The sequence below is a fragment of the Acomys russatus genome, chromosome 8 (assembly GCF_903995435.1).
Source record: "Acomys russatus chromosome 8, mAcoRus1.1, whole genome shotgun sequence".
Lineage (NCBI taxonomy): Eukaryota > Metazoa > Chordata > Mammalia > Rodentia > Muridae > Acomys > Acomys russatus.
The window spans coordinates 12,082,513-12,154,601 of NC_067144.1; the positions used below are offsets into that span (position 1 = coordinate 12,082,513).

The following is a 72,089-nucleotide window of genomic DNA, read 5'->3' on the forward strand; positions in this document are numbered from 1 at the left end:
TTTATTAAGCAAAAGGTGGGTCACACAGACAGCAAGCAGTAATTAGTATCAAAATACATCAGACCATCCCCCAACACCTCCCCTTTTCTGTCTAAATAAAAAAGGCCATTTTTAAATATACAGTAAGTACAATTATGAAAAATTATAAAAACTAATCGGTAAGATTTACACACATAATTTTTAATGAAAATGTGTTTGGCAACCTTGCAGAAAATATTATCTATTTTATTTTGGTAAATTTAAAATTTGGAACTTAAATCAACATCTATTAAAGTCCAAATCTATCAACCTAAAAGTATCTATCTAGGTTTAAAAGTATCTTTTTAATTTTTAAACAACTAAGCTTAATTTTAAAGTTAACTATCTGGTCTTTAACCCAATCAGACTCTTGAGAAGGAATAAATTTAACTACTTGAGTAAAAGGAAAGTGCAGGTTAGCAGCTTCCAAAATGAAAAAAATGAGAGAGACAGTTTACTGTCTGAAGAGACACCCAAAACTATATAGTGTTGGAGCATTATCTTTGGCCTTTTGGCCCAGTGTATCTGACAGACATATTTGTGAAGCAGGAACCATTGAAGACTTGTCTACCCTGTTTGGACAGAGTCTGGCTGTCAGCTCTGTCTGTTTGTCCACTTTTAGGTAGACTCTGTCTGTGGGAGAAAAGAGGACATTTTCGTCCTGTAGCTGTTTTGTCACACTCAAAGTCATCTTTATAAGGAGGTTCTTTAATCTTTATCATCTTTTTTATGGAGACTGGGTGCTGTCAGGAGTTTACCTGTCTTATTGTCAAAGAATCTTTAAAATAATAAAAATATTTTTAAGTGTCATATTTTGTAGGTTTTTGAAGGCCTTATCTAACTATTTTATCATATTTATGTGTAGAATCATATTTGTTAAACAAAGCACGTATATTCTTATATTTGATATGACTATGAATTAATCAACAATTGACTTGTACCTACTCAATTAGCCTAAACAGCCTACAATAGCAACCATGTATGAATTGAGTTGTATATGTACAATACCTCATATCAGAGTAGAAATACAATGTGTAGCGAACAGTATCAAATTTGAATACTTACAGTATTGCTTCTTAGATTTCTTATAGTTGGAATTTAGACAACCATAGCGTATATACAATAAAAATTACTGTTTTGAAGGGTTCAGTATAAAAATGTGGATAACAGCAGGAATCTGATACACATTCCTAGTAATGGTCCTCCTTACACAAGCTGGGATTGCAGGTATGTGCCATCACCCCAGGTCGCATTGTTACTTATATTTCACCCAATACAGACACTTCCTGATTTGATTTGCTAATATGTTGTTCAAAAGCTTTTCATTTACTTTATGATCTATATGTACCATGGTTGCAATTTTCATAGAATCTGTCAGGTTTTATACTTGACCCAGAAAGAACTGCGCCCTGTTTTCTCCTCTTATGCAAATCTTCAACACTTCCATCATGGAAATTCAGTGTCATTGATGTCACTTGGTATTTGCTTTCATTATCATAAACTTTACTTTCTATATTCATTTTAGACAGCTGTTCATGTATTTTTATGTAGTTTTACTTCTGTATTGAGGTTTCCCCAACCGACGACTCGCTAAGGCCATATATTTTGCTGTAGGCCTACAATATATTTGTAATGCTTGTTTTTAAAAAATCTATTTATATCCTTGCCTACAAAATCCAGAATTTGGGCCATCTCAGTCTCTGTAGTTACTGATTGATTTTGTGTTGCCTTTTGTGTTTTTCTTTTATGTATGTTTCTTTCACTCTAATGAATTTTAGTTCAATGTTGGGCATTACAGAGATATTTTGTAAGGATGTACTGTGTGATTTTTGGAGTGGACTTTCTTTTTATTTTCCTCTGGCAGGCAGGTGATTTTCTAGAAATTCTTTATTTTACCACTCCTGGTTCCAGGCCCTCAGGCTCTCTTCAGAGCATTCACTGTAGAGCCCTCCTCCTCACAAAAGCCCTAGGTGTTTGCCTCGCACTCTAATAGATTCAAATTGTTTTCCACGTAAACCTTTTTTTTTTTTAAATTAGGATCTCCCTCTACACACAATTTCTAAAAACACTTTTGTGAAAAGTACACAACACACACAAAAAAAAATCTTATGATTTTGGTAAGAATTGCAAATTTACATTTATCATTTGAACTTTTCTTGTGTTCATGTAAATATGTAAAACTTACTTTATGAGAAATATGTCACTTGTGTAGTCTACAGATAATTTGTTGAACATATATGAATCTGTGGAACTTCATGATAACAACTTCGGTATAACATAGAGACTGGGGACATCTACAAGGGTCCCCAACTTGTAAGATGTGGAAGTCATTTTCCCAACACTTCTCACTCCTCAAAACTTATAGCCAATTTCTACACATTCCAACAGGTATGTTTTTTATTAGTATAAGATTACTCTTGCCTGATTCATTTTGCCGAGATGGGTACTGTTAGCCAGGCTGGTTCCAAACACACAACCTGCTGCATCAACCTCCTGTATCTAATATTGCAGACATACGCCATCACATCTGTTAACCTTCTAGCTGAAAATCTATCATATCTTTCAAAAAAGGAATTAATGGTATGCATATTACTTCATAAATAAAAGTTTTTATGTGTTAGCCTGGCATTTAACTAATGACTGGGCCCTGGGGGAATTTTTTAGGATCTGCCCCAACTTAGGGATTTATATTTCTTCTCATAGGACTATTATTTGAATTGCAGAGATGACATTTTAGAATATGAAAATATGTGGTTATAGGGATTATCCACACAATCACTCCTTACTCAAGTCTTTTTTAAAAAATGAGCCAGCCCCTATGTTGCTTTCAGTCCTCTGCTAAAGGTCATCTAACCCTGAGCTTGAATTGTTTAGATTTAGGGCAGCTACAGTGTGGGCGTGAGTCACTGAAGGCAAGCCCAATCATGCACGGGGTTTTCAAATCTTCTACCCTAGAAACTGGATGGGGAACCTAGTTCCTTTTTATTACTTTCTCTCTTAAAGGCAGGTGATTCTTTAAAGAACAGGTACAGCTTCAACTTTTTTGTTTTGTTTGTTTCTATTGCTCTTCTGGCCAGAAACGTGGGTGTTTTTAAAGGAAGCAAACCCCGCGGCCGTTTGAATATCTCAGTGAATTAGTCAGCTTCTAGGCAGGAAACACGGTACAATGAACACAATTTAACTGACGAAGTCACAACTAAGAGACTATTTACAAGGATATTGGCACGACGGAGGCAGCTAGCCACAGTTGGAAGCCATTCCACCAGAGCCCTGAGCGGCATTGGAAGGAAATGTGACCATTAGAGACCCATGCCAACTTGAAGCCATAAAACAGAAGGCTGCCAGGCTCTGTGCTGATTAAATCTGTCACCCTCACCCTCAGGCTCTATCTACAAGGCCATCCTCAAATCCTTTATGAATCTCAGGCCACAGAGGACACCCTTCCATCCTGCCTCATCTCCTGTCTCACCAGGCAACTGGTACACACTAACTTGATAAGTCCTGACCTATCTTTTCTCTTGGGTCTGTGCTGCTCCATGGGGGCTTCTAAAAACAAAAGAAACACTCCTCCCCGCAAAACCAAAGAAACAATCCTCCTTTTTATTCCTCTATTGCATAACAGGCCCACTTGCGTCTTTCTGCCCCTTTCCCTAATGGGTAAAACCATTTCTCTGTGCCAGGCATGCTGTTTTTCTGTTGGCTGCTGGTTTTCCTAGTCATTGTTTAGACTGAGGCATCCATGGTGCACCCTCTCTTACCAACCTAATGAGATTCCTAAGTTTGCTCTACAGCTTTGGTCTTTGTCTTTCAATGGCAAACTGGGCTTACTCTTTCTCATATTAAACAGAGTCTGTGTTAGATGGTTGTAAGTCCTTTCAATATTAAATCTTTTGGTATTAATTTGATTTACTCCAAATCTGCTTACCTGTCTTCAAGTCCCTCCTGACTCTCCCCTCTTATAGCACACCTGAACCTCATATGGGGGCAGCCATGACCTTTGCTTTATTAATGTACTATTAAAAACAACAACAGCTCAGTTTTTTTTCTTAGTTATGCCTTAACATTGAGGACCTAATAGGTTCTTTGTGGGGTCCAGGCCTATCTCTGCTGCCTAGCCAAAGGACTGGAAGATAAATGCCACCATTTATCCTCCCTAAATCACACTTAATAAGAGTAAATACTCCGCGAACTACATACATCTTCAAGCCAAACTAAAAGACCAGAAGCCATAGCGTTATTTGCTTCTCTTGGCCTCATCTTATACTCATAGGTACAGGAATGGAAAGGCATTATGAATGCCTTGACCTCCCTAGACTTCACATGACAAAAAGCTACAATAGCCAAGAATTTTAAGCCAGGTGTTGGCATCTCTTACCTTTAAAGACAGAACTCTGGAGGCAGAGGCAGGTTGATCTTTGAGTTTGCAGCCAACCTGGTCTACAGCAGGAGTTCCAGCCAGGGCTACACAGAAAAACCCTGTCTCAAAAAACCAAACCAAACCACACCAGGCAACCAACCAATCAAACACAAACAAACAAACAAATAAAAAGAGAACTTTCAATAATTCAGAACCAGTTAAATTTACTTACAGAAGTCGTACTTCAAAACTATGAGGTCCTAATTTATCTATAATTGCTTACAGTAGAGCCTGTCTACATCAGAATAAACAAACGCACAAATACCTTTGTTTTTAAAGTCAAAAAGGTTGGACAAGCACAACAAAAATCTCCAAAATACCATTTAAAAACCCTGGTGATTTTCAAGAGCCAGGCACAAAGTGGAGCCTTAGCTAGCGATTGTTTAAAAGATTTGTTTTCATTGTGTGCACATGTACCACATAAATGCTTAATGCTCACTGAGAAGAGGGCATCAGGTCTCCTGGAACTGGAGTTATAGACAACTGTGAATCACCATGTGGGAGCTGGGAATTTAACCCAGACTCCCTACAAGAGCAACAGGTAATGAAAAAAAAACCAAAAAAACAAAACAAAACAAAAAACCAAACAAAACAACAACAACAACAAAAAAACCCCAAAAAACTAAAGCGACTTTCTGGCCCTGACTGGTGAATTTTAACTAAATGTCTGTGGGCCTGTGAGATGGCTCAAAGGTGAAGGTGCCTGCCTGCCTCTGGTCCCCGGGAACCTCAGGGAGGGAAGAATAGAGCCTTCCAGGTTGTCCTCTGGCTTGTCATTGTTAGGGTGAGCGTATGGGAAGAAGAATGTGATAGACATGACTTCCCTCTTCCTTCTGATTTTTATTACTTCCCCTGGTAAAAACTCAGCAGGGAGCACAAATCAAGAGCCCCCAAATGATGCATCTAAGGACATCAGTCTCCCAGGGTACAACTGGGTAGAGAAGTGTAAACAATTTAGGGGTAAGGAAAGAGAAGAAGAAATACTATCATTAAGCATGTTCTCTATAACTGCAGGAAATTAAAAACATATGGCATGACAATTAAACATACCCCCAAACATACTTAGTTTATGGAATGCTCTATTATAGGCATGTGCAAACTTTTCTTATAAAGGCTTTGATAATACTTCAGACTATGGACTTAAAGGGTTAAAAAAAAAGTCAGATTTTTTTTTTTTTTTTTTTTTTTTTTTTTGGTATTTATTTAAAATGTTGTCTTTAAACAAATATAAAATAATCACTCAAAATCAGTGGGCTGGGTTTGGGCTGTGGACAGCAGCCAATTTTTGCTCTAATTTTCACCCCAAGTTTTGCTAACCAATTTCACTGTCAGCTTAAAACCATACCACTTCCTCCTGACCTGTCACACTAGGATTCTGAGTGAGGGAGAAAGCCAGCTTAGGCCAGTGACTGAAGCGACACAGTCACAGTGAACTTTGGCAAGGTGTTGGGGTGAGGTTCAGAGAGGTCAGCAATCTTGGGGACAGATGGAGGAACTGTATTTTGCTATTGTGTTTCCATCAGAGAGTGCCTCTTCTTCACTTTCTCTTATCGTTGCTAATTTCAGTCTGGTTTCATTGTCTGCTAGTGAGAGTGACCTCCCACTCAGGAAACAGAATGCTAATTGGCTACTCTGCCCTTTATTGTAGCAAGAGCCGGGAAGTATTTTGCTCCACCTGTTGTGATCTCACACCCATTCGTTGATAAATATGCACGGTTTGTGGACTAATGGACTGAAAGATAACATCAGTGATGACACTAGTTTAGGTCAGGAATGTTCCCCTTAGGAGGAAGACACAATTCCTAAAGAAGAGTGAACACTATATCCATGAGATGAGGCTGGAAAGATCATCTATTTCAGGGAAACACAAATGTCAGAAGTAAAGACCGACGTGTGGTGTGGCATGTCGGAACAGTGTGAAGTCTGGTACAAGTCTGCGTCCCAACCTCCCCACCCTGATACTGAACATCAGATTCGGCTGACATTTATAGGTTTTTGTTGATTGACTGACACATTTCTCCTAGCTGGTTGTGAGCATTCTTTTTCCAGAGAGGCCCAGAATTTAATCCAAAGTCTCTTGTATTCTGGTTCCTTTTTTAAAAAAAAAGTTTGGATATAAAGCACATATATATATGAATATATATACGTATATATATCTGTCAGGTGCAGTCTTGGGTCCCGGCCTTCTGGACACAACTGCCTCCCCCGGAGCTGGGGCGCGGCAGGCACAAAAGCGAGAAGGAGGCGGAGGCCGTCTGGCTCGCGCGCCTAGCTGTGTTGTGCAGCCCAGCAGCTCCCGCCCCCCACCGCCGCCGCCGCCGCCGCCGCCGCCGCCGCCTTTCTGTCTCCTCTCTCCCTCCGTACCGGACACCGGTGCATTTCCGGCCCGGGGGAATTCGGCGTCGACCGGGCCGGGGCGCGCGAGGTGGCTGCGGCCGGCCCGCTGGGTGGGCGGGCGTGCGCCGAGGTGTCCTTGCGCCCGAGGCCGAGCGGCCACCATGGCCGACGTGAGTGTGGATCAGTCCAAGCTGCCGGGCGTGAAGGAAGGTAGGCCAGGCCTCGCGGGTTCCAGGGCGCGGGTTCCGGGGCGCGGGGCGCGGGGCGCGGGGCGCGGGACGCGGGGCGCGGGGCCAGCCACGAGCGGGGCGAGGCTGCCCGGCCTGCCCTGTGCTGCGGGAGGCCCTCGGCCGTGGTCGCGCTGCCCTGCCCTGCCCTGCCCAGAGGACTCTGAATATAGTAGAAATCACAGCCTAGCCAGGCTGCCCGGGGCCAGGGGGAGGCGTTCGGATTGGAGCCTTTGTTTTGAAACATGACCCCCTCTCTCCTTCCTCGGCTCTTTCTGCCCCTTTCTTCTCCCTCCTTCATTTTCTCTATCCCCAGCTCCCTCCTTCCTTCCTTCTTTCCCTCCTCTCTCTCCTCCTCCCTTCTCCCTTCTCCTAGCCTAGTAGTGTCTGGCCGGCTCTTTTTTCACTTTCCAAAAGGTTTAAAAATATACGCTTGGCATTGCTTTAAATGGATAGACCCCAAGGACCTATAAGCACGCCCCCCCTTTTTTAAATAAAAGACCAGACTGGAGCGGTGACCCTGTTTATTTCATAGCTCCCAACATTCAAGTGCAGGAAAATGAGCAGGAGTAGTGCTGTCCAGGCCTAGCTTACTTCAAATAGCCTTCACCACGTACCCCCGGGGCCTAGCTTTTACATTTATTATTATTATTTCAGTTACTGGCTCATCATAGCGTCACTCTTTGGCTTTCCTGTCTCAGGAAGCTCTGAAGTTCCAGACTTAAAGTACTGCAAACTCTAGAATGTTGAACTGTCCTATGGTAAAGCTACAAGTTCTGCAGTGGCCTTTGTCGTGGGTCTCATTCGCTTCACCTGGGGTCTGGGGCCAACCCTTGTCCGTGGGGCGGGAAAGCGGAAAATAAGGAATTTTGTTTTCTTGGGACTTCAAGTCTCATTGCTAACTTAAATGTGACTCATGCTCTTGTTCAGGCCAACCTAGAAATCCCAAGGCAGTGTCTGCTGGGCAGCCTCTGCCTTAGAGTTTCCACGGAGCACAGTGGCTGGAGTCAGAGGTTTTTATATTCAAATTGTAGTAGGTTCCACTCCCTCGTTGCTAATTAACGCCTTTTGGTTGTTAGTGTATTTCCCATCGTTTCTGTACCCAGCTTGACTGTGGCTATTACACTTTTTAGTTCACTGAGCCTCATTAATAAGGAGCTGAGCCATGGGGGAAGACGAGAGTGGTTCTTCACCATGAGACCACCTGGCGTAGAGCTTGTGTCTTGCTTTTGGGTATGGGTCTTGTGTGCAAGTGCGCTGGCTTTCTGTTGAAGCAAATATGGATCCCTTGCCAGGACTCTCATTGCTGTGGACGTTGCAAAGAATGGAATTCAAAGAAAACCTCGCTGGCAAAGCTTCAGTGCCCAGTGCTCTGCCTTCCCCCAGCCCCTCCATCTTGTGTCAGTGACCTGGAAAGAACTTGTTTGTGTCTGCTTTGAAACCATGAGGTACCAAGACAGGCCTAATTTCACGCTAGGATCTTACTTTTCGAGGAGTCCTACACTTTCCATCTAAACCTGCTGGGTTTTTTTTTTTTTTTTTTTTTTCTTTCCATTCCCACCCACTGAGAGTTTTTTAATACATTCAAATTGGGTTTCATTCTGGAGAACGTGTGATGACAAGACATGGAGGTTTAGTGTGGCTCTTCTGTGTGTCTTTGCTAGATTAGGGTTTGATAACCTGTTCGCTTTGAAGGAGGGCAGAGGCTGTCGGGATTATTGCCCTTACCAGCACCTGGCTCTAGGATCATCAAAGAACATGATGGGTTTACTAGGAGCACCTCCACAGTGCTGAGATTTTCATCTGGGAAAAGTATTCAAGTCTTAACGACCTGCATCTGTCTTTCATATAATTCTTAATTATGGCCCAGTTACCACCTAACAATATCATCCCCCTAATTAAAGAGAACTGGAAGAAGCCCATGAAAGAGCAGAGCATGCCCTGACACCGAGCAGTCCTGAAACCCTCAGACTAGTGCAAGCAACTTAGTAGCATCTTTCTTAATATTTTGGCTATAATACTTTAACAAACTCTTTTTTAAAGAGCCATCACCACTTGTGTTTTCCACTTTACTTTTTTGTTTAAGCCTTGGTAGGTTTATGTACAGTTACATTTGACATTATGGATGGGTTCTCAGAGACCAAGAAGATTGTAAGCGTGCGTACCTTCCCACTGCTCTTTCTTTAAGAGAGGGTAGGTCACTTTGATCTTTGATACATCAAAAACAGACGTCAGGACCATTTCAATAATCTCCTTTCCTAGATTAACATGTAATGCTTGCTTCTTTGATTTGTGTATCAGTTAGAGCTTCATGGTAAAGACCCTTTATAAAACACACAATTGAGAAGTGTGTATACTTTCAAAAATAACAAACTAGGAGACAAAGAAATCTGAGTTTATACGAGTGAAAAGAGTTTAGTCAGTTAACTGTCAGCATACCCACATTGTCTAGTCTAAATATGTTTGGGACATCTGTATACTTTTGTAGTGGAGTAGGCATCTTCACTGTCAGTCTTCTCTCTCTCTTCCCATTCAGTAGTTCTCCAAATCTTGTTTTGTTCTGTTTTGTGTTCGTATTGTTCTCATGGCAAGTCTCCTCATCAGCTAAGTCCATACTAACCCCACCCCCCGCCCCACTGTGTGCATGTGTGTAGCTTAATGTCTAAAATCAATGCACCTGGGAGTGACTTATTTTTTTTAGAGTACAGACCCTGTTTACAAATCGGCCCTTTGATGTATTAAATTATTGGTGTAACCCCAGAACTGCAGGAGGAAGATAAGATAGCTCCTGGTATGGGGCGTTAGTTCAGCAGCTTTAGAGACCTGGCCCTTAGGCCTGTCCTCTGCGCAGCTGATGTGGAATCAGCATCTGTCTGGCTCCAGGATAAGTTTGCCTTTCCTTTCTAGTTCCACAGCGGATTGTGCTGTTCTTAATGAGACCATGCTTAGGTCTCTTTAAACTATTTTATTTATCTTGCTTTAGTCTCCTCATCTAGATCCATGGCTTTAATGGAGCCAGCAGTTATTCAAGAAGTATTTACATGTGTGAATGAGTGAATAACTGAATGACTATACACATTTTAGATGTTCCCTGTCTGCTTTACAAATTCTATTTACAACATAACTGTTTCAAGCTCCTTCTCAGACATAGTTCCTTTTAATTACGTACATCGCGTACCAATAATGCCACTATTGAGTTTATAAACACATGAACACTTATACATATATGCATACACATTTCTGTAAATATGTGTCTTGTAAGTAGAGTTCACATGTAAAACATACAAGAGAAAATCCTTGCTTTACATTATGTCTTTGAAAATGATACTAGAATAAAATTATGCTAAAGGCATTATTTTTAAGTACAAAACAGTGTGGCACAATTTGGGAGCTTTATGGACAGATGTTTAAAAGATATATGTGTATTTTTAAAATTTTATGTGTTTGGGTGATTAGTCTGCATGCATATCTGCACTGTGTGGGTGCTTGCTGCCTGGGGAGCAGACGACAGGGTGTTGGAACCCCTGGAACTGCCATTGCATATGGTTATATGCTTCCATATGGGCTCTAGGAATTGAATAGAGGGACTCTGAATGGACACTCCATGCTCTTAAGCCCTGAGCTCTCTCTACCCTCCATATACAGATTTTTTAAAAATAATTTGCTCCTTGCCATATAAGGTAATAGGGTTGTTCCATAATAAACGTGCCCTGGGCTACATGGCTGTGATCTTGTCTGCATTTTACAATGCACAAAGTTGTAAAGAACCCCTCACCCCACCCCCCAGATTTAGCTGCCCTTGCCATGCCTGCAATCTCAACAAGCAGGAGGGTTAGACACTTGAGGCAATCTTGAGTACATAGTGAGACCCTTCCTTAGAAACAAACTCGTGCATGTTTACATTCATGTGTTCCTGCTTAAGGAGGTAAAAGCCTGTCACTTCATTGCAGTATGCAGGCATGTAATAGTTTCTTGAACGAGTAAGTGCATTTTTTTTTACCCAAATGGATATGCTATTTGTATAAAATAAAAGACAACACAAAAAACACACACACACAAGAAACCAACCAACCAACCAACCAACCAACAATCCTGCAGGTACAGAGAGTACAATTTCTATTTAGAAAACATAAAACTCATCGTCACTTTTAAAAGGATCGAGTGAAAAGCACTAAAACCTACATATCCTGGCAAGACAATTCATTAAAGTATGAAAATCTGGGAACCGAAAATGGGGAATGAGTGGTCATCCTGAACAGGTGACGTTAGTAGTGGGATTTGCTGCCAGCTCAGTCCCTTCCCTTCTTTGCTGATCTCTGCTCACCCCTTTCTTCCCACTGCTTTCTTTCATTTGAATTGTTGCATGGATATAGTTTATGAATATAACTTGTAAAGTGCTTCATGTAGTGCTATATGTTTAAAACAGTGTAATGAATTAGGTGTGACCAGACTCTTTCAGGGATTTTTCTGAAGAGTTATTTTGCAGATAATGCTATGATACTTTATAGGCTTTATTTTTTTAACTATTTTTCTTTTCAGCTCTTCTGTTTGAGCAAGTAAATTGTGTGAATTATTAAAAGTCACCCTCCTGCCTTGGTGTTTTTCTATTTGAAAAAAACCCCACACTTGTCTTTTCTTGTGTACTCAGCCTTCTTGAAAGGGTTACTATTTAAGGATATAAACTGTTTAGAGAAGTAGACTCAAGGGAAGCCATTGTTCCTGGTCTTTCCTTACTTCCTCTACCATTTTCCAGATCAACGAATTTTACTTGAGTGACCAAAAGTCCTTTGAGAGGTAGTCACTGTTAGTGTCCTTGGAGAAGAATTTAAACTGGTGACACACTTCAAGATGTCCTTGCTTCATAAATAGACAATTAGGACAGCTAGATCTTCGATCAGACCCACAAAGGATAATTGGTTTTCTCTTCAGGAGGACTCCAGAGATTATTTAGGTGTTTGAAATAAGGAACTACTGTAAAGGAATGCTCAGATACTATTTTTCAAAATAGATCCCATGTCACTTAAACCACACATGCACACATACATACATGTGTGAACACACACACACACACACACACACACACGGGTGTGTGCACAGGGTAGTTGGTAATAGTAGTATCATGAAAATTTGACAGTTGACCTAGTACTTGTTACAGATTACTGCGTCTTCTTTCTTTTCCTTTTCGTTCCCTTTTCAGTAGTGTTCATTGAGTTATGATTTACGTACAGTAAAATATTCTTCTTAGTATATAGTTGCAAATAGTTGTAGAGTCTGTTTAAAAACTTTGCCTGCTTTCATAATTAGACTTCTTATTAAACTTGAACAATTCTCAATGTACATTTTTGAGACATAAGTTACAAATGATGCCAGTTTTAAATCTTAGTTTCATATCACAGCATTTGGTGTAGCTTTATTAGATACCTGTATTCACCTTTTTTTTTTCCCATAAAAAAATGCCAACTAAATGTCTTATAGATGTTTCAAGAATTTCTCTTCGAGACACATGGTACACAAGACCATGTATGCATTGAGCATTTGGAAAATGCAGATGGGACTATTGTGGCAGCCTCCATTCAAGGACGCTTGAGTTTTTAAGGTTTTTGCAGTGACCATATGTATGTTATTTTGGCAGGTGAGATAAGGAAACTTCTTGAGGTTTTAATGGTTCAAAAAATGTGATTTACAAAAGCTGTGCAACTACAGTGTCAAGAAGGAATGTCTTATGGGAACAGTTGTGGCAGAGGTGGAGGCAGAGGTGCAGTGCTGCTGTCTGCTGCTTTATGAACAACAAACAAATCTTTTAAACTTAGTTCAATCAAATCACCTGAGATAACTCTTTTGGTATTTCAGTCAGCAGTACAAACACTATTATAACTTTACTTTGACATCAAACCCAGGCTTAACACATGCCAGGCAACCATTCTACCACTGAACTAAAGTCTTAATCCCAAGAGACCCAACTTTTAAAGTAACTTTGCTCCTTCTCTTCTCTTCTCTTCTCTTCTTTCCTTCCTTCCTTCTTTCTGCTTATTGTTTAAATAATTGACTATCTTTAAAAAGTCAATGTGCATTTGCATAAAGAAGTAGTACTTAGCAACTATGCCTGAGGTGCACCTAGACAGTTCCACCAAACTTTGAAAGCCTTGTATCTCATGGCCATTTGCAATCCTGAGGAATTGCCTTAATGACAGATAACCAAGGAGGTCACCATTTTTGCTTTATATTTTGTATTGAGTCTTCAAGATGGGGTTAATTTCCTTCAGCTTTTTCTAGTTTAATACACACACACACACACACACACACACACACACACACACACACACATATACATACCTTCAGTTTACTGTAGTAAAAGTGTCAATGACATAAATCTGTGCTTCCTTCTTTTCTGTCTCTGTACCTACCAACAGCATAATTAGTTTGTTTCCTGACTGGAGAGGAGCTCACAGATTACTTTAAGAATCACACTCTCTGACTTTGAGGACATTGGAAACCAGAGAAAGATGTAGAAAGGACTCAAGTAGTGTCCGGTTTATTCCCATTTGCAGTGCTGGATTGTTCCAACATCTGGGCTAGTAGCTCTTTTAAAAAGCCTTTATTTGTAGGTCACAATCTGGCTCTGCCTACAAAACCTGCCTTGTTCAGTCAGTGATTGCTGGATTCTGAGTTGAAGTCTGCTTCTATTGTTCTCCCAGATGCCTGTGTCTGGCCTCATCATTCTAAGCTGGGTTCTACTGGATATGCAACTCATTTTTTTTCTTTCCTTTTACTGGACCTAGATTCTTTTCTCATCCTGATTGTAGTTTCCCTTCATTCTACTCCTCCTGGTTCTGCCCTACCTCTCCTCCCCTCAGATCCAGTCCAGATCCAGGCTTCTAAACAACCAAACATAAGAAAATAAAATGTAATAAGATAAAACCAAGACCATCATATTGAAGATGGACATGGCAACCCAACAAGAGGAAAAGAGTCCCAAGAGCAGGAGCAAGAAATCAGGCACCCTCTCCTCAAAATCTGGAGTCTCATGAAAATGAGCTAAAAGCTCTACTGTTTGTACAGACATCCTGGTCCAGACCCATGGTGTAGCTTTTTGCTTGCTGCTTCAGTGTCTGAGTTCATATGTGCCTTGGCAGTTGATTTGGAGGGCCTTGCTCTCCTGGTGTCCTCCATTTCTTTCTGGCTCTTACAGTCTTTCTGCTTTCTCTTCCGAAGGTACTCTGTGAGTTCTGAGGGGAGGGATTTGATGGCGCCATCCCAATTAAAGTTATGTGTGCCAAGGTCTCTCTCTGCATAATGTCTGGGTGTGGGTCTCTGCATCTGTTTATATCTGCTGCCAGAGGAAGCTTCCATCTAAGGTACTAATCTATGAATATAGCAGACTATTAATAGAAGTAATTTTATTAATAGGTTTTTCGTTTGTTTGTTTTTGTTGTTTTAGACCAGTAGTGTTGGTTTTACTGTAGGTTTTTTGGGCGCTTGATAGCTCTAGCAGTGCCAGGTATGAGTTCCTTCTCATGGAATAGGCCTTAAGTCAAATCAGACATTGGTTGGATACTCCCACAAGTTGGGTGCCAACATTGCCTTAGCCTAATTTTCAGGCAGAATGGATTATAGGTCAAAGGTTTTGTGCCTGGGTTGGTCTTTATGTTTCTGTAGAGTACCTTCCTACACCAAAGATACTACTTTTAGTTAGTGACATTAAAGACTTGTGGGCTGCTGTTTGGTCCCAGGCTGCTGGGATATTCTGTCCTGCATCCTTTGCACCTGAGGCTGGGCCTGCTCATGCTGCCTGTTCCCACACTCTCCAGACCGCTTGTGATGACCTCCTTTTCCCTCACGTGGTCAAGAAGGTGCCCCCCCCTTTGTTTCTCCATTAAAGGTCCATAGAATTGGTATTTGAAAGTTATTAACAGGAAGGGGATTGCTGAAAGACCAAAGATAGGATAACTCAGTGGAATCATTTTTAGAAACTCTCTGCCTGTGTAAATGTACAGTTTCTTTAGCTGGTAAAACCAAGGCTGTCGTGAGAGTCTTCACTTGTTTAAATTCACAATTAGTAAGTGAATCATAAAGTGTACACTGTAAATACAGTATGGATAATTGAGGCTTCATGAGCTCTGCACTAATTTCATGAAGAGTCTCCTTGTCTCAGCCTTCTGCTGGCTCTCCATGGGTTTCCCTGTGTGTCCCTTGAAAATGTATGGAACAGATGTTGAACCGATTTTTCAGGACAGGAGTGCTAAGAAATGTGTGCTGTACGCATTTCTATTGTACACCTTCCCAATAACTGAACCTCCCCAAGAATTACTTTGCAATATGTGTTTCAGCTTAACATTGAATTTGACATGTGTTCATGGGGTAAAATTTCAGTTCAGTTGAGAAGCTTCTTTGTTCTTTGTAAAGAAAACTACTTTGTGCCTAAGTCTGTAAGACCTAGTTTTCTCTCTTCTTTACCTATTACTCTAGCATTGTGTTCTCAACTGTGGGTCACAGCTCTTTTGGGGATTGAATGGCCCTTTCACAGGGGTCACCGAAAAGCATGAGAAAACACAGGTATTCACATTATGATTCATAGCAGTAGTAAAATTACAGTTATGAAGTAGCAACAAAATAATTGTATGGTCGGGGAGCTGTATTACAGTGTCACAGCTTTAGGGATGCTGAGAGCCACTGCTCTAGCAACTCAGAGCAACTAGTCCTGTCCTTTGGTTCTCATTTTCTTATCTTTTCATCAGGAATGTTTACTGGGCCAAATACCTGAGCTTGCTGTGAGCATTATGCTAGAACTCCACATGTGTGCGTATAGTGGACATCCCGTTAGGTGATACTGCTGTCTAGGTTCCTTTGTAATGATGCTGGCATTGTTTCAGTGAGACCTAATGGTAGCCCTCTGCCTGGCCTTTGTCTTCACTGTGCAGATGTGGTCTTTCTCCAGTCATAACCCCTGGCATACTTAGCCTAGCTCAAAAGTGATTCTCTGTAGTTCTGAGGTGCCTCTTTCCCATGTGTCTCACGAGCACCCTTAGACATACTTACTCCTTGAGCAGCCTGCCTCATTCTCTGATTGGTCTGCTGCTCTGTTGACTAGGCTGCGGGCTGCCTGTTCTCACTAGTTTTTATGGTTTTGTACAGTAGTTAGTACTGCAGAAATCTGTGTTTCCCTGGTAGGATGAACTGTTGTTAACTAGGATAAGAACGAGGAGCCTTTTCATAAATTCACTAGCAGAGTGGTGGTACTGAGGATTAAATCATGTTCTTTTCCTAAGGAATAGTCTCATCTTTCAAATATCTAAAGGACTTTGTTGTTTGGGTTCATCCAAAAAAAAAAAAAATAGTCTCATCTGTTTAAACATTAATTTGAGTTTTGTGAGTTCCTGGTAAAATGTGTGCATTATCTAGTAACTGGTATGCAGTCTCAGAAATAGCTTTTTGGATTGTGTTGCATTAAACTTGGGATTCTTATATGAACTATTTTCTCCTTTAGTTTTATTTTTAGATTAAGGATATTTTAAAAACCCAACACTTAAGCTAAACAGGTCAATTAAGTGTCTTTAGAAATAAAGGGAGAAAATAGCAAATAGTCCTGAAAGTTTTGAGTAGGAAAGAAAAATTATGTGCAGGTTGTAAATTTGTAATGGTCTATGATGAAAAGAGGGAGAAAAAGAACGATCCAGAGTAGCTGGGAGTTGTTTGATTTAGTTACATTGAATTCGTACTTATTTGAGAACGATCTCATTTAGTGTAAGTAGCAAAGGAAAAATTAACAGTCCTTTAAAACAGAAATATTACAAATATATCTTTGAGAACTTCTCATATGACCACAGTATATTTTGATCACATTCCCTCTCCCCCCGCAGCTCTTCCCAGGCCCTCTTCCTCATAACAGCCCTCCCAGCTTCATACCTTCCTCCTCATTTTCCTTCTTTCTTCTCCTTTCTAAGCCTGTTTCTTTTAAAAGAATTCATTTTTATTATTTTTGATTCTACACATATGTATGTGCCCATGTGTGGTTATGTGCACATGAGTGCGGGATCCATGGAGGTCAGAAGCCTCAGGTTTTCTGGAGCTGGAATTACTGGTGGTTATGAGCCTCCTGATATGGTTCTAGGACTTGAACTTGGGTGCTGTGCAAAATCTCTTAACTGATAAGCCCTCTCCAGTGCCCTTTCCCATTTAATAACTGTCCAGTTAGCACTGCATACATGTGCATGCAGGGATGGATGTCCAGTGGGGTATGAGCAGCCAACGTGGGGGATGCCATTGAAGAAAACAGACTCTTCATCCCTCAGCGGCCTACACAGCAATAACTCCTTAGCTGGAACAGGGCATCACGAGCTCCTTCCCCATCCATGCTGGAATATTGACTGGCTTGATCCTGTGCAGATCTTATACAGGCAACCAAAGATGCTGTGAGGTCATCTGTGCAGTACTTGTCCGGATGACACCGATTTCCAGCAGTCCTCCTCACCATCTGGGTCTTCTCATGTTTTCATGTTGAGCACTGTTCCCTGGCCTTGGGAATGTTGCTGTGACACAGATGTCACATTTATTGCTGAGCACTCCAAAGATTATTTATTCTTTGTATTTTGACCAGTTTTGAGTCTTTTTATTATCTGCCACCCACTACAAAAAGTAGCTTCTTTAATCAGGGCTGAGAACTGTACTAGTTTATGGATATAAAGGTCAGTATGTAGAAGGCAGCTTGATACTGTGTGTAATCCTAATTAGTGATCAATGTGGGAGGGAGGGCCAACCCATTGCGGGTGGTACCATCCCAGGGCCAGTGATTCTGGGTGTATGAGATGGCATGCTGAACACGCCCTTAGTAGCTAGTCAGTGAGTAGCACTGGTTCCTGCCCTGACTTCCCTCAGTGATGGAATGTGACCTGGGAGGTTAGAAAAGATAAACTCTTTCCTCCTCACTTGCTTTCTGGTTATGGTGTTTATCACAGCAATAGAAACCCTAACCAAGACACCCATAATGTAACTCTGAGCAAATGGCTCAGGAAAGACCATGGTTTCCCTTTACCCTGGCAATAAGGGCTTTGTGAGGACTGCAGGCTGTAAGAGAAAAAGCTTACTCTTTTGTAGGGGACTAGGTTGAACAAAAGGTTATTTTAGGGATCATCGATGAATAAAAGCAAATATTTGTTGTTTTGCTTACTAGAAAAAGCTTCATCGCAGCAGTGAGGAAAGCAGTTGTTTGGTGTGAGACAAGGTTAGCTCATCTGGTTATCCATATGGGAGTAACCTTCACATAGGCTGCAGTGGGACAGATTTATATAATTATATTGCATAAACTCTGTTTCATGCAACTCTGTCTCTTGAAGGAGTTCATGGGGATTATATAGACTTCCCTCTACAGTGCAGAGTATTCACTGTCAGAATTCACTGTTGATCAGCTCACAGGTTTTCTCAGAGCAGATGTACCTGTAGCATAAATAAGGCCATTGTATTTCTGCATGTTGGTTGGGCAGTAGCATGTTTCCTACAGTAAAGATACCAAAAAGGTAATAGGTTTGTTACAGAGTTTCTGCTGTAAATGATTCAAAGTACACAAATTAGGAAAATCGCCTGGTTTTAGTCATTCAAAATTGTCTTGTACTTTTGAATGTGTTGCTTGGATTTTGCATGTGCACTTCTCAGCGTACCATTCCAATGCACAGCAGTTGTGCTGCTTTGATGACTCTCCTTCTACAAGTATGTAGTCTTCACAGAGAATGTGGCATTGCCCTGTTAATCTTAGGTAGTCAGCTGTAAATTTGGAATGGTGAAACTAACCGAACATTCTGGACATTCTGGTGTCCCCTGGACTCACACTTACTCTCTTTTGGAAATATATTATTGTCTTTCTGTTGGATGTTAGTTATTGTCTCTGACGTCTGCTTCTCTCTCCTCAAAGTAATAGGTGAGTGTCCAGCTTTAATTGAAGACAAAGAGCTAGCTAACACTCATGTGTGGAGCTGGAGAGAGCTCAGCAGTTAAGAGCATTTATGCAGATGATTAAAGGCCCATAGTGACTGCAACTCAGGGTGGACGCTTAGATCTAAGTCACAGTGAGTTAGTAAGACTGTCTAGAAGAGACACTTAATAGAAAATAGCTAATTAGAAGTTATTAACTTTGATGATGCCAATACTAATAATAGGCTTTACTGAATTACATCTTGTTAAATGGCACGTATTTTCCTTGCCTTTCCTATGGCATAATTTATTTTATTTTAATGAAACACTTGCACCCATTTTTCAAAATAAAATATATTTTATTTATATATATATTTATAATATATTATAAATATATTTATAAAGATAAATACGTGTACACGTTTAACTCCTGCTATTTTGATACATGGATACAAAACCTAATGTTTAGCTGGTAATAAACATATCTATGTGCTTTTTTGGCTTCTCTCCTCTCATAGTTATATTTGTTTCCAGCCTTTGTTGATTATACAGAGCTATAAAGAGTCCACATGTGGGGCTGGAGAGATGGCTTAGCAGTTAAGAACACTAGGTACTCTTTGCACCCATATGGGAGCTCACAACTGCCTCTAATTTCAGTCCTAGGAGATCCAAAGCCCTTAATTGCCTATACAGACACAGCACACATGTGGTGTATACAGATTACATTCAGGCAATACATCCATAGACATACAAATAAATAAAAATTTAAATATTTATTATACATTATTTGAATACCAATAAAGCCAAGAAGCTTTTCTTCCTCAAAAAGTAAAACAAAACAAGAACAAAAATAAGAAAACAATACCTGACTCAATACATTATCGCTTTAAAGAGTCTTGTGCATTCCCAGTTTTTTGTATTGTAGTCTTGTGGTTGCACTGGGAAATACAGACTGGTTTCTTTTTTGTAATTACTGCAGAATCTGTAGGTAGACTTTATTTCCAGAGTATAGCATCTGATTTTAGTCTTCCCGTCTGACACTAGGAAAGTAGGTCTGCTCTGTGTGGACCCTAACTTATGAGACCGAGTGGGTTCTAGGAAGGTGCCCGTGGTCTCGGAGAATCATCTACCTACATTTCCTGTCCGTGCCCGTGATCCGTTTCTGAGATATGATGATATGTCAGACTAAATGTGGGACTCTCAAGATGTGCTCATTTGTCCCTTATGTAATTTTTATTTTACATATTATGAGGCTGCTGGAAACTTGTGTAGATTCTGATAGAGTTGTCAGAAGGAAATTGTGAGTTTTACAATTTGGGGGAAACATTTTCAGAGATATTTCCCTTTGTCTAATTTTCTTATGATCTATATCTGCAATCGAGTTGGAAGTTGTTAGTGTTGGTTATCTATTTTTAATAAAATAAATTTATTAATGATAATAGGGGAAAACATGACAACCAAGTATGTACTTCCAGAAGAGAAGTGAAAATGTAGTCTGAGTCAGGGTAAACAAATCTACAGAAACTAGTTCTTAATGGAATTCTCTTGTTATGCAAAGCCCCAAACCCATGGGGACCCATCCCCCACCCCCACCCTCACCCCTGTTAGCTGGGCTGGATGTGATCTTTTGGGTTTTAATGAGCACCCCTGGGTTTATTCTACTGAGACTTAAGGAGATGAGTGGCTTTTCTTTCTAGGCAAACAGAGCACTAGCTGCCAAACCATATGTGGCCATAAAAGTGCCAGGAGAAAGTGCTACTCAGAGAGTGAAAAAGATGGGTGGAGTTTCTTTTGGGCTACATGAATTCAAAGTAGAATAAATAGACTCATATTATTTGGATAATTTTAGAGGAAAAATGCTTTGAAAATGTTTGTATGTTGCTGCTTATATAATATCCTATACTCTTTTGAGGATGCTTTGTGGCTAACAATGGTCTTGTTTTCTAGACCATGTGACCGTCTATCAGAATAAGGTGAACAGCTTTAAAATTATGATTGGTACTGCTTAAGTACTTCCTGATGGTTACTTTCTCGTAATACAGATGAGTAAACGGATGTTTACACTTACCTGTTATCAGAATTTTCATGGCTACCCCTTTCTTCTTCTCTGTGCAGTGTGTATTCATTGAGTATCTCACAGAACCAGTGTCATACAGTAGACTACAGAAATGTGTGAGAGAGCTCCATCTTTTTATAAAGATAATTAGGAAATTTTGTTTATTTGAAAATAAGCCGAGCACTTTAAAGGAGAGGTGCTTCTATTTTAGTAATTCTTATGCTAGAAAAATTTTGTTATTTTAAGTTCAAATATTCCTGGCTTGTTATAAAGTAGGTCAGCCACGTGAAATTTAATTATCTGTAGGGAAAGCGGGGACAACAGTAACATTTAGGAGAATGCCTTTTCAGTTGTGCTCAGTTCAGTTTTCAGATCGTGTTGAAATTCATGAATACACCCATTTGCTAATCTGATTGCAAGGTCCTTGGGCATGTCTTGCTTGAAGAATGATAGAGCCTTACTGAATGAGGGCTCCCTTTCCTGTTTGGACCCTGTTTACTTTAGCTCTGTGCTTGTGTTTGCACAGTGCTTCCCTCAAGTGGCTTTTTCCTGTTTGCCCTTCTGAAGTTACCAAAACTACCATCAGCTGTAGAGCTCAGGGACAAGGAACGGGAGCTCTTAGGACACAAGCATATGAAGCTAATTGGTGGCTAACACAGGCGCAGTAATGTGCTCAACACCCTCTATGATTTGCAATTGTAAAGTGATTTATAACTGGTTATTAAAAGAGGCGTGCTTCCACATGTACTTGGAGACACACATATGTACACACACCACCTGTATTCTTGCATACACATGTGTATTCACATGTGGTATTGATTTTAGGCATTTAATGTTGTGGAGCATAATTTATTCCTGAATTCCTGAGTGATCCATTTATCAAAATCAGCACTGTCCCATCTTTTGAGACCTAATTGTCTAGAACACTGTTACTCAATAAAGTGTCTTTGATAGTGAAATTATGCTGTACCCTACAAAATAGTAGTCACCAGTCTCGTGTTACTGTTCAGCACTGGAAACATGTTCATGGTACTCAGACCTCAGTTTTAAAACCCTGATCGTATTAACTTGGGCTGAAATAGGTTCATGGGACTAGTCCAGTGTGTCCATAGGTTATAGGTAAATAATACTTCAATAGCGCTTCCAGCTTCTGGTCTTTAAATGAGCTCTTCCCTAACATGTCTTCCCAGTGTTGGGCCATGGAGAATATACATAACTTGCAGTGTTGATGGAACCCTTGTGACTACTGGGTAGGATGCAGGAGGGCAGTACTCAGCCATTAGTTTCATGATTCTCTGGTTGAACTCATCTCAAACTGTGAGTGTTCCTTGAGGAGAAAGCAGATGCTGTTTTTACTGGAGTCTCTGTATTTCTATGAACATGTGCGTCTGCTTTCTCAGAGAATAGACAGGCTCTGAAGTGTAACTTGCTCAGGGTAGTTTCTGGTTTGTTACTACTGCCAAAAGACTTAAGCTTCAAAGTCACTCCAATCTAGAAGCTCATTTCTGCAACAAAGGAAGTTCATGGAGTTGTGTTTTCTAAACTCAGAAGGCCAATATGACTTACTTATGGAAAGTCATCTCTTTGAAAAAGTGTTGTTGCCAGTATGAGTGACAGTTCTGCCGCCACCACCCCACCCCTACTGCTTTTCCAGAGTTTTTGTTGCTCTGAGCCCAGTCATTTTCCCTGTCGGATGGAAATTCCTGACTCAGTGTTTTCTCTTTGCGTATCTTATCCAGTTACCTTGTGGTCTTGATAATGAAGTAGATGGCTTGCGATATTAAAGGGGTTCTTCTGATTTGACAGCTTGTATCATCTCAGCAGTTTCAGAACTGGGGCCTGTAATCTGCTGTGTCTGTGGTTAGCTACAGTCCTACTTGCCAACTAAGTGGTTTAAGTTACTGGTTTTACACTTAGCTTTGAATTTGGGGGATTAAAAAAAAAAAAAAAAACCAATGACTCAGAAATTTACTTTGATAAATTTCATAAGAATAAAAATGTTGGGATGAGATAGATTGTTTCACTTCCTAAAATGTCTCCTCTGTGCTTAGCCTTGTGTTGTGAGTGTATATCTGTGTGTGGGGGGGGGGTTGTTGGGGGTGGTATAGTGTATGTGTTTATCTGTGTTTGTGTGTGTATGTGTGTGCATGTGAATGTGTGTGATGGGGGATTGAGGTGTGTGTGCATTCCTGTGTGCATGCATGTTTGAGGTGTGTGTGAGTGTGTGGGGTAGTGTATGTTTGTGAGGTGTGTATGTGGTAGGTATGATGTGTGTGTGTGCGAATGTGCATCTGTGCACATGCTTAAACTCATGCTTATTATGTTTCCTTCCTATAAATTTGTGCTTTTTTTATTCTAACATGAATTTATTTGTATATTTTATGCTAATAAACAGTTTTTCAAGTGTTTAATTTTCTTTTCTGATAAGAATGAAACTGCTGTTAATATTTTACCTTTGTTGCTTCAGAAAAATCAGACAAATTTATGTAGATTTTATTTTTATTTGTATTTTTGCTATTATGTAGATTTTATTTGTATTGCAAGATCTGGGCGATCTTGCGCAAACTCTTCTTTTTGTTTCAGATTCTTCATAAATTAAATAAGTATGACTATACACTGCCCCCCCCCCCCAGATGATTAGGTGAAATATCACACTAGTCTTTTAAATGTCAACTTGAGGCTGCCTGTCACACATTCTCAATACAGACTGTTTTTGGAATGTCCTCATTGAGTGAATGAGAACTAACACAATGTGCAGCCCCTCTCTCCAAGGAATCAGTGGCTGTTTCATCTGCTGTAATAGTATTTTCATGAAAAGGACAGTACATACAATTCTACCATTTCATGCTTCTGAGTCTGGTCTCTCCACCAGGTCTTTGTGGCTTATGGTTTGGATGGGGCTCTTATTTCCTTGCTGTGCTGGGGAACTCTGGTGCAGAGCTGCTTGGCTTGGCTTCCTTTCGCTGTGTTGCCTTTGTTATTCCCCATGCATTTCAGCTGTTGTAGCACTCACTGCCTGCTTGAGTGTTGGAAGCTCTTCTTCTTCCATCTTTGGAATACTGATTCCTATTATCTGGATCACATGGAGTGCCTTCCAGCCAGCTATCTTTCCCAGAACTGTCAACCTTTCCTGTTTGATGAGCATCCTTCAGCCTTTCTGTGTGCCTACATTACGTAGAAAAGTGTGGAGATGACCCGACCGAGTCCTTGCCCTTAAGATTTTGCAACTCACTGGAAATGCCTGGTGAGTGAACTTGAACATGGCAGTGAAGAAAAGTATGAGAGCTGGAAGCTGTAGTTCAGTTTCCAGGGCCTTATCTTGGATGTGCCTTAAAGCGATCTAGACTGTTAATATCACTTACTTCACGTGGAATAGGCAGAGAAGGGTTAAAGGTCTCATCCATTTCTTGAACATGACCTGGCGGTTACTGATTTACCAAGCTGCCTGGATCTGGAACTGTTTCAGTTCACACTGGAGTAGTGTTGCAGTGGCCTCAGAGGAAGGCCTTGAATAAAAGGGTGGTGGTTACACAAGAGTTGTACATCAGATAATAAGATGGCTGTCAAAATGAGGTGATGTATCTGGAAGTTTTTAGGAAACACAGTGAAGTTTGGAGTTGTACATCAGTCCCTTTGTTTGACAGCATACCTGTTTGTGTGTGCACAGCACACTTCCGACATCTTCTTTCCCATACAAGGCCCCAATCATACTTTGTAGATGCCCATTAAGCCTCTTTAGTTCAAAGACTGATGCCAGTTCTCAATAATGGAATATACTTCTATCCAGCCATGTTGATATTTTAAAAATCATTTAAAAGAAACAGTGTTCAGGTGAGTGGTAATCCTTAGAACTATTATATGCCTAAGCATATCTTTATTTGTATATATACTATTGATGAAATAAGTAAACTTAAAAATAATATTTACGAACCGGACATGGTGGTGCACATCTGTAATCCCAGCACTCGGGAGACAGAGGCAGGCAGATCTCTGTGAGTTCGAGGCCAACCTAGTCTACAAAGTGAGTCCAGGATAGCCAAGGCTACACAGAGAAAACCTGTCTCAAAAATACAAAAATTATATTCATAGAATATCAAATTAAAAATGAAAAGTATAAGAAATATATTATAAAAAATTTAAGAAATACAGAAATCAAGAAGCACATATTTATATTTACATCTGTGTTACTGAAAAATAGTTTCTCTAAAGCATAGTCCTGTGTACTATGTACTACAGACTGTTGCTTTCCATCAGTCGTTATTATTGCTTTTATATGAGTCTCTCTGTGTAGCCCATGATGGCTTGAACTTTCAGTCTTTCCTCAGTAGCTAGCCATTCTTCCTGTACCTATTCTTTGCTTTTCCAAATGCTCTCTTCAGATATATTACTCATAAGAGCAATGTAAAAAGTTGACCTATTATGTGAGGGTAAATGTTCCCACTGATACCACAGTAAAGGTTCTTCAGTTAATAAGGCAATGCATCCGGGTTCATTCATTATTGGCAGTATATTGTGAACACTTGTTATAAATTGAAAGCACACATTGGTCAGCAATTTAAAATTCTGTTTTAACTAGTTGAAAGGTTTTAGAAACCCCAGGTTGGTTAATATAAAAGGCTTTTTTTTTTTTTTTTCACAGTCTTTTCTTCTATGGTTTATTGGCCTTAAGAAGGGCTGTCGTTGACCAACATTGACGTTCAGCCCAGTCTTTGCCCCGGCTTCTTGTGCTACATGGAGACATTAAGTAGCATGCTTTGAAAGCACTTTCATTCTGTGAGCTAAAGAGGCCTCGACGTGTTAGAATTTTCTGGTGCTAGACTTGATAAGAAGAGAAGAAATTTCCTTTGGAATTGCTATTTTAAATTTGACAGTGTAATAAACAGAATATATTCAGCTTGACATACTTTTTGGACGTAAAACCATTTCAAAATTATCTTGATATCTCTGACTGCCCTACATCTGTTGATGTGATCCATGGCTACTAAGCTAGAGGTGGATGCCTGCTCTCAGGGATTCCTGTTGTCTTCGGACTACATATCACTGGGGTGGCTACAGCTTTACAGAGAACCAGAGACTCAGTTCTAGCTTATGTATGCAGTCATTAAGGAAGGTGACTATTCTCAGAGTAGAGTTCTGCTCCTACCCCAGGAACTAAGATTCCCCTGCCCTACAGAGAAATAGAGGATCCCTGAACTCCCTAGGTTGAGGTCTAGTAAGGTGGGTAACTCTTCAAACTCTGCAAGCAGCCAGCTTTGCCTTAGCAATGTGCAGAGCGTTGTAGACTCTGGTTGTTTTAATGGCACCTCAGGGAGATGGATGGGGATGTGTAGAGCTGTGGGCTCTAAGGCTATGCTTAATATTTTTACCTCAGGCAAGGGAGGAAGGAGAGCTAATCATTGCTTTGTGACATACTTGCTTGGCATTCACGAGGCACCATGGGTTTCTATTTTATGATTTACTTAGTTTTGTTTATGTACGTGAGTGTTTTCTGCACTGTGTGCGAGCTGGAAGAGCATGATGAACCCACGGTTGTAAGCTGTCCCACGGTTGCTGAGGTCCAAGCCAAGTCCCTTTGCAAGGCCAGTGATTGTTCTTAGTTCTCCAGCCCCAGCATTAAGGGGTTTTATGAATGATAAATTCATACTTTATTAGACTTGTATGCATTGCAAAGTATTTAAACCAATAAACTAAAAAAGTTGAAATTGTTCTGATGTACACGAAATTCTTTTACTTTTATGTTAAAGTGCACCGGTGCTAATTAGTTCTCCGTTCTGCTGTTCCTCATCTACAGTGTGTAGAGATTTTGCCGTCCTGGAGGACCACACCCTGGCTCACAGCCTGCAGGAACAAGAAAGTAAGTAACAGTTCTGATTCATGAGCCTGCAGCTTTCTCTTCAGTGGCAGCTTGAGCCTGGTTTCTTCCTGTGAGGTAAGGAGAAAGTCACTAAGTATACCTTACTCTACCCTGAAGGGTAGGTCTAGACAAATGACAAGGGTGAGTGGTGAATTCTGCTTGTTTTGAAGTGAAAGTGAGGGATAAGAAGAGGGCACACTCTCTGGGACAAAAGGACAGACTTTCCTTCTCCCTTCCTTAGGAGAAGGGAGTTCTAAGTCTGTCTGTAGTTTGTCAGAGGCTTCCCCATGGAATACAGATAGGAACATTTTTCATAGGCAATACTGGTTTTTACATTAAGTCACATTGTGGATTTGCTTGTTGTTTAAGATAGGGTCTCATGTAGCCCAGGCTTCTCTGAAACCCACTGAATAGTCTAGGATGACTTTAGAAGTCTTATCCTCCCACCTCTCTGTTCTAACTGTTGGCATCACAGGCGTGCAACATCACACTCGGTGATGCTATGCTGAGGATGGACCCAGGCTGCCTGCATGATAGGCATGCACTTTGCCAACTAAGGTATAATATCAACCCCCCCCATTGTCGATTTTTCTGAGTACTTACTTAGTGTTTTAGTGGAAAGTAAAAGCCAGTTAGATAGCAATTTAGGAATACATGCTTTCTGAGTTCTTGGAATGGCAATCAAAGTTAGAAAGAACAGCGGCCAGCTTAGAGTGTCTGTATAAGCATCCTTGGCACTGCTGTTTTTGTTGCATGTGACCCCAAGCAAATGACTTACTCCTTTTGGTATTCTTTTTATTCCAGGGCGCAGTTGCTGTAGTGCTTTCCTCTATTGTTAAGAGCATAGCATGGAGTGATGAATGAATGTGTAGAGCATTTTAGTGCAAGGCTCTTCTTAAATGAGCTGTGAGCTTTGTGTTAGCCAGCCAGCCCACGGTAACTCCTCTTGTAACTATTCTGTCCAGTTGAGCATCACTTGGCATCAAACATTCAGCGGAGCCGTCTGGTCCAGCATGATCTCCAGGTGGCTAAGCAGCTCCAAGAGGAAGACCTCAAAGCCCAAGCTCAGCTCCAGAGGCGCCACAAAGACCTGTGAGATCTGGGGAATGGCACTGACATGGGGCATGCCTGTGGGGCCAGCGGCGAGGGCAGGGAGGGGCCCTCCTGTCTCGGTTTCTTTTCTGTCTGGGATTACAAACTGTATGGTGGCTGTTCAAGGATTTTCTTTGAAAAATGTCTTCCTTGTTAAAATATGCATTGGGAAATGTTAGTCATGGTAGGCACGCTGTTAGCTCTATGACTTTGAACTGATTGGTTTGTCTCTTTCAATTTAGTCTTTGTACCCATGTCTTGAAGAAAATAGTCTCTTGTCTTCTGACTGTAAGTTTGTTTGGGGAAAGCATTGGAATAATAGACACCAATTCTTTATGTGCTAAATGAGTTCCTTAGTTTTTCTTGGCTATGTTTGCTGCTCTGCCTCTCTTTGATTTCCCTGCTTTTCAAGAAGCACAATGTTCTAGACAACACTGAGTTGTAGAGTGATGGGTTGTAAGTGCCAAATGTGAGGAATGTGGAATTTCTTCCTTGGAAGCTGAGGCCCGGGCTTCTAGGAAGATAGGAATGGTAGCCTTCGCTAGCTGCCAAGAATTTTAATTAACAGGACCTTTCACTCAGATTGGGACATTTAGCTACTACGGAGCCAGGCTGACCAGTATTGGCTGCTCTTTCTCAGGTAGTCCGCCTTCTTCATGGTCCCTGTATTTAGCCAACTGAGCTAGAAGTAGCTCTTCCTGGAAGTGGGCTTTGAAGTCTTGAAAACCCAGCCTAAGCTCCACTTCCGCAGCTCCTGCACTTGTGACCTTTGAAATGTCGGTGTGCTTTCTACATTGTGCTTCTGCTGTCTCCCTGGTCACTGTTACCTTGTTTACGTTTATCTCCTTGTTTTAATGGGTAAGATCCTAACTTACTTGACCTGTAACGTGAAGTTATTAAGTTTGAACCATTATTTATAACTTATTCAGTGGCATGAGAAGTCATAGCTCCTGACTGACCAAACTCAGGTCTGTAGACTTTTCATTTGGCATTGTTTCCTTCCTACTGTGTCTTAAAACAAGCTTTACTGTGACCTTATATTCTGTTGTTTGCCTTTTACTACCCTGTATATGTATACACATCAGTATGTATAGACACATACCTACTTTTAGATACACTTACCAATTTCTAAAACTGTTCAGCCACAACTTTGTGATAAAAATGAAAATGATTTTTATCGCCTCCAGTTCGTTAGAATAGAATATCTGGGTTTCAGTTGCTCCAGAGAAGTTAGGGTTCTCCTGACAATGCTTTCTAATGTAACATGCTGATCCTGAACACAGGGTATACACCCCCATGTGAGACTCAGTTTCAGGGATCTGATATCATCTTCTGGCCTCCTTGGATATCAGGCATGTATGTGGTGCCTATGCACATATGTAGGCACGCAACACACACACATGAAACAAACAAGTGCACCTTAAAGGCACTAGGTTAAAGGTTCTTTTTCTCTTACCAAAACGGGTGCCCTGGTTTCTTCCATTAGAACGTGTGAACGACTTCCTTATTTTGTTTCCTCTGTGTTGAGCACTGTGCTGGTCCATAGTAGGTGTCACTTAAATTCTGTTTTATGTATTAATAGCAAACTCAAACAAATAAACAGCAAACTAAAAATAAGAAGCTGTACTAGCAGCGCTGTTTCTAATATCTAAAGCATGGAGAGAACTGGCATTTCCCAAGAAGCTTCCACTGGGAACCATGGTTAAGGAATGCAAGCTCCTTCATCCTCTTAAAGTTTAATATATCTTTTAGTGTTCATTTCTAAATCTAAAAGTAATACAGATCATGTTTTATTTACAGAACACTTTTAAAACCATACTACTACTTCTGATCACAAAATTACTGGTGTTTTCATGAACATGAACTTGCTTACATTCTTTTTCTGTGTTCTCTGTATTTGGATATTGGTGGTATTGATCTCCCGTGTTATACAGTTTCTGCAGAGTTCTAGTGGACCCCGGGTCTTCTTGTAGAGTGGCCCCAGTTGGCTGAAGTGATGTAGCTCTCCTTACAGTTGCTGAAGGAGATGCCAGTTTTCCTATACAGTCACTTTGTAATCCAATTTTTTCTGTTCAGTTGGACATTGACCCTTTTTGTCACTATCATGCAGGTTGAGTTAAAATATGTAACAGCTTACAGTGAGTATTCAGTACAGTTTAAGAAGAATGTTCCTTTCTGTCTGTGGTTTATAACACCTTTACCTTTGTTTTATAGTGAACAACACGATTGTGAAATTGCTCAAGAAATTCAGGAGAAGCTAACAATAGAGGCTGAGAGACGACGCATTCAGGAGAAGAAGGATGAGGTATTACTTTGTTATGCTCACACGGCCATGAAAGAAGCTTAGTCCTTTCTATATGATAGCAGCAGAACTCCTCATCTGGAGTGCAGTCGAGCCTGGGTGCTGTTTCTGTGGACCACTGGTTATTTTGTCTTGATGGCTTGTATTGTAACTGGACTATTGTTAATTCATGGGTTCTTCTTTCTTCCACCCTTTTTGCACCCTTTTGACTCCCTAACACTAGATATGAGAGAAAAAGAGGATAGAAAAAAAAGGAAAGAGATTTCTGAATAAAGTCAGGGGTCAGGAAGGGGGAGGGGCATCATTACCTTTAGACTCCTTCCTGCTGGCTCTGGCTGTTGAGCTGCTTGAGGCAAGTTTGTTCTTTGCCATCAGTATATCTAACTTGTTTCTTCTTTACTAAAGACTTCACAAACTGCAACCAACCCCCTGCACACCTCTGGGTGGGGAGTGGGGGCTAGCCTTATATAGTCTCTGAAAAGTCCCCAGAATTCCAAGTGTCCCATAATCACAGAAACTATCTGTAGCTGGCAAAAGCACACCCTTACTAGAGCACGGGGCAAATCATAGTTGGATGCTGTGGACAGTCTGAAGCAGCCCCATATCCACATCTGGGATTAAAACAAAAACATACTCTTAGAATACTTATATGTTTTTTAAAGAAACCAAAAGCCCAAAATTCTCGCTACATTGTGACCTAGGGAAGTCTTGACATAGCAGGTGAGTTGGTTCTCTAGCAGTCCAGAAAGACGTTATCTCCAGCATGATAGTATCACAAGAGAAGAACATATTCTCAGAGGCAGGAAGTTAAGGCCAGGAGTTTTCAGCTTCTCTTCGAAGCTGTGCCCCAGCTGCCCACATCAGCCTCTGCCTTCATTGTCATACAGAAGAAACTCGTGATTGGTTGAAGACCCTGTCTTGGTCTATGTGACCTTAAGTAATTATATCCACAAAGGTCTGAATTTGGGCCATGTTCAGAGGCTGGGAGTAAGTGGATTTCTAGGAGCATTCTTCAGCTTGCTAAAGGTCTCTGCTGGAGTGGAGTAAGGAATTAGTTCTTGTGAGGTCTCAGGAGCCATTGTTATTCTCACTGTCCTTCCATGCTGGCCTAATGCTTTGATTCCTTCGTCCATTTTAAGGTTTGTTTTTAAAGCTGAAATGAATATACTTTGCAAGAGTGCTTGCATTGTGAGAACATGAATTTGAGACGTTTGCTGTTGTGTTGTTTATTTGCAGTACTGTCTTTCCTTGTATTGATTTATAGCACCAAAGGAAACAATTAATTAATATTAGTGGTAGGCCGACAGTCAGATTTGTTATTCATCCAGAAATACCTTCCATGGCTCCAGGGGGTGATGCTTATAGTCCTATAAGGTGAGACTGTTGTGCACTCAGTAGCAGGCGTGTCACTCTTAGATAAGTTAGAGTCCTTACTAAGTATAACCTCTGTACGCCTTTGCTCCTGAAGTCTTATTCAGTGACCAAAATGAGTGTGAGATGTGAGTGTAGTTAGCTGTTTGTTAAAGAAATAAATCATGATTTCTCTGATCGTTATAGCCACAAGTAAGAATTAGGGTTGGCTTCTGATGCCCCTTGTTTTAGTTTCACAGGAGACCTTCTATTACTGCAGGATGTCATGCCTCTATATAGTAAATGCTTTCCTTTTGGATAAACTGGGCTGAAAGAAGCAATTGTACTTAATAAACAGGAAGCTTCTGTTTGTAAATAGACAGATGGACTGACCGCTTATAAATGCTACTTGTATTCTCTGACCTTACCTCAATTCAGGAAAACACAGGCTAGAAGGAGAAACTGAACACTTAATTTTAGGTGTGGGTTCAAGCAAGCAAGGTAGCAATTAATTCCATTTTGGAGAATAAGAAAATAAGTCTTAAATAGTGACTTGTTCCAAGTTATAGTAAGATGGAGAAATGTTTGTACTGTTTGGTTCTGATTTATATGTATTAGGGCACAGTATATAAGTGTGTGTTTTACAGTTGGTATGATCAGGCCTACAATTTAGGTTTTAGTTTGTAACTGTTTGATTTTTCACCTTTGCATATACATCTGCAACTGAGAGACTGTGTGTGATAGGGCTTCAGTGAAATGGTGTGGAAGAGACCTCCTGTGCCTATGAAATTGATAATTGCTTTCCTGTTTGTTTTGGCCGGTTGTTTTTTTTGTTTTGTTTTGTTTTGTTTTGTTTTTTCACTTCTGTCCCTTATAAAAATATGGATTTCTAGAGTATTCATGCAAAATTAGGGGGAAGATTTAATAACTTACGTATGTTCCAAAATGATGTAGTTTAAAGGTCTTCTTTTCAGGCCTCCTACTTGCTTGCCCTCCACTCTGTTTTGACCTATCTGTCCCCTTTTCCTAGAAGAATCAAAAAGTGAACTGAGAAACACAGTCAGGGGGAGTTTAGCAACTAGCCCTTTATGACTGGCCCGTAGAGACTTTGTTCAGACTTTCTGTCTGCTCAGACTCATGCCTTAGATCAGGAAGGCTGCTGTGCAGGAGCTCTTTGTTCAGGACGAAGTGTGACTTTAGTGGCTGCTGCATAACCAGCAGTGGATGACTGATGCTACATTTTCACAGCTAAAGGACAGATCAGTGCTTTTCAGAAGCAGAACAGGGGCCCAGGTCTCTGGCCTGATTTGGCAAAGCCCTCCAGGTTACTAATGAGCGCTCCTGTTTTATCCCCTCCTCCTTCTCCTCATCCCTCTGCTCTTCCTGTGGGCTCTGTGAGTCTGTGAGGTACGTTTTTAGGAGTGTAGCTATGGAAAACTCCTCTTGGCATTTTCATCTAAATCTTTGGCGATTCTGTGTCTAACCTCCTATGTAGTGTATCCCTCAGCCTCCAACCCCTCTACCCTCCCAGAGACCAAAGCCTCTTTTCTCTTGTGTCAGAGATCTTTTTCTAAACATGATTGTTCATGAGACATTATAGAAGTGTGCAGCTTTGTGTAAGGAGCAAATATTTTCATCTATTACAGTGTTTGTTATAGTTGCTATTGGATGTATAAACAGAGAGCAGATGTAAGTAGGACCGCTGTTCAGGGAGACATGTAGAAAGCAGGGGCAGGGAGGAGGCTGTCTGCTTCGCACTAGGAACGTCTTCTCGTCTCCATTCCCCTAACTCCCTATACTTCCTCCTGCCCTTCCTCCTCCTCTTTTCCCCACTCTCTCTCCCCACAGTCCTTCTATTTCTTTTCTATTTAAAAACAAACACAATTCTTTTATGTATTTTAACTACACTAGCTAAAATTTCCTCTAAATGCCCCATTGGAGAGGCTCATAGCCATAGATTTTACTAGTATCTAGTAAAATACTAGATCTATACTTATAGAGTTTGAGATGAAGACGTGTGGGTATATCTCTTTGTTCATAAGTATGTATTAGTCTTTAAAAAATTAATCCAAATAATGTATATTTAGTTGACTTAATAGCCATTCTTATAAATGTGTATGTTATGACATGCATGTTTGTGTATCTCTCCGTGTGTGTGTGCGCACGCACGCATGCACAGGCATAATACATTTTATACATTTAAAATGTGGTCCAGATACATGTGATGTGCAGCTATTTTAGGAAAGTTCTTTTTTCTTATGTAAATATTAGTGTAGCCAACCCTGTCGTACAGGGTTCTGGTTCTGGCTTAACAGCTTGAAGTGGTCTGTACTGTGCACTGCTCAGAGAGAAACTTAGTAACTAGTTCATAGTCAAGATGAATCCAGTGTGAGCTGTACTTATTCATAGCCTCTCAGCAGGAAGACTCCACAAAGTTTATTTATATAAGCTTGTTATTGTGAGGCCAGCTCAAGTAGCGGTGGATCGTGGTAGCACAGTTTTTGCTGTGTTTTGAACTGTAAACTACTTGTATCCATGAGCAGCAGTAAGGCGGGGAGAGGGAGGCTTCCGCTGAGAAAACTCTCCTCCTTCTTATCATAGTGCTGCTGCTGCCTTTACACCTACAGCCCTTTCTCGTTTTCCTGGCTCTGTAGGCTAATCCTTGGTATTATACCTGCTTTGAGGCCCCTCCTAAGTTAGGAATTCATATATTAAACACTAACTAATAAAGTAGACTAGCAATCTAATTGAGTGGTTTTGTTGTTCCCGTTCCCCCCATTACTGACAGTCATTTAAGGATCATATTTTTAGGTATCTTTTTCATTTTTAAGTTAAAAATTTTCTTTCTTTGAAAACTCATAATGTTTGGAGGACAGAGGTGAAAACTAATCCTGATATGACCCTGTGGAGTAAAAAGGTACCCTAAAGGGCTTTGTTTAGTGGCGTGGTCTCCCTGGGCAAGACCTGAGGCCTGTCCTAGAGCACTGAGCTGCCAGGTCCTGCATTGTTCTCCTGTGCGTTTGCCCGCCGTGTGTGTGTGTGTGTGTGTGTGTGTGTGTGTACACGTTTATTCCCCCTTCTCTCTTTTTCTTATATCCAGACTGTAGTCTCCCCTCCACATTCCCCTCCTAGCCCCCGTCATCCACTTCTCCATTTCTATTGAGAAAAAGGCAGTCCTCCATGGATTTCAACCAACCATGGCAAATCAGCTTGCAGTACGACTAGGCACTGCCCCTCACACTGAGGCTGGACTAGGCAACCCAGTTGGCAGAAACGGTCCTGAAAGCAGGCAAAAGAGTTAGAGAAAACCCCAGCTTCCACTGTTAGGAGTCCCACAAGAAGATAAAGCTACACAACTGTAACACATATGTAGACGGTCTAGGTCAGGCCTGTGCATGTTCCCTGGTTGTCCGTTCAGGCTCTGTGAGCCTCTGTAAGTCCAAGTTAGTTGATTCTGTGAGCTTTTTGTGGGGTACTTGACTCCTCTGGCCCTACAATCACCCCCTTCTCCAGGATCCCTAAGTCTGCCAAATGTTTGGCTGGGAGTCTCTGCATCTGTGTCTAGCAGTTACTGAGTGAAGTCTCTCTGACATTTGGGCAAGGCACCAGTCTATGAAAATGGCAGAATATTATGAGGAATCATTTTCTATCCTAGGTCTCTGGGCTTTCCAGAATCTGGTTCCTAATCCTCCAGGCAGTGTCAGAAATGTGCTCCCTCTCATTGCATGGATTTCAAACTGAACCAGTCATTGTTTGGCCATTCCCACAATTTCTGCACCATCTTTACCCCAGCACATCTTTAGGCAGGACAAATTGTAGGTCAAAGATTTTGTGGCTGCGTAGGTGTCCCAATCCCTGCATTGAAAGTCTTCCCTGGTTACAGGAGATGGCCGGTTAAGGATCCATATCCCCATTGCTAGAGATCTCAGGTGGGGTCATCCTCCTAGATTCCTGGGAGTTTGCATTGTACCAGGTTTCCAGCTTGTCCCAGAGATACCCCCCAGGTTGGGGCAGGATGGAGGAAGAAAGTTCTTGGAGAGACATTCATTCTAGAGATGTTAAAATATGTCCTTCATATGAGTGACACTTGAAAAAGGCAGACACACATTGTAAATAATACACTTACCTTGTGGTCTTCTATAAATGAATTATTTCTATAGATTTGCCCAAAGTAAATCTACCTGAAAACTGGGCTTGAGTTTAGGGTTAATATTTTTTGAAGATGTGTTTGCCCATTTTATTTCATAAAACATGAATTCTACAAGGCTCATAGTTTTTAATTTAATAAAACAACTGTCATAAAACAAAACTGAAAACTCCTGGGTTGCAGAAACTTAACAGGTTTCTTTATTCAGTTTTAAAAATGTTAAGGTGCATTTATTTATTTATTCAATCATTCAGTCAGTCAGTCAGTCAGTCAATCATTTGGAGCAATGCTGGTGATTGATTGCAGAGCCTTGGGTGTGCTTGTGATAAACCCTCAGCCTTTAATGTGCATTTTCAAGCATTAACTACAGTACGTGTTTAGAGTGAGTGCTTTATTTAGATTTGTTTAGAGGCTCTGATAACTAAGGCAAGAAAACTCATCATACAAGTGATGGCAAAAATACAAGTAATTTGAGATATTTCTTTATAATACACAATAAACAAGGTATTCAGATCTTAATGGTTCACATTTAAAGCAAAAAGTACCTTCTTCTTTCTGATATGTTCTGAATGTGTCCAAAAGAATATAGTATGAAACTGTAAAACAATTGGAAATAATTCATTCCTTCAAAGGAATCAGAATTGTTTCACATACATTAAAAAAAAAAAAAAAAAAAAAGCAGATGCTCACGCCAGGAAATAAAATTAGGAAGGACTGTAATAGAGATATTTTTATCTTTCATGAATATAGTCTTGTAAATCTGACCATATGGATGCCAATGTCCACCCACCATCCTCTAGCCCACCATTTGCTGCAGTATTTTCTATTGTGTGTTCTTTAAGCTTTTGGCCATTCCTGGTACCAATGAAAACCCTAATGACCTTGTTTGTGTGCTGTGCTGTACTTCGCCTGTTGAAATTCCATTCCCTGTTTTAAGCTTAAAGCCCTTTAAGGTTAAATAGAATTCTTGCTTTGGTGTCTCTGCAAGGATTGCATTGTTTAGGGTACAGTCCTCATGCTACTGCGGCTGTTTATATGGACCTTTGCTGTCCTAAGAGGACAGTAATATTTGGCAAGAGAATTACAATCCATAGCAGCTGCTCAGCGTGGGGCCTGTGGGTGCCAGGCAGAGGGTCATCTTCTCTTTTTCTGTTAACACAGCAGCAGTCTGTGAAAAGTTAGCTCGGGATCACCACAATAATTATTCTTACAATTAAACAGAAAGCCGGTTTACTAAGTTTTATAGCTTGGCATTTCTTTGCCAATCCAAATTATCTATTTGGATGAAAGACTTTGAAATACGCATTTTAAAAATTGCATTAGAATTAGCTTTAGACAAAACTGCTTTGACTCTTTTCATAGATTTCCCTAACTCTATCTTTTAATTAGGAAAAAAATTAAGTCCAGCTTGCTTTTCTAGACTATGTGTCCCTCTTACTGAGCAGTCATGTTGCCATTTGAATGACATTTGATGACCATATGGAAGGCTGAACAGCCTTAGACAGCAGAGGAGGGCTGACAAGAGGAAGGCTGATTTCCATTGTTTAACCTTGTTTATTCTTTGATGATATAGTTTTCTCCCCCTCTTTGTTTTTGTAGGACATAGCACGTCTTTTGCAAGAAAAGGAGCTACAAGAAGAGAAAAAGAGGAAGAAACACACTCCAGAGTTTGCTGGGGGCAGCACTTTTGGAGATAGCTACTATTATGAAGGTGGAGGTAACAGCCAGTGCCTGAATCATGATCTACCCTGTCCTTAGCCTCAGCTACAAAACTCCCTTTTCATTTGGTCCATAAAGTCAGCTGAGGGATTCCAGACATGTCTCTTATCCTCAGGCTCTGGGTGGGTTTAGATATGTGGCAGTGTTCTATTTGATTTTTGAATTTATCGTCTAGTTTATCTTAATGATTATATCTCATATTTACACGACAGTCATCTTTTGACTTAAAACTTGAATCTGGCCTTGTTACACATGCACTCTTGTGTGCTGAAGCCACTGTAGAGCTGTACGGCTTTCTAATGTGTGGCATGGAAAATGGCGGTGTGCCTCTGGACCAAACATTTCTTCAAAGACACCTGAGTTAGTGCTGTTTAAGTAAAGAAGGTGCATCCTGCATCAGCCACTGGGTAAAAGAGCTTTCTCCACCCTTGCTTCCTTCCTGATGACCTGCAGTAGCAAACTGAGGTCCCTGTGTGCTCATGACCTAGGTTATTGCTCTGCTCCTTGGTTACGTGAAGAGTCCCCTGTGAGGGAGGAAGTCCCTCTAGAGTCCATGTGTCTAGTGCCTGCTTTTCAGTGTGGTGGTGGTGGTGATGGTGTAGTGCGCATTATCGCAAAAGTGTGTTGGGAACAGAACATTTGCAAGCAGGAAACTTAGTTCAGCTCTTTCAGAAATGTGTTACATGAAGGAAATATCTTCTAGTTTCATGTGTTACTGATTTTTGAGGTTTGATGAAGTCTATGCTTCTGGGGTTACCAGTGAACAAAAGTAAAGACAGCTTAGACAGTAACAATTTTCACATCAGTGACCCTGGAGGGCCTTGAGAACCAGCTACCAGCTGCTTTTTAAAAATTCTGTTACATAAAAGTAAGTGTGCCTTTGCATTTAATGAGCAGAGGGAATATATAGAAACCCTTATATACCACGTGTGTGTGTGTGTGTGTGTGTGTGTGTGTGTGTGTGTGTGTGTGTATACATTATTGTAATTTGAGTCTCTTTTCCCTCATTAACATGACTGCAATTGGTTAGCAATCAGTTCTGTGGCCCATATTGGAAAGAGCTTGACTTCTTCCTCTACAAGCTCAACTTTTTTAATAGAGATTTTCATTTCAATATTTTTCTTCTGAAATTATACATTATATCTTACATGAACAAAGAAAAAGTCTTACCAATGTATTATATAGTGGGAGCGAGCAGAGAGTTATTATTCTTTGGTGTCAAGTGAAATCTTAGAAAGGTAGAATTTGGTGGTGGTGGGCCTTATTTTTAATTTTAAAATTTGCTCTTGAAGCATGCCCACTATAATAGAAATAACTCATTTTTCATACTTATGTGCATTTGGCCTTCATGGATGATGTGCACTGCGTGTGCCTGTGGAAGCCAAAAGGCAGTGCCAGAGCCCCTGGAACTGGAGTTGCCACCTTGTGGGTGCTGGCAAGCAAACCCGGGTCCTCTGGAGGAGCAGCCAGAGTTCTTCACCTCTCCAGCCATCTCTCCAGCCCCTCAGTTTTAAGGTTTTAGGTCTGAGAAACATTAGGATAGTAGAATAGACAACTCAAATTCCCATTTTAAGTATGTGTATTAAAATGCTAATACTGAGTAGAGCTGGTACTCAAGCCCGTGTGTTTGGATTACACTACTGGTGCCCTGATGAACCTTTATGATAGGAGATGATTTAAACGTTTCATGGTATTTTTCCCAGGAATACCTAAAATTATATTTTATAATTTTATAACTTTTATAAACTTGTAGAGAGTGGAATAAATGCTTCTTTCAAGGAATTGAGAGACTAGTAAGGAATAGGAAATGTTGGCTACTCTGAGCTCGTATAGGCACTGGTACTTCTTCTGCCTTGTCTGTAATGTGTGTTGTTGACTACCCAGTTCACAGTAAATGCCTTTGACTTAGACCGAGGTGGATTCCATAGGGCGTGTGCTATTCAGCTTGTCTTACAAAGCAACCAGGATTCTTTCCCAACACACGTGATCAGTTCTTAAATTCTGTTTCTTTATCTTTTTTTCCCATTTGATTTTTGCCTTAGTTATATAATAATCATATGCATCAATATGCTTGTCTTTTCAGCTTTTGCTGTACATAAGCTTTAATAAATTTAAAAATGATCAATTACAGATTTTGCATTTGAAATTGCCCAAAATACTTGTGAAATGTTTATAGAAGATAGCATAAATTATTCATCTGTGAATCCATGTTTTTCTTCAAAGCCATTTGCCTTATATCATGTTCATATTTCTGATTCTTTCTTAATCCATGAATAACTTTTGAAGACTACCATTTCAGTTTCTTCGACAACTTGTTGTTTAACAAAGTTATTGACTCTGACTTCCCTTTAGCATTTTTATTATCTATAAAATGAAATTATAAAAATATATTCCTCACATAGATTTTCAAAAGATCAGATAATGTGATTTTGGTAAATGACTTGTAAACTTTAAAGTTTATTTAAGGTTTCATATCTATGCATTTTGTTTAAACGGAATCTTACTTTGAATGACAAACATGGAGCACACACTTAAAATGTAGACACATTTGTATATGTATGTGTGTCATACACAGCACACATAGATTGCCACTGAAGGCATTTATTATATTTGCCAAATAACTTGGTCTTAAGAACACCCAAGTCTTGCCAGCGGTGGTGGTGCACACCTTTAATCCCAGCACTTGGGAGGCAGAGGCAGGTGAATCGCTCTGAGTATGAGGCCAGCCTGGTTTACAAAGTGAGTCCAGGATAGCCAAGGCTACACAGAGAAACCCTGTCTCCAAAAACCAAAGACAGAAGAAGAAGAAGAAGAACATCCAAGTCTCTTTCTGCAACCCAAAGGGGTTGGGAAAGATTCAAGTAGAATTTCCCCACTGTGGCCTCTCCTACTCCAGATTTAAAGATGCCATCATAGGTAAAGTACAGAAAATAAGACAACCATCAATTAACTGTTTAGGAGGAATTTTTTAAAATTGTAGTTTCATAAATTCATGTCCAAACAAAGGCCTTTGTGTTTGCTCTGAGCTTAATGATGGACTGCACTCACGCAGCTCCATGCACACTCTGCTCTACACACTGTAAGCCACCTCTCTGAGTATGGATGTCACTTAATAGTGGTCAGGGTTACATTCGTTCTTTGCAGTAGCCAATCATCTGCTGTGAACAGAGTTAATGACAGTTAAAAGAGCAGATGCTTTTATGATAGAAACTGCTACATTTCATTTTTATTTTTATTTCAAGTACAAATTTGACTATAATTAACTATAGAGAAAATCCTTTTATAAACATCTATTGAAGAGAAAAGATTTTACTCTAGACCAACTTTGAAGGAAATTTCTTTTTCTGTAGGAAATATAAAGGAAACAGAGGTAGTTGAATGGAAGCTCTTTTGTTTTGGTTTTGGTTTTGGTTTTTTTTTTTTTTTTTTGAGACAGAGTTTCTCTGTGTAGACTTGGCTATCCTAGACTCACTTTGTTGACCAGGCTGACCTCGAACTCACAGAGATCCACCTCCCTCTGCCTCCCAGAGTGCTGGGATTACAGGCAAGAGCCACTGAGCCCACACTTGAGTGGAAGCTCTTTTGTAAGTGCTGACTTTAATGCATATTTTCCTTCTTTATATATGTACAGTATTTTTACATACTTTTTTTATATTAGAGTCAAACACCCTGACCCAACCCAAACTCTGCTACTTAGCCAATGCTTTATGGTAGCAAGGAACAGCGTAGTTATTTGAGCATTTTTTCATGGAATAAGAATTTGTTTTTACTATTTCTAAAGTGTAGTAAAATGCTTTAGAAATGTTACAATTACTATGGCCTTGCAAAGTGCTTATTAATTTGCTTTCTCATTTTTTTTACTTAGGCCTGATAAGATCCTATAAAAGTACCTATGTATTATGGGTGTTTTTTTTTTTTTTCAAACGAGGGAGCTTGTATTTATAGCTTATACTTTATTTTTATACATAGAAGACTATGGATGTTTTTAAATATATTTGGAAGATGACCCCTGTTAATGTATTCCGTCTGGAATTCTTTTTTAGAAATTTCCTTGGCAAGATTAAACTAAAATAGCAAATAGAATTAACTCAGTATAACAAGTCACTTATTCCTTAACATTCTCCTCCACTGTCCCCCCGCACTGAACCGGAACCTGGACTTTGCTCAGAGTACCCGGGCATGCTTCCTTTGGCCACATGAAGGGAGGTCTGTGAATCACTTGGAACTAAGCAGAAGTCAGGAGCATTGTGCTATGTCTTTGCTATCACCTCAGTGAGAATGCTTGGAAATCTACGCCTAAAATCTCATCCTCCTAAAAAAAAAATCACTGTTTTGTAAAACTTTATAATTGTTAGCACCTATTCCAGCTTCAAATTGGCTTTTAAAGTCACACCTGCTGCTTGTTGTCCATCATTTTGTTATTGGCAAATATGAACATGTTAAGCTCTTCCTAATCATGGACAGATTCTTTCAGATACAAATGATTTCACTCACAGTTTATGTTTTACCTTTTGGCTATGCATGCATGGACAATTCTGGTCAGTATTCATCTCCACATCTCAATTTGTGAAGTTTCAAAGCAACTGAATCCCCCTAAAAATGTGTTAGTATTGGCTCCCAACTCCTTGTGTAGTGAATTTATACTCTCATTAAGTCATCTATTTTTAATCTTATACCCTCTACCTCCACTCAGACCAGCCAAGGTCAAGGAGGGCCAGGGAATTGGGTTCTGCACGCTCAAGGCTTTGTAGTCTCCAAAATGATGGGAGGACTGTCAAGCAGAAAAAGGAGACGCCGAGGCATCGACTAGAGAGCTTGGAAGAGCTGGAAGATCACTGTACGTCAGAGAGACACCTGCCTTCTTCCAGCTGGGGCAGACGGAGGGATGATGTTCAGACTGCCGTTGAACAGCATGAAAGAAAGCAGGCTGGTCAAGACAGGCTCTGGAAATCTCCACTCCCGAAGATCAGCGGGGAGGTATATCTGACCACTGACTCTTCTAACCACTGGGAGGCTAACAGTAGCCCTCAAACTCGGAGTCAGGAAAAACAGTCCCGACACCATGGCAGATGTTCACCTAAGTCTTCACAGAAAACAGGGCTTCCCTGTAAGGAAGTGGTGTGTGGGAGGGACCTTGGGCAAGGTGATCACAGAGAAAGGAGACATAGGCCCAAGACTCCTCCCTTCTCAGAGGACGAAGAACTGCACTACCACCACAATGCAGGTAATGGATTGCCCTGTTGGAAAACCCATATGTAAATCCAGTCAGTTTAATAAGCATCTTAAACAACCTTTGTCTCCATCCAGTTCAAACTCCTTGAGTCAGATATTGCAGGAGGCACCTGACTGATCTTAGGTCTGTAGGAAGAAGGAACTATCTGTTCTATTCTCCTGTAAGTGTGTACTGTGTTCTTGGAGGCTTCTGCGGGACCAGGTTGCACACGCAGGCATCCATCCCCGATGCTCGGCATTGCTTGTCACAACCCTCCATCAGTTACTCCCATTCTACATTTGGAAACCTCTTGGATAGTTGGTTTCACTTAAACAAGAAGAGCTGGTTGCAATTGAGCTGCCAGTGGGACTAGAAGTACTTTATTCTCTAGATGTCACCTTTCTCACCTGTGAGTGAGGCATCAGACAGGCAGTCTTTTTAGAGCACTTTCAACATGTGGACGTTCAGAGCATTGTTATCAGGGATGTCTAGGGTATGAGATAGCTAGGGCAGGGCATTTTCTAAAACTGGAATTTATGGATTGATTTGGAATATTTTAACCCTATTAGTGGTGCTTACATAATTGAAGCCTAAAAATAATTGTTTTAAGTTATCTTTATATTTGAATATGCCATTCTTAACTCTGCAGTTATTGTTTTAAGGGCCAAGATGCACAAGTTCTCAATTCCTGTAACGAGACAAGGAGAGTGAGGGCTGGGCAGGCTCAGTGGGTGACTCACTATACCAGCATGAACCTATAACAAAGTCAGGCACCCTCAGCAGCTACTCAGGAGACAAACCCAGGGCCCCAGCCAAACATGGCTAGCTCTGAACTCAGCAGGAGACCTAGCTTCAGTGTGGAAAATTGAGAGGGAACAAGAAAAACACCAGATAACTGCAGGGGTAATTTATACATACATACATTGACACAGCACACACTGCACATGCATACTTTTATACCATATATATCCATGCAAAAAATAAAGTTAAAAAAAGAAGAAATTGGTTGTATATAGGAAATAACTCTTAAGATTTGGGCATCCTCAATACTCAGCCCTATAGTTCAACATGGACACAGTAGAGGCATTCTGTGTTGTCTGGAACATACTGGGGGAGGGTTTTCCTTGTGGATCTTATCACTGTCATGGCACCAAGACAGGTATATTGCTAATAGGCATGATATACGTCATCCTGGTTTCAGTCAAAATTTGCTAAGTTGTATAGAGATGGAAAGGCTATTATAACACAAGTGTCAAGGAGGACTGATCTGCTATGGTCCAGTCAGACTTTGATTGTGATTACACAACTGATTTCTAGGCTGAAGATTCATTCTGACTTTGTTGGCTTTCTTGTTATATCTCATATTAAAAAGGATTTGGCTATAAGGAAAATTAAATTTTAGTTTATCATGTCTCACATTAAAAGGACTTAGAAGGAAAACTAAATTTTGGTTTAGCAAGCTATAACGAATACCACACATATATTATTGCTTTGAGCCTTATGCCAGGGTCTAAGCTTCAGAGGCAGATTAATATTTAAAAATGGGTGCACAAACACTTTCATATTTGATGTAGCATGTTAAGAAGACGTGAACAAAGAACTGGGAGAATAGAGCAGAGCAAGGTGGACTTGATTAAGTAGCCACAGGAGGAAGTTACCCTATAGCTAGATAAAATATGCTGGGTCTCATGGGGGTAAGGGAGGAGAATTGGTGACTCCATTAAACTCTGTGTTCAGCTTCTGTGAACCTGAGATGAATGTGCTTGAAAGGCCACTTAGCCTTTAGAGCATTTAGTCATGTGCCAGGGTGTGTAAACAGATTTGGGGACCAGAAACTAAACACCAGATTAGAGTCTCTAGCACTGCAGCTGTAAGTGAACGTTTGCTCTGGTAACACAAGGGTTTAGGACCCAGTGTGACTACAGCTGCTACAGTTACTATTGTGTGAACTGCATAGTGCTTGTCGTTTTATACTCAGCCTGCTTTAGACCATTAGCATTCCCAGTTCCTGTTGGTGTTTGATTTTGAACTTTCTTGGAGTGGTTAAGAGATTACATTAAGAAATAATAACTGGGTACTGGTATCAGCTCTTACTATGGAAAACGGTTGTCTTCTTAAAGATGTGGCATATGCCAGATTCTATTTCAGTTAATGATGAGTAAGCTAGCAGGATGACAACAGAGTCCAAGAACTTTGCAGAATAGTGGTGCAAGAAATCAGCTGAACATGAAATTGTTAAAGTGACGGTTGGTTGACTTTTCATAGAGCAGTTAAACTGGGTCTAACTTTGAGATCAACCCATTGTGCTGTATATCTGTGATAGTTTATGGTTATACAAGCTAACGTCTCACCTTGCAGGACCTTGAATACTGTGCTTGTTGTTGTACAGTATTCTGGCTCACATACACTATGACATGCCCTAAATGTCAAATGGCTTCTTACAAAATATGCATACATACACAGAAAGAAAAAACCCATCAGTTACATTTTGTTTTAATTCATACTTAGTGTAAATTTATCCTCAATGCAAGTATTTTAGTTTCTATTTGTTTGGAGGTAGTGGTGTACACCTCTATTCTCAGCACTCAGGAGACAGAAAAGGGAGGTTCTTTATGATTGGAAGTCCATCCTGACCTACATAGTGAGTTCTAGGACAGCCAGGGTTACATAATAAGACCGTGTCTAGTGAGCTTTCCACTGCATCAAGTTTTATTTAAAGAGAATAGTTTATTTGTGTTCTTTTGGGAAGTCTTTGTACTCTCCGACTGCAGGTGTTAACCAGAAAAGATAAGAAACAGGCTAACTGTATAGAAACTGGACGTATTGCTCAGGGTAGAGCTCTTGCCTAGCATGTCAGCTGCAGCACCACACACACACACACACACACACACACACACGCAGGGAGGAGGAGAGGGATGGAGAAAGAAAAGGAAACAACTGAGATGTGCCTCATCTATTTAAAAGTAGTTTCCAGATTCTATTTAGTGTGCCAAGATGTACCCTTATCTCTCTTTCCATAATCCAGCTTTCCAATACAGTATATACTTACAAGTTTCTCATTGCTTCAGGCCTACAGGACAACATAGTTGGGAAGGCAGTCCTGCCTATGCAGAAATCCATTGTCTTAGGCTGTAACAGTTTCCATGAAGTGAGAATTGCAAATGTCACTGATGTGCAAGGATCTGAATGGATCCTATGTAGTTAAGCCTAGGGAGCTGCTACTTTAAATTCAGACTTCTACTAATGGAATTGTCCTTCTTTTAAACAGGTAGTAACTATGATCTTCTCATCCTGTCAGCTTAATACATCTTTGTTAGAATTTAAAGTGAAATATTTCCATAGTTGATTTCATTGTATAGACTAGAAGAACCCACTAGTGGGAAATATTGAGTGTCTTGAGTGTATCAAGCTGTAACATTTCACTTGGTAGGAATTTGGAGGCATATTCTGTGATCCTCAGCGAGACTTTAGGCTGTTCACTGCCCTTGTCTCTTTTCTGTAGATTGGAGTGTGATACAACAATTATCCATTCACTCACTTTACCCAGTTCACGCTCCCTACTTAAGTTTAGTTGTTTTCTCTAAAATCTGCCTTTCTAAATATGGCCATGAAACTCATAGTTTAGACAAGTATATTCTCCCAACTGCATTTGGTCTACTCTTGAGAATATCCTTGTAAACCAGGCCAGATCAGCCTAGGACTCAGTACCAACCAGAGGTGATTTGTGATCTGAGTAGTCAAGTCCTAGAATGTGTGAGGTAAGAAAGACAAGCTTTCTTTTTTTATAATTAATTATTTTATTTGTGTACATATACATTTATATTATTACACATATATACAATAGATTACCTATAGCAAGAAGAACCATGGCACAATCAGGAATTAATAAATGTTACATTCTTAGTGTTCTGGCTATTTGTATTTGACAGCCTTAAAGAAGACATCTTTCCTATCTTGGTGCATCTAAATTTCTGAATGTAAATCAATCGCCATTATATATTCTCACTATTAACTTAGAATACCTGTCTAAACCTAAAAACATCTTAACCTCTAAACAGTTAAGCTTCATTGTAAAAATAAGCTACCTGGTTTTCAACTCCCTCAGAGACTTGAGAAGGAGTAAACTTGATTATCTGAGTATGCCGAAGACGAGCTTTCTTAACATTCTTTTTTTTAATTAATTCTTTATTTTATATATACATTTATATTATCACACATTTACATTATAAATTACATACAGCAAGAAGAACCACAAAACAACCAGGAATTATATGAATGTTACATTCACAGTGTTCTGGCTATTAGTACTTGGCAACCTTGAAGAAAACTTCTTTCCTATCTTGGTGAGTCTAAAATGCTGAATGTAAATCAGTATCTATCACATCTCATCTCTATCAACTTAAAACACCTATCTAGACCAAAAAACATCTTAACCCCTAAAAAATTAAGCTTAATTGTAAAACTAAATTATCTGGTCTTCAACCCCATCAGAGACTTGAGGAGTAAAACTAATTACATGAGTAAGCAGGAAGTGCAGGTTAGCAGCTTCCAAAGAGAAATAAAACGACAGAGACAGTTTGCTGCCTGAACAGTCACCCAAAACTCTATAATGTTGGAGCATCATCTTCAGCCTTCTGGGTCAGTATATCTGACAGACATATTTGTGAGGCAGGAACTATTGAGGACTTGCTTGCCCTGTCTTGGCAGAGTTTGGTCATCGACTCTGCCTGCATCCAAGCCTGCCCATATTTAGGCAGAATTCTGTCAGTGGCTGAAACAAGGACATTTTGTCCAGCGGCTAGTTTTCCACATTTGAAGCCATCTCTATAAAGAGGTTCTTTAATGCTCATCATCTTCTTTGAGGTGGGCTGGGTGTTGCCAGGAGTTAACCTGTCTTATTGTCAATAAATCTTTAAAGTAGTAAAAAAGAATCTTTAAATGCTATATTCTGTAGGTCTCTAAGCAGTAGTGCAGAGAGCTAGTTCATCAGAATAAATCAGGTCTCCATTTGGTGTCCATTTACTGATAGTTATACTAGATACCTAATCCATGTGGATTCCATAATTCTTAGGATAATATACTCATCCCGATGACTGTAACGTACAAAGGTATGCAAAGGGAAGTATCCGTAATTTGAAATGACATTCACTTTTGCCTTATTTGAGATTGATGGAAGGGTGTATACTTGTATAACATTGCAAAGTAACAAAGCTGATTCTCAGCCAGATCTCGTTGTTGCTTTTTCTCTAGAGGAACACAATTCTAAGGTCATTGCATTCTTTGATTTTCCTCTATGTTATTTTTTCCCTAAAATTTTGTAATGTCATTAACAAATGAGTCAAAGCTGTAGGAAAGATCTAGAGCAAATGGTTTTGTGTATCAGACAGAGGGGAGGCAGGGGCCTTTTTGACACATTCTCACCCCACTTGTAGATGGCCCTGTCTGCTCTGCAGGTGGATGCACAGACTACAGGAACTGAGAGGAAGCTTTTCGCTTTGTTGTCTTAGCTACATTAAAAGTGTCATTCTGGAATCTTCTTTTTCATGAATTCTTTTCATTTTAGTGGCTTTGTTTTTCCTCTTCTCAGTTCCTATTTGAAGACTTCCTTTTTTTCTAGTTTCTTGCATGACTTTCAGATGTTGAGGAACTATATGAGAAATGTTTCTACCAGGCATATTTGGGAAAGTAATGTGGTTCAAATGTTTGAATTGTGTGTGTTACTATTTGATTCCCAGGAAAAATTAATTTCACATGTACCCCACACTACAATTTACAATTTACAGTATTAAATATTAAGGGAGAATGACTTTTTCCTAGTATTTTCATCTTTTAAGAAAGCAGCCCCAGTTTCCTCATTGAATTGAGTTTTTTCTAGGAATAAAACCAAGAGGAATAAAAGAAGCTGTCTCTACTGCAGCACGAGGGAGCCATAGGGACCAGGAATGGTATGATGCTGAAATTGCCCGAAAATTGCAAGAGGAAGAACTTCTGGTGAGTACATTTAAGGTAAAAGTTCAAGCAAAGGAGTAAGGCTGTGTAAGCGAGCTGAATCATCATTCAGTTATCTACTGAACATTATAGCGCTCCATTGCTGGCATTCTGGCTCCAACACTGGTGCCCTTTCTAGGGCTGGGGAAAATCAAGACAGTGGAAGTAGAACAGAGTATAGTTCCCCTTAGCCATGCTTTACTTTCTGTAGCTTTGGTAATCTGTGATTAAAAATAATCCTTTGAGTACAGTGTTATTAAAAGTGATATCTTTGAATATTGAGGTTATTAATCTTTTCCTGTGGCTGATTTGTAAGTTAAACCATTTTGAGTTTGTATGCGTTGAAAAAATAGTCTTTGTAGGGTTTGGCCCTATCTGCAATTTGAGGCATAGCCTAGAGGAATGTATCTTATTGAGTAAGAAGGCATTTTACATCTCGCTGTGTACATTGATAAGCATTAGCAACAGAACTCTGTGCCTTGATTTCTGCATTAATAAGTTTTGGCTGGTTTCTAAAAATATTGTTGAGAGGCTTGCAGATCCCTTCCGTTCCACCTGGTGCAAGGATACCCACTGACCATCAGCGTCAGGCATTCATCCACATCCAGTTTCAAATTCCAGTTTATTTTGTATGAGCTATTTTAACTGGACAGCACAGATCCAGTTATTTGTTGTGTTTCTGATTCACAGGCTACTCATGTGGACATGAGAGCAGCTCAGGTTGCCCAGGATGAGGTCAGTTCATATTAATGAGATTCCCCTAGATTGTGAGAAACAACCTCAAGGCTGTAATTACTGCAATGATATTGCCTATGTCTTGCCTAGGAAATTGCTCGACTTCTAATGGCTGAAGAAAAAAAAGCTTACAAGAAAGCCAAAGAGCGAGAAAAGTCATCTTTGGACAAAAGGAAACATGACCCTGAGGGCAAGGTAGTGTGTGGCCTTTTTTTGTTTTGCTTTGCTTTTAAATGAACAATAAAATGAGAGATGAAAGCAAGACTCTGCTATTAGGATGCACTCTGAAATTTTTATTTAGAATATCTAAAATACTTGCATTACATACATGACTAATGTATCATGCTTGTTTCACAGTGAAAAACATTGAATTCCTACTGCTAAGATTGCAAAGCCCATTTTCATCATTTTCAGAGTGAGACACAGGTTCAGGGATCTATATTTATTACTTATATTGCAAAAATGCCGTAATTTCACCTGCTTTTGAGCCTGCTGTGGTGAGCTGCACTTGTTCTGCTGTCCCAGTGTGCTTTCTCTGCATTTTCCCTCTTCCCCTCCATACAGCTTTCTTTAGGGTTTTGACAGATATAAGACTGACAAGTAAATGCACATCCCTAGCAACCATTGCTTATGTCTTATTACAAGAACGCTTAAGCAGGATCCTCATTAATCAGAAGTAGTTGCACATCATTACTCTACTAGGAACTAACATAATTGTGTGCACTGGTTGTAAGTTAAATTTGACAGTCAGTATTTGAGTGCAAGGTACCACTCAGACCAGTGTGGAAACACCAAGGTATCCTTTCCTGACAGGGAGGGAAGATGCCCAGTTGTGTTGGTGCATGATAGGAGGATGTGCTAACAAGGCAGAGGTAGGAGGTTGCTAGAGTAAGAAAGCTGACAGACACCAAACAAATGGAAAGCCAAGCTGTGCAGAAGAGCACACGAGGCAAAGGAGAATTGATAGAGTAAGGCTTTGGGGAGCCCAGTGTGTAGTAGCTTGGGAGCTTGCGGCCTAGAATCTGTGCTCTCTCTGCACTGTTCCCTACAAATTCCTCTTCTAGGTCTCTGTTCCTGCCTCATAGTTTCAGTAATTATTGCATGGCAAAATACCTTGAAACTGTACTGGTAATGTCAACCTTTTCTTTCTGCTTACTTACTAAGTTTCATTCTTAAAACAAATGGAATTATTTCCATGTTAGTTATATCTCTTTAGCCCACCCATTTTTAGTAATTCAAGATGGAGTCTAACATGTTTCATTTTAGTTAAGCATCCCCAAATGTTTCTGTCACATAAAAGCCACAGAACCTCAGATTCTTTAACCAAGAAAAGGTAGTTTCCTTTTATCAATTCTAAATTAGAGAACAGTAGCCATCTTGCCAGCAAGTATCCTGCCTTTTGCAGTTTCCAGGTTGTGTAACTGCTACTGGTATAAATCCTTTCTTAGAAAACTTGACTTGAAATGTGCTTTGGTGGCTGCCTGGAAAACCTTCGCCCTAAGTCAGATGTACAGAGAAGAGCTTAAGAGCTCATATCCAGATTCCACTGACTGTGTCTTCTAGCTCTGGTCAGCTGTGCAGTTCATTACTAACTGTGGCTGTGCATGTCTGTGGGGATCATGGTGTGTGTGTGTGTGTGTGTGTGTGTGTGTGTGTGTGTGTGTGTGTTGTGTATGTGACAGAGAGAGAGAGACAGAGACAGAGAGAGAGACAGAGAGAGAGAGAGATTGCTTCTCAAAAAAGAGCTTTGTCTGGGCTTTTTTGCATGTGCGCTCACTCATCTGGTTACCCAGGCAGATTGCACGAGTCCATTGTGTCTATAAGTTTTTTACTTGAATGGCTACATATAAAAATACTTTATGCTATTTGTCCAAATATAGCCAGAAATTCCTTAAGGAAAGCTTGTTAGGTTATAGATGTTTTCTAAACTTCTTTCCTTTTGTTTTTCTGTCCACAGTCAAAAGCAAGATCAACACATTCAAAGTCAAAAGAGAGTGATGAAACACAGCGTTCCAAGGTTGACAGGCCATCAAGGTAAGATGACACCTGAAAAGGAGAATGAGGAAGTTAGCCTTGGGTTAGGAAGGACATGTCAGTTGTCTGAGAAGACTGACCTTTCAGTGGAGAGCCAAAAATCTGCAAACTGTGAGTTAGTTTCAAGTGTCACAGGGTTTTTCTCAAACCCTATACAGAGTCCTACATTGGATTATATAAATCATGTAAGGAATATTTATAATAGGCATTGGGATATAAAGGGAGACAGTTTTATTTTGTTAAGACTGTACATTTAAGGAGTTTGTGCCCTCAGCTAGAGAGATGAGATTAACTAATTTCTAAATTAAAATTTTATATTTCAAACTCCTGTTAGAGATGAGACGACAACTCACTGTATAAGAACATTTGTGTTTGTGTGTGTGTGTGTGTGTGTGTGTGTCTGTCTGTCTGTCTGTCTGTCTGTCTGTCTGTCTCCCTGCCTGTCTGCCTCTGTGGGTATGCAGTCAGATGCCTTGTTGCAGATTCAGTCTCACTGTAGCAAGTAGCTCACTGTACTCAGTGCTCTTCCTGACTCACCCAGTCATAGCATGGAAGAACTTCTGTCTTTTCACCTTGATTAATCAACAGTTAAGTCTAGAGAAGAAAGTTCTTCTTTCTTTATTAGTTTATATGGATTTTGTAGACTGTTTAATTAAAACATGAGGAGAAACCTTAGATGCAGAAAGATGGCATGGAGAAAACAGGGTAGAAGAATAGGGGGAAGTTCGAGTCATGGAAATTAATCTATAGGTAAATAGGAACAGGAAGCTTTAGTGTTTAGCAGGAGGGAGCTGTACACATGGTCTATACATTTCAAGCCCCTAGATGAAAGTGTACGGAGAGTTTCACAGGGGACCTGGCTTCAGTTCCTCACCATCTACATGGTGGCTCCTGACCATCTAAACCTTCAGGTCCCTGTGACATGATGCTCTGTCCTGGCCTCTGTAGGTACTGAATATGCAAGTGTAGCTGGCGTGTCAGCTGCGTTCCTTTCCTTCTACACTTCTCCGCCCTGATTAACCCCCAACACTAGATAGAAGGGAAAGGGGTGAAGTTACCATTAGGCTGCTTCCGGCTGGTTAGGGTCATCCACTTCCTTGGGGAAATTTGATCTTCACTGTCAGGATATCTAGTTTCTTGTTTCTTTGCACATGACTACTTAACAAACTGCAACCAATGGCAACTAAGAGCAACCAACCACCGACTAGCCAAAAATAGCCATCTTGCCTCTCAGGATCCTAGCATTTGTATATTCTATGAAAAGTTCCCAGAATTCCAAATGTCTCACAGAAACTTTCTGCACCTGGCAAAACAGTGCCCATTGCAGAACATGAGGCAAATCATAGTCAGCTCCCGTGAAGCAGTCCCATATCCCCACACCTGGGATTAAAACATATTCTTACAACATTTCTGTGGTTTTTAAAGAAACTAAAATTATACAATTCTCACTGCATATATACTTATAGGCAAACACTCATACACATAGATAAAAATAAATAGAAATGATGGGACTGGAAGACTGGCTCGGCCCTATAGAGCACTGGCTGCTTAGCGCGGTGCCACTTGATCCCCAGAACCCATATGGCAGCCTGACCATTGTGTATCTCTAGTCCCAGGGGATCCAGCACTCCTGGCCTCCTCCAGAGGCACCACACAGGTGTTCCACAGACGTACATGCAAGGAAAACACCCATATGCACAAAAGTAAAATACAATAAAAAGAAATAACAAGAGATAGATATGTTTAATCAGATTTGAATGTTGGCGTGCATATGTATTGAACTATACTACCTCATAAATAGATTCTACTTTTATGTTTTTATGTATCTATAACAATTAGTTTAATTGAACAAATAGAGGCTAGGTCTATAGCTCAGTTTGTAGAACTGCTACCTGGCATGAGAGAAACCCTGGGTTTGATCCCAACGCTGCGTAAACTGGGCATGGTGCCGCATGTGTGTTGCTCCTAGCAGTAGGGGAGTGCAGGATGAACAGGAAGCCAAAGCTGCTCTTGTTTATGCAGTGTGTTCGAGGCTAGGATACACGGAACCAGGTCCCAAGGGAAGACTGAAAAAGGAAGGAAAGAAAATACCCTAAATGTAGTATTTCAAAAGCTCTGAATTAATTAACCTTGGCTTTTAATTCTTACTTAACTTGTATTAAAATCACTGCACTTTGGCATGGCCTACCTCGCAGGTATGAGCGAGAGCTAGAGCTGAGCTCTGACCCCCAAACTCAGGCAAAACTGGTCATGCTTGGTGGGCACTTGTAATCTTTGCACTTGAGAGGCAAAGATGACATCCTCAGTACAAGCTGGGTAGCTAAACTACCTGATACTGACAGGCTCTGGGTTCAGTGAGCCACTGCCTCAAAGAGGTAGAAAGCGATTGAGGAAGGCATGCGGCATTAGCATCAAGCCTACACATAACACATGTGCGCCAACACAAGTTAGAACACCTGCACATACCACATACACATACATACATACAAACATACATACATACACACATACAAACATACATACATACATATATACATACATACATACATACACACATACATACATACACACATACATACATACATATATACATACATACATATATACATACACACACATACATGCATACATACAAACATACATACAAACATACATACATACATGCATACATACATACATACATACGGGTGTATGTGTGTGTGTGTGTATGTATGTCAATTTTTTCATGTACGTTTAAGCTTACGTGCTTTCAAAAGATAAACACCTTTCAACACTGGGTTTGTATTGCTCTGAGAACAGTGTAACATGATGTGTGTAAATTGTGTTCCTCTTTAGTGTCTGCTAAGCACATATAGGATGTTTCCATTTGTAATTCCGCACATTCCTACAGTATCCAAGCAAAAGAAGAGGCAGGGAAAATACCTGGGTTTTATTTCATCAAATGAGTTCAAATCATTTGTAGGGGTGTTTTTGGTCAGCCTGCAAAGTCCTTTGCCTCTTTTGAACACTAATATCTTTGACAGGCGATAAAACAGCACTTTGGGATGGCTGTTTCTTAGGTTTGTTAATATTAAAAACAAGTTCACAGAATATAAATAGGTCCTCTGAAAACTCCTGGGCATTATATTGAAAGTGAGCAGTCAAATGTTCTTTTATAAAGGCTGTTAGGAATAATTGTGGAGTGACCCATACATAGAATTGCATGTCTTCTTTATGCTGAAAGGATCATTTCTTCTAAGTATTATTTGCTAAAATATTATATATATGAGAAAACAACCGAGTAAGAATATTATGTAACATTTCATAGTTTAAAAGCTCACATACTTAACAGATTTGTGTGTACGTGTTGCATAATGTGTTTCCTCTTTCATATTTAACCATGATGGAAAGGCTGAGTAACTAGTTGCGTAGAGCTGGTCTAAAGAATAGCAGAACGTGGGTTTCCACAGTCGTTCCATGTGATACTTCAGCTTAGCAGTGGCATCAGCACAAAAAAGAAAAGAAAACAAAAAACAAAAAGCAGGCCATGTAACGCTTAGAATATATGCATTGCTAAAGTTCAGTTTCTTGTTGTGTCTCACGTTTCTTCCTCCTCCTTGTGTGAATTAAGAGACAGTCAAGCGTGTGGGTGAGCTTCAAGTGAGAGCGTGAGAGGGTGTGCTTAGGGACGCTTTAACTCACTGAGGCTGAGGCTGGGGCCTGTGCTCTACGCCACTTCTGAGAAAAGAAAAACAAAACACAGGTTCAATTCCAGGATTTTATACTGGAAATGTCAGTTGCTATTTTAATTTTTACCATAGAAAAGTGTGAAACTTACAAATCTCCTTCACTTTCTATCACATTCACATGAATACCAATTATATTTATCTGCACTTGGTCATCTTTTGATCATCCTAATACTTAAACAGAGCTAAGATAAGCACTGTCTCTTAAAGAACATTTCTTTGCTGTTACAAAGTTTGTAGTCTGATGGGTATTTACCCAGATCACTATGGTGATTTTGTTAAGTGACGGGAGTAAAAACACTGGGTATGAAAAGCCTTAAGGAGCCACTTAGCCTGGCTGGGGTGCACACAACCAGAAGAAGATTTTTGAAGTGAACTCTGAGTCTTACTAATTAAAACTAAAATTTCACGAGAAGAGAAGGAGCAATTAATTGTAACACAAAGCCTCAGAATAAACTCTTGATTTTTAAGAGGTTTCCCATCTTTCACCATAAATAGAACTAACTTTGAAACCGTCATCTCCATTGCCAACGCGATTGTATAGGACACAGTGTGTCTAGGTATGTCCAAGGATGTCTGCTGGGAAGCGGTCTGTTCTAAAATGGCTGCATAAACGAGATCTGAACAATAGCAGCATCAATAGATATGTTAATGTGCGAGAGGAATATTTTGCTGGGTTCCATCCATAAGAAGAACTGTAGGCAACTGTTGACTGCTGGGAGAAGAACTGGCCTCTGCCAGGGATGAGGCCCTTGTTGGTTGTCAGTGCAGAGTGCTCAGCTGAAACCATACACACAGAAAACACAAGTGTGGGCATGTATGTATGTGTGTGTATTTGTGCATATACATACATGTGTTACATACATATGTAACAAATAAAAGAAAAGGTAACTATGAGTGGCATGTCGGCGGCTGAAAGAATGAAAGAGAACTAATTAGTTTTTCAATTAAAAATAAAATATGTAATATTTGAAAACAGCTGAACAGAACAACATAGCAAGAGAAGTGAGGGCAACTTGGAGTGAAGTGTTTGTCCCTGCAAAGCTGTCCGGTGATTTTTGTCTTCAGATTAGGGGTCCGTGCCAGGGATAAACATACACTTTGCTTGGACCCGGCTCTCTTCCTTCCTTACCCACCTTGTGAAGCTAAGTCCTAAAGTTACTTGTCTTGGATCAGTTTTTCCTAATAAATCTTTCTTCTTCTTCTTCTTCTTCTTCTTCTCCTGCTCCTCCTCCTCCTCCTCCTCCTTCTTCTTCTTCTTTTCTATTTTTAAATGAAATGTATTCATTTATTACATCCTGATCATAGCCCCCTCCCTCCTCTTCTCCCAGCCCCACCCACCCACCCTTTTCCTAACAAGTCTTTTTTTTTTACTTTTGTTTTATTAATTTATTCATATTACATCTCAATAGTTATCCCATCCCTTGTATCCTCCCTCCCTCCCACTTTCCCCCTATTCCCCTCTCCTATATCTGTGACTGAGGGGGACCTCCTCCCCCTCTACATGCTCATAGGGTATCAAGTCTCTTCTTGGTAGCCTGCTATCCTTCCTCTGAGTGCCACCAGGCCTCCCCATCAAGGGGACGTGGTCAAATATGGGGCACCAGAGTTCATGTGAAAGTCAGTCCCCACTCTCCACTCAACTGTGGAGAATGCCCTGTCCATTGGCTAGATCTGGGTAGGGATTTGATGTTTACTGCACATATTGTCCTTGGTTAGTGTCATAGTTTGAGCAGAACCCCTGGGCCCAGATCGGCCTCTCATAATGTTCTTCTTGTCGGTTTCTAGAAGCCCCTGGATCCTTCTATTTCCCCATTCTCTCATACTTCTCTCATCTAGAGTCCCAATAGGAAGTCTTCCCCTCTATCCCACTTTCGTGATAAGCAAAGATTTTCATGGGACATGACCCTTGGGCTAGTGTCCAGATATAAGTCTTATGTTAACTTTCTAAGGTGTTAGGAATGTCAGTCAGCATTGAAAAACAAACAGAGACAGTTAATATTTGTAAGCACATAATTTGGGTTAAACTATTACCATGCTCACTGTGCTTAAAGTGTGTTTATGTATATAGCAAAAACAAAAATGTAAAATAATTGAAATTAAAAATTATTTCCAAATGACATGTGAATGTTTGAGACACAAGGATAATCCCTACCAGACCTTAGTTCTTATATCGTGATGATCTAATTGGGTTTAGTACAGATTTTGACTTACTGCTTCCTTTTGGAAATATAAAGACACCTATTTCATATGTGCAGGCACTGCTTTCCCTACTGATACATGTATATGGCTCTGTGTTGGTCAGAGCATTGTTCATGTTAACAACCATGTTGTCTCTTTGCTTGTGTTGTCTCAAGTATATACACTTGCGTTAGCCATTCACCTCATCTGACCATGCTACCATGCAAACTTACGTTGTAGGTTCTTTGACATGGGTAGAATTCTCACTATACAAACAGATTGCCATTTCTTTTTGACCCTTCCAGGGCCCCAGGAAGAGATTTCTGCTATGGATAAGTAGAGAAATTCAATGATTGTTTGATTTGTAGATTGTACAGTCAATTTGTACCAAACTGACTATAAACTTTTAATATTCAACATACTCATACCTCATGATTATATGAAGCCTCCTCTAATGCTGTTATATATTTGATATATAATAGCCTTATCTGGTTCCTTGTTAAAATGCAAAATTTGAATGTACCTTTAGAAAATCAAACAAAGAATTAAACTGGTTATTATTTTTATTTCCATCAATGGCAAATATTTGCAAAAGTCTATTATAAATAATTTAATAAATAACTAGTTTAATAAATAAATAAGATATTTAGAATTAAAAAGTTTTCTTTCTCTTTGACAGAAAGCCTTGTAGGTGGCTTGCACAGAAAGTTGTATGCGTTTGAAGATGAACTTTGCCTCCTAGTGGATAAGGCAGCTACCATTGCCTGTTCTTGGTAGCTTCTGCCCTTTCTGGCTTCCTGTTTTCTTAGCAGTTTTATTAATTTATTCACTTCCTTCTTTCTTTGGGAAAAACATGGCAAAATGAAATATATTAATGGCAGGCCATTCTCATCACATCTCGTTCTGTATCACAGTGCCTCACACATACTATTGGGGACATGTTTAGAAAATTATAAGCATCAAGACCAGTAAGATAAAAATAATTTATTCAAGGACATGCAGCAGTCCAGAAGCTGAACTTAGAATTCTGAAGCACTGTGGCACACACAATCTACAGAGAAGCTTTGGCCATGTTGCTCAGTAAGAGATGGAACTGTGGGAAACTCTTCAGATTCCTGATATTCTGTCATCTCCCTGCAGGCCACCGCCACCTATGGTGATGGGCCCTGAGGAGCTGGATCCCATCCATTTTACAAACCAGCATAGTGCCACACGTCATTTCTCAAAGTCAGAGTCCTCACACAAAGGTAAGGAACATCCTCTGTAAGCCTCGTGTGACAACAGGAAATGAAATATTCTCTTCTCCTTATGGGAGTGGATAAAACAAGCTATCCTCCACTCAGTAGTTATTAAAGCACAAGAAGGCAAAAGTAAATTGCTTTATAGTTACTACAAGGTTTTCTATGTATTTTCACTTTCCTCCAGGGAGAGGCTTTTGTTCTTTCGTTAAATTTTGGGAGGGAATGGCAGCCCCTCCTTAGATTGGACTGCTTTATTTGTACAGTTTAAACTACTGAAATCTGAAGGGGGAAGGTTTGCAATGCTGACAAATTCTTCTGTTTCATATTTTTGGAGCATTTCAAATGTAGACTTTGCAGACTAGGGCTGCCTCAGCTGCCATTCTATAGTTGTACTGATTAGGAATGAGAAATTAGAGATAGTCTATGCACATGCTTCAAAGAAAAGTTTGAAAACCTAAAAGCAGTTTTACTTCAAGCATGTTGGATGGTATACAGCCATCCCTGAAGGCAGAAATTTGAGTTACAGTGTATACACGTTCATACCACACAGCTTCTCACAGATGAAAGATATAGTAAAGAAATCAAGGAAAGAAATGGAGAACAATAGTGGATTGATAATTTCAGAGTGGAAAGACAGTTGGATGAATTTGCTTTTCCAGTGTATGCAGACACACAAACATACACACACTCACATGTTTGTCAAAGGTATCCGGTGTAATAAAGATGCCCTTTTTTAAACTTCTCTAGCTACAAAATAGTGGTAGTAAAATAAGTAGTCCAGAATTGTCAGTTCTGTTAAGTAAGCTTGTGAATGAAAGTGTGTAGTGTTGCCCTCCTGCAGTGGCAGCACTCCAGAAGCAGAGGGAGCAGTGCTGGCAGGGCCAGGGCACCATGCAGTACATAGAGAGAGCCTGGGAAGTACAGGAGTAAATGAAAGATCACTGCAGAGCAAGTCACGAACAACAGGTCTGAATATTTGATTGAACTTCTTCTTAGGTGACATTTTTATCTTTCTTTTTTACTTCCTCATACTTTCAGCATCTCTGATATGACTGGAAATTGCATGTGGGTCTGTTTCTTCTCAAGATGAGTGTGTATCATTTGGGGACAAGATATTTCTGTCCTCGGCATACATTTCCTGCAATGTTTTAAAATGACATATTGATTCCATAATGAGAATTTTTAGGCAAAAGATTTTAAGAAATGCAAGTAGGAGCCACTTGGGGGTGCATAGAAAGAAAGATAAATCTTGGACAGTGAGACAGTGAACTTCAAATTTTTCATATTTTTTTAATCTATTAAAACTTCATTATAAAGAACTTGCAAAGGACAAAAACATTACACAGCAAAATTAACCAGATCCAAGGTATGTGAATCTCAGTGAAACAGTGTAGCGTGAGAAAGCCATTCAGAAGACGCGGAGCTTCATATTGGAGTCTACGCTTTGATTGCCAAGTATTTATTTTGCACTTTTGCACCATCAAAAAAAAAAAAAAAAGTGAAAAATCCATGACAAAATTAAAACTGCAAAGATAGTTAGCTTTATATTCTCTTTTCTGAATCAAGTGTCCATTACGTGGATTTTAATTGTTTTTCTTTTTTCTCTTTTCCCCAGGCTTCCATAATAAGCAGTAAAGCAAAAACAAAACAAAACAAAAGTAATCCGCCTTGAAAATGGACTTGCTGTAGCACATATTACTGAAAGATTCAAAATGCATTCCACGTTGGCTGTTCTCATTCTGTGTGCCATTCTTGGGAGTTACTTTCCAGTGTTTCCTTAACTATAAAAATTTTCACTTCATTTCAGATGTTTTGGTTATTCTGGTCACTTGGGCAGTGTAAGAAAATGTAGCTTCTGAATATTGGCCACCTCTTCTCTGAATATATTTCCTGGGATGTAATAGGAACTCTAGGGAGTAATCCTTGATAGCTAATTACAGGATATTAGCAACCAGGGATTAGAATTTATTTAGCAATTAAAAGTATACAGAGACTCGTTATCGGGTAAAACATAACATTTGGATGCAGTGGAGTATAGGAAATATACGAAATAGCCGCTTTACTGTTTATTAGTGCGATATTTTGAAGGATTCATTCAGCCTTTTCATCCCCTTCAGAAAAAGCAAATTCACAACAATAAAATATAGGGAGAAATACCCAGAGCAGTGGAAGTCTCTTATTCTGAATACATGGATTGGTAGAGGCTCTGGATGGCCATATAACTCTCCTTCTTTGGGCCTGTACTGCTAATTCCTCAGGACTAAGTCTTTCTGAAACCCTTTGGCAACACATCATGTGCTAATATTTATTTGTAAAAACCGTAATTGTCTTATACCTTCACTCAGGTCCATGAAGGGTTCCCTGAAGATTAAAGAAAAGAATAGCCTTTCATAGCCTTGATTTCCTAAGTTAATTATGGAGCCAAAGAAAATAGAGCAATTTCCACAAGAGTTGATGCTGTCAGTCTTACTGGCTGTGTAGATCAAGCCTCTTGCTCCCAAGATGAAGCAGGTTTTGTTAGCAACCTCACAGTGATGTTTTATGCTCCGGTAATAATTAGACTAATTCAACATGGAGCTGAATTTGATGAAGTGAGTCATTTATCCAGGTGTATGCATCTATGTTGATGGTCGTTGTATTCCTTCCCACAAGCCCTTTAAACTCCTCTGTGCAATTGCTAATTTATAGCAGTCTTTATTTGCTCATACCACTTACTTAATATCTGTGGCAGCCACGCTGTATCTACATATGATCAGCATTTCCCCAGCTTGATTTGCTGTTCTTTTCATTGTATGTATCTGATGGTTTTTGTCTTTTCAATATGCTGTTTATTACTAAAGAAGAAAATAAGTTGCTGAGAGAAATAATTTAGAGACTGTTTGCCTTCCATTTGCCTTGTTTTTCCAGATTGTCTTAACCTTAGTGGGGATCTGAGAGGCTGTTCCCAACAGCTTTTGATCTCTGATCTTGAAAACAATCTTTTCTTTCGTAAAGTTACGTATGATAGAAATTGTAGTGGAAAGTGTCTAAGAGTGAAGCTGTGGGCAGACAGTAACCTGCTGACAAAGGATCTTGGGAAAGTGGAGGAGAGGGGATCACAGGCCTGGGTGTTGGCCATGGAGTACATACGGGAAGGTGACGAGTAAAAAGCCTAGCTTAGAGTCTACAATGGTCCCAGTATCAAAGCTTAGTTTTACTGGCATATGATAATGCTATATCTTTCTTTACCTGCCCTGTGATTTTACTTCATGTTTTTTAAAGGTATTTTAAAATAGTAATTTTAAAGGAAGAAATATAGTTGCATTTTTATTTGATAATTAGGGGAAGCAGGCAACATCTTTTGTCATACTTTTGTTTCATAAATGTTTATTTTTCTATCTCATGAAATGATCAATTTTACTTTAAAGATTGCATTTCTTTTGCTTTTCATGGACTTCGTTTAATCATATTTATTATTGTAAAATGGACATTTTTTAGTTTTAAAATGCCAAGCAACTTAACCAGACTGTCGCAGTGAATGGCCAAAGGCAATACCACCTGTGTGAGAGCCAACTTAATATCAGTATTGGAAAATGTGTTACTTTTTACTTTTTTTAAAGAGTAGAATTTTAAGATATTTTGTTTGTTTTATTTTTTATAAAGTGAACAGTTTTTAAGAGTATCAGTAATTATTTACTTATGACTAAGAAGAGAGAAAAATGTTAATTATAAATTAATGTTCTCAAATTTTTCTATCTCTCAAATAATATATCTTTGAGATGACAGAAGCAACTAACTGCTCTTAATGAACTGCCACTCTTCACTGTGGTTTCTGCTCCTTAATTATTCATTTTTATATAAAAATTAAAGCATGTATTTGTTCCTCCTGTTGCTGAAGCACATGAAGTTTAACTGTTAGTCCACACTGTATTACGTTTTGCTGCCTACATATAGACTACTTCTTCTAGCTTTGAGAACTCATTCATTTCTAAATTTGTTCTCTCTGCAGGCCATGACCTGTTACCACCAGTGTTACTGATGAGCACAATGTATAAAGGAGCCGCATCATAAGACTAACTGGCATGATGCTCTCTCCTCTCCTTTCCTAAAATGTTTTCAACTATTGCCTAGGAAAGAGACTAGATTTAAGTCAGATTAAACATGATAATGTGAAAGAAAATTAATTCCAATATTCAAGCTACCATTAGCCATAATTGCTTTGTTGGAAGAATAGAAAAAATTGCTCCTTTTTTTTTTTTTCTCAAAGTATATTGAAAACTTTTGGAAGTGATTTCGCATGCCATTGAAATGCTATGGGGTCAAGTGATTTTATGACAAAGTGCAATGTAGTAATGGGCTCACAACTGAAACAGCAATGATCAAACTGTAGATTTCTGGTCTTTGAGAAACATCTAAATTAGAAAGAGAGATGTGTACAGATATGTACCCAATGAAAACCTTTCCCTCGAGGCATTGGTTGCATGACCTAGGTAGCCATTCTAAGATATGTAATCTGTGTTCCATTGTACTCCTTCATAGTCATAGCTTCTCTAAATTTGTTTGTGCCAAATTGAAAAACAAAAACAAACAGAGAAAAAACAACCTACTATAGTATGGTGCATTCTGTTTACCACATAAGTGGTTAACATTTTACAGCCTTGATTTTAATGAGTAATGCCTTTGTATAAAACTCACTTTGGGAAATATGGAGATGCTTTTAAAAGATAATGTCTGATTGGCTGAGAATATCAGCCTAATGAAGGGATGCGGCCCATGTAGAAATAACTCGAAGGACAGAGATAGGAGAGAGCCCGAAGTGAATGTCTCTTCCATTTTGGGAGGACAGCATTTGTGGAAAGAGGACTGGCCTTGGTTTCACTGTGTATGCTCTGCCATGCTTTTGTAGCAGGCTTAAAAAAACAATCTCTAAAAACTTCAAAACCTGTTCTTTCATAAGAGAAAAAAAATTTTTTTCAGGTGTGTAATGTGTCTGTTGCATACTGCTCAGAGCAGAGAAGTGGCTCTGGAGCTACTCTGTCTCTCTTCTGGCTCACAGTCAGAGAAGTGACTCATAGAGTCGCATGGCTCTCACCAGCGCTTGGCCCTGTGTATCTGACTGGTGGGTGACAGGATACTTATCTCTTTCTACCCTGTGATAAGTCAATACAGGCAGAGAGAGACTGACTCTGGGTGTCCTGTTAATGCTGCATCGAGCAGTATTATCCAAATATGTGGGAGAAGTTTTTGTTTGGTTGGTTTTTATGAGGATGATACATAAGATAGTTAAAGGGAAGAACCAAAGGCTTTTGTTGCTTGACTCATCAGAAATACTCAAATTTAAGTGTAGAGTCTCCAAGAGGGCAAGAATGAGCTAGGAAAACATTACTAATAGTCACTTTTCTAATGAGCTCTGCAATTTATGTCAGCAATGTCAGTGAAGATCAATTTTGCCTTAAATTAGTTTGAGTTCAGCTGAGACTATTGTGTTTGGTATATATGAAGTCTTGTCAGCTCTCCATTGGCATGCAATCCATAGAAAAACCTCAAACCTCATCATCATCTGGAGCTTTGTACTCTGGTGACTTGTAATATTAATAGGTGTGTCTTACTAGTTCCCTGAGTGGCAGAGGCATGGACAGCAGCACGGCTAGGGAAGAATTTCCTGCCTGGAATACTCACATGCAGCCATAACTTTCTAAACAGTTGAGAGCTTCCTGGGTTGTTGTTGTTGTTTGTTTTGTTTTCATGGTGACTGCAAAAGACATTCTAAGGGTTCTACGGTTCAGTGACAATACTCAGATTATTTCTAAGAATATTAACAGCTAACCTTTATGCATTGAAAAGCTTATTTGCCATTAATAAATAGAGGAGAAAACCAAAAAGGAAAAATGGAGATATTTACTTGAAATGCTGATGTGAAGAGTGCTATAGTTTATTATTTTAAAAAGAGAATTAAGCAGGAAACATTGGGTGTGGTTGAGAAGATAGAAGAGTAGCTTTTGTAGTCCCCACCTAGACAAGCGCAGTCATGCAAGCAATCCCGCCGATTCACAGAAGTGGCCACCACTGTCAGCCACCTTCTTTCCCTTACAAATCCCAGCACTGCTCCTAACATGCTCATCGTTGTTTTAATATACCTTTGTGTATTTTAAGTAAAATGGAAAGTGGTTTTTCTCTTTTCAAGGTAGCTGATGTCAGCATTTTAGATCAGGGCGGAATTAATTACATAATTGCATCGCTTTGATCATTATTGGTGAGGTTCAAATATGAAGAAGAAAAAAATCAAAAGGGTCTGAAGAACAAATCAGCAAGGATCACAGACAGTGAAGGGTGGACATTGAGAACACATGCTGTGACGAGTTACATAGTTTCAGTGTATTCTGCTTCTCAGAATCCAGGCGATAATTGCTGAGATTGTTTGGGTATTAGAAGTTCTGTACTTCTAAGTGAATTTTCTCTAAATCAGCACAGGCTGTAGTTTTTGCTGTAACTAAAAGGTAGATGTCCTTTCTCAAGGATAGCTGTATTTTTCATGTATCTTCTAATGAGCATCTACATATTTATTTCATGAAATAATGTAAATATTAGAAAGTAAAATGGGGAAATGGCATATGAAATTGACATTCTAACATGACACGTCTCTAATGCTGAGTGTTTGCTAAGAATACTCTGTCCCTGTGAGACATTGGAAAGTGCTGGATTGGAAAGTACGAGAGTTTGTGACATGAATCAAGTCTCTCAGGAAATTTGAGATGATAACTGTCATTTGCTTTATAATTCGGAAAGATACTTTCTTTAGTTAAACTGTTCAGGAACCACACACTTCATTTGATAAGAGCCCTTTAGGTACAGTGACACAGATCACGCTTATAAAAACAGATGAGCTAGGGTCCCAAGTGCTGGTCAGTTTATAGTCAAGCACCACACCCCGAGGGAAGGAGCTGTGAAATATGTATTCCATAGAGCTGAACAGAACCTCAATAGAATATTGTCTCTTGTCCGAGGAGAGACCGCCTCAAACCGCATGCCTATCTAGAGATTGAGTAAAACTGTGAGGAACACTGTGTGAACGCCTTAAGGTGACTGATGGTGGTGCTGGTGGGCATGTATGCACCCATCTGAATTATCTGCAGGAAACAATATTTCAACTCATCTTTGTACAGCTAAGGTTGCTCTAGTCCGTGACCTTGTTGAGAAAGATGAGAAACACGGCGCTGGTTGCTCATGTCTGGGAGGCTGACATCGTTAGTTAACCCTGAGGCACTGTCCAGTGCTCGGGCCTCCCTTCAACACCACTCGTTCGTCTACATCAGCTCATCTATGCAAGCTTGTGTTTCCCTGGTTTGTATTTTACAACCCCTGAACATCAGGTCTAACATTGGTGTTATAATTTTTAAACCAAAGTATTGTATGAGTAAGTCTGTGTGCTTTGTTTTCGTGGATGGTTTGAGGTAAATACCTATCTTGTCTTCTCTTAATAAAGTAATGTGTTTATTAAAGTCAATGATGCCTCCTGTGTTTGTTACTGCACTCAAAGCCTGAAGGCTGAAAAAGCTACAGCAGATAGATAGATAGATAGATAGATAGATAGATAGATAGATAGACAGACAGACAGAGATATAGATTACTTTTTATAAAAGTACTATAATACTAGTAACTTACTATAAAAACTAGTAAAATATCACTTTAATGTTCTTTGGTTGAACTTGTGTAACATAATACTATTACACTATACAGTGAAATTTTCAACAAATACTCCAAAATGTAAATCATAAAAGTACCCCTATTTTTGTGTGATGTTTGTTGACAGAATTGATAGATTTTGTGAGAGGTGAGACAGAAGTGTAGGCTGTCGTTCACACAGTTGCCCTCGTGACTAACCTGTATTACTATAACCCACTATCTGGCAGACACCTAAGTGACTTTTGAGGAAGTGGAATCATTAGCACCTACTTAATATTTTATCTTTACAAGAATTGCTCTCTGATCTTACTTATGTATACACATTCTGCAGAAGTCAATCTCTTTAAAAATATAATGCTGTTTTCAATTACAACTGAGTTTACTGTTAAATACTCCTGAAGCAGATTCTCTGGAAGGCAGTTTCTTCTCCAGTAAATACATTGGAAATTGTATTGGTTAACTTTTTGCCAATTTGACACAAACTACTATGGTCATCTAAGAAGAGGGACATCAACTGAGGAAATTTCCCCATCATATTATCTTGTAAGTAGGTCAATGACTGGACATTTTCTTGATTGGTGACTGTTTTGGGACAGTCCAATTAACTGTGGGCATTGCCATCCCTTGGCAGGCAGGTGGTCTTGGGGTGTGTAAGAAGACAAACACTCCTATCTCGTCTTAAAGTCATCCATTTAGTAAGTCAGAGATGCTCGTGCTTTCTTCAGTCAATGACTAAGAACATGACAGCAGTATTTTTCTCTTTGATAAAGTAGCACCAATAGATACTTTTAGAAATACTGTAGAGTTGTATCACTTCCATACCTTTTGGTTAAGCCATATAACATTCTGTACAGTGAAATTTTCAACAAGGAGTCCAAAATATAAATGATAAAATAATCTCTATTTTGTGTGTAGTCTTGCCCCATACCTGAGACATTTGGAGAACTCAGTGTCCAAACAAGCGTTAAGATTTTGAAGCCAGGTGCTGCAACCCTAGCTCTCAGGAGGGCATCTCTGGGAATTTGAGGCCAGCCTGGTGTACAAAGTGAGTCCAGGACAGAGCTACACAAAGAAACCCTGTCTCCAAAGAACAACAAAAGAAAATTTAAAATGCTTTCACCTTATGGGACAGACACAGCAATTACGTCCTTTCCACATTGTATCTGGGTCTCGTGCTTTGACATGCAAACAAAACAGAAGGGCTGTAGTGTAGAAATGTACACCTTCTGAATCTGTTCAATGTTGCTCCTAAAGATACAGATCAGGGTTGGCCATTTAATACCAATCGGGGCTCCATCTCATGTGGTAGTTTCTAGAGTTGTGCTGCTAATTTTGCCAGATGCATGTTTTTCTCTTTCTATCTGATGACCAAAACTCATAACTGTCCTGCTGCTGGCATTCTTGTTAATTCCTCTTACATGTGTTATTTCATGTATTCATGGCTGAAAATTGATTGTATTGTTTTACATAAAAATCCCTAGGGAATTAATATAATATCAAATACTCTTTAGCCATTAAAACTAATGAGGAGTATCTTATCTGCAGAATGATCTGCAGGGCATACAGGAACAACAAATGGAGTCGTTATGAAAGCTGAGATGGTTGATACTATTATAGACATATAATTACTTATAGTAAGAAAAGTGAATAATGGAAATTTAAAGTTAGCTATAGAGAAAGAAAAATGTGTAGGGAGATATAGTAACTACATATAGAATATTTTTATTTTGAAAATTCTGTTAGAAGTATTCTAAATAATTATGAGGCAATTTTTACAAATAAACAGTAAGCTTCATATATAGTCAACTATTTCAACTCTCCATATCTAGGTACCTATGTATTGGTCCTAAATTTTTCTGTATGTATCTTTAATTTTTATTGCCTTGTTTTTCTGCCTATATCTATGTACTTATGTGTATCTTACCCCTGTATTTCACCGTCTGCATCTATGTGTTATGCACCACTTCTACATATCTGTATCTATGAAACTATATCATCCCCCTTTTCTATACCTGTGCCCAATACTTATTTAAGCTCATCCCCCATGTCTATGAATTTATAGCCTCCCAATTTCTCTGCCTATTTTTTGTATATCTGTCATCCCTGCTAATTCTCTCTCTCCATATACGCAAATATTTCAAGGTATATTCACAGTATCACTTCACCAATAGTGCCGAGAAACAGCAAATCATTCAGTAGAAATAACTACTATTAATGCTTGTAGTGTGGTTTTTATGTAATACTCCCTTCAAAAAGGCAACAAGCCTTCACCATAAGCTAGCTGGTCACTTGGGGTTTAAACGTACAAGATGAACCTAAAAAATATTATACATCTCAAAAACAACTAGGGAGATTGTCTGCGGACGATAGCCAGTAGTTACTGCACTTGCCTGGCAAGCCTGAGAACTTCAATTCCGATCCCAAGAGCCAGTGGGAAAGTAGGAAGCAGTAGTTCAAGTCTTTATAATTCCAGTATCTCCTGCCTGACAATGGGAGACGAAGAAAGGATAGCTGGAAGCTTTCAGGTGACCCATCTTGGTGTAGGCAACAGAGAGAAGTGCCTGTCTTGCACATAGATACCTCACCAAACATGGAGAAGTCAAAATGCTGCCTACCTAGAAGCTTCACCTCTGTTGTCTAGCATTCATTCTACTACCAGAGAGGCAACCATCATTCCAGCTAGAAAACCTACTGACCTACAACAGTGACCTACCTCTAAGATACACTGGTGCAATAGTTGCACAAATGCTACGGTAGTAAACAACCACTTTTTGATAGATTTTTTTTTAAGTCTCACTTCATGTGCTGCAACCTGTTACTGACACTGCTAAAGTGCTCAAGAATCTGAGACTAGACACTCTTGTTCTACCAAAGGAGTATAGCCATACAATGACTCCCAATGACATTCTACCATACCTAGAAATCAGTGGCACTCAGCCATCATCAGAAGAGTTGCTTCTTGCTTTATATAGGAACTAACACAGAGACCCACAACTGTACAATGTGGAGACAGAGAGAGAGAGAGACAGAGAGAGAGACAGAGACAGAGAGAGATAGACTCCTGAATGGTATGTCTTTATTCCACCTTTCCACTCTACACCCAGGCATCAATGAAGAAGGGATGGAAAGATTGTTAGAGGCAGAGGGGATGGATGACTACAAGGAAACAGTGTCTTCATACACAACGGAAGTGGTGTATAGATGGACTTAGAGACTGTGGCAACACATATTAGGTCTGCACAGATGGGGTTCCAGCACTGAGCATGGAACGTGGATATGCGCTCCACTTCTAATCAAGGAGCTATATGCACTTGATACCCGCTTGCAGAGGAAAAGTTAATTTCCTCCACTGGGTACTTATGAGTTTATTATACACATCAGAGCAGGCCCCATGCCTGGGAGTAGGTGGCCAACAGCAAACTAACTCAATGATATTTATGGAGACATTTTGTCTCACTTTTCTTAGTTTGGGATTCTGCACCCCCGCCAAATTAATGGTCTTTCGTTTCTGTGTTTTAGTTTCTGGTTAGGTGAGGATATTTTGTGTACATGTATGTGGGTGGGTCTTTCTTTTGTTTATTGTCTTTTAAAGAGAGAAAAAAAAAACAAATTTGTGTACCTTAGAGAGGTAGAGAGGATCTTGGAGGAATTGGGGAGGGAAAAAAGATCAAAATATTTTGTTTTTCAATAGGAAAGAAAATGAAAAATAAAAGTGTCCAAACTAGGTGGAAAATGAAGATTAGCATCTGAGTTTGGTCCTTGCCTCCACACGCTCACATAGCATGTGCATACCCACACTGCACCCCCTCCTGCATGCACACACATATAGGTTGAGTCCCTATAATATTTACTAATCCCCTACAGCATGGCCTGTAGATCAACTTGTAAATAATGTAGATCATTGAATAATTATCCTGATTTTAAAAATATAATATATGTACCTCAGGATAATGAATAAATGATAAAGGTTAATTGCCCTTGATGGAGGTATTTTAATTAACTAGTTCCTAAATGGAGGTGTTAGGAGACTATGATAATTTTCAGAAATATGTTTTGCATAAAATGATGGTGAACTAGACATTCGAATTTTCAACATAAAAGTTACACTATTAGAAATGATCCCTAAGTGTCAACATTGATGTTTACTCCCTAATGTTTAGGGAGTGAAGGTGCTAAAAAAGGACGTGTGCGGAGGGGTTGTACACACGTTGGAGGTTGTCTTTGGTTGCCTTCTTACGTCACTCTCCACCTTATGTGCTGAAGCAGTTTCAATGATCTTAGAGCTCATCAATTAGGCTAAAATAGCAAACCTCTGCCATCCTCCTGTCACTACCTCTACCTCTACCTTTCACATGGGTGCTTGGATCTGAACTTAGATACTCATGTTTTTCAGCTTGTGCATTACCCATTGAGACATCTTTTTCCGGGCCATGAAAAACATTTTAAATAGCAAGATAAATTTGCACCCTAAAAATTTCAGAAGACTTTCCAAAACAAATGACAAAACCACCTCGAGACTGAATATAAATAGAGAAAGGAGGTAAATATTAGTGGTGCTTTAATTACAAGCCAATTGAAGGGAAAACTGTGACAATTGGAGACATAAAAAAAAAATGCTTGGTAGTTGATGATATTAAGAATTGAGTGTTAATATTTTAGGTGAAATCATGATGTCAAGCTTAGATCATAATCTATGGACAGCGGCTGCATCCCACTGGGGATGCTGTTCAGGAGCTAAGCTGCTCTTCCAGAGGATCAGTGTGAACATGCATAAGGTGGCTCATAATCTTGTATAGCTCTACTTCCTGGAGACCTGATGCCCTCTTCTGCTTGCTTGGGGTACTGCACATGGTATGCATTTGTACATTCAAGTGTATTTGAAAATGATCCTGATGAATATTTTTAGGTGAAAGAGAAGTACACTTTTCCAGATAAAACCTCAATGCAAAGACCATAGTAACATAAGTGTGCTTAGGTGAGTGCCTCAGGCTACAGAAAAGTCTTGAATAAAAGGACAGAAATGTGTTTAAGTAAATATAATTCAACAGTATTTATTTGTTCATAATGACAAATGAATACTGGCTATTTTGGATTTTGTTTGGTTTTTTTGTTTGTTTTGTTTTTTCAAGATGGGGTTTCTTTGTGTAGCCTCAGCTGTCCTGGGCTTGCTTTGTAGACCAGGCTGGCCTAAACTAATAGAGATCCACTTTCCTCTGCCTCTCTGAGTGCTGGGATTATAGGTATGTGCCATTATGCCTGGCTAAATACTGACTTTTAAAGTAACCACACTTTGTACATTTGAAATGCAAGTGAAATTAAAGTATATGAAGATGGTACATAAATGATGAAAGAGGGGTGTTAAATTGTACCAAGGTACTAATATTTCTGAAGCTTTTCCCTTCTTAAGGAACTAAGTAGTTGGTGAAATCTGAGATGTGTATCAGAAGACCCAGTGTTGGGCCCCAGATTTCTCAGGACTAACAAGCTTCCAAGAGTGTTTTTATATTGCTTGTCTACGAACACGTTTTCAGGAGGAAGAGAATATTTCTTAGGCATCTTGAAAGAATCGAAAGTACTACTGTGCTCTGACACGTAGTTTTGCATAATTATAATTAACTACAGAGACAAAGAAAACATGAGCAAATATAAAGTAACCAAAAATCTGGTTACAATCTTCTAGTGAGACAGCACACTTCCAGGGGAAAAGTATATGAAGCCGATTCACATCTTTCAGATAGGCATAAAGGGCCAACAGAAGCCAAAGACTTCCCCCAAGCCAATGCTCCGTGGCTCAAGAAAGCTGCCAGGGTAGAGGCAGCTTCATCTGCCAATGTCCCAAGCACTGCAATTACTGGTCCCTGAAATTCAGCCTACTGAGAGGGTTACACTCC

The 72,089-nt window shown here is 39.7% G+C and overlaps 1 protein-coding gene across 3 annotated transcripts; it reads left to right on the plus strand.

Annotated features, from left to right (window-relative positions):
* Positions 1-6,887: 6,887 nt before the first annotated feature.
* Positions 6,888-58,593, plus strand: Ccdc50 (coiled-coil domain containing 50). 3 transcript variants are annotated; one of them, XM_051150799.1, is made up of 11 exons: positions 6,888-6,982; positions 26,748-26,810; positions 27,776-27,902; positions 30,117-30,207; positions 37,301-37,418; positions 42,114-42,644; positions 48,508-48,623; positions 49,311-49,355; positions 49,446-49,550; positions 51,313-51,389; positions 58,442-58,593. In XM_051150799.1, exons 1-11 carry the CDS (start codon positions 6,934-6,936, stop codon positions 58,560-58,562), a joined length of 1,443 nt encoding a protein of 480 aa, XP_051006756.1. In that variant the 5' UTR covers positions 6,888-6,933; the 3' UTR covers positions 58,563-58,593. The 3 variants fall into 3 exon arrangements, with proteins under 3 accessions (XP_051006756.1, XP_051006757.1, XP_051006758.1); XM_051150800.1 differs by having other exon boundaries at positions 48,550-48,623; XM_051150801.1 differs by lacking the exon at positions 42,114-42,644.
* Positions 58,594-72,089: the final 13,496 nt, after the last annotated feature.

Coding starts and splice junctions, on each gene's coding strand:
- Ccdc50 (XM_051150799.1), top strand. CDS start 6,934: ATGGCCGACGTGAGTGTGGATCAGTCCAAGCTGCCGGGCGTGAAGGAA. Junction 27,903..30,116: donor CAGAGGCGCCACAAAGACCT/GTGAGATCTGGG, acceptor TTTGTTTTATAG/TGAACAACACGATTGTGAAA. Junction 42,645..48,507: donor GCACTACCACCACAATGCAG/GTAATGGATTGC, acceptor AGTTTTTTCTAG/GAATAAAACCAAGAGGAATA.